Here is a 72089-nt window from a genome sequence, read left to right as displayed (position 1 = left end):
CTGAAAGGGACTATAAACATTACTATGTTTAAAATGATTAAAGAGGTGGGGCACCTGGGTGGTTCAGTTGGTTGAACCTCTGACTCGATTTCAGTTCAGGTCATGAGCTCACGATTCCTGAGTTCAAGCCCCAGAGTCAGACTCTGCATTAACAGTGTGGAGCCTGCTTTGGATTCTTTCCCTCTCCCTCTCTTTCTGTCTCTCCCCTGTTCATGCTCTCTCTCAAAATAAATAAATAAACATTTTTTAAAAGGTAAAATGATTAAAGAGGTAAAAGAAGGAATTGAAGTAATGGAACAAAAGGACAATATGAACAGAGAATAAGCAGATTTGAACCAGGACCAAAGTGTAGCCCTGGAAATGAAAGATTTATTTCTTCACATTAAAAGCTCAGTGAATAAATCATCACGTAAGATGGTCAACTGAAAAACAGATCTGAATAAACCACCTGTAATGCAGCACAGAGATAGCAAGATGAAAATATAAAAGAGAATTTATGAGATGTGGAAGACAGAATGAGAAGTACTAATATATACTTCTTTTTTTGTCAAAATTTTATTTAAATTCTAGTTAATTAACATATAGTGTGACATTTCAGGAGGAGCATTTAGTGATTCGTCACTTACATATAACACCCAATGCTCATCCCAACAAGTGCCCTCCTTAATACCCATCACCCATCTAGCCTGTCCCCCACCCACATCCCTCCATCAACCCTCAGTTTGTTCTCTAACGTTAAAGAGTCTCTTGTGGTTTGTTTCCCCTCTCTCTTTTTCCCCCTTTCCCTTATGTTCATCTGTTTTGTTTCTTAAATTCCCCATATGAGTGAAATCATATGGTATTTGTCTTTCTCTGACTGACTTATTTGGCTTAGCATAATACACTCTAGCTCCATCCATGTCATTGCAAATGGCAAGATTTCATTCTTCTTGATGGCTGAGTAATATTCCATCGTGTGAGTATTTGTATCTGTGTCACACACACGCCACATCTTCTTTATCTATTTATCAGTCAGTGGACATTTGGGCTCTTTCCATAGTTTGGCTATTGTTGATGCTGCTGCCATAAACATTGGGATGCATGTACCCCTTCAAATCCCTATTTTTGTGTCCTTTGGTTAAATACCCAGGAGTACAATTGCAGAGTCACAGGGTAGTTCTATTTTTAAATTTTTGAGGAATCTCCATACTGTTTTCCAGAGTGGCTGCACCAGTTTGCATTCCCACCAATGGTGTACGAGGGTTCCCCTTTCTCCACATTCTCACCAACATCTGTCATTTCCTAACAAGTTCTTATACTTCTAAGCCACATTCCAGAAAGAAATTTGTAGAGACATGCAAAGAGATAATGGCCGAAGAAAAATACTGTTACAATCTGCATGTTGTATGTTTTTTTTTTTTTTTTTATGTAGAGAACCCAAAATTATCCACACAGAAATTATTAGCATTGAGGAGAGAGTTTAGCAATATAAATGCAAAATCAATACAAATTTTTCTGGATATTTGCATGTTTTCTTTTACATTTCAATTTTTTTTAATAAAAATGTTTAATGTTTATTTATTTTCGAGAGAGACAGAGACAGATTGTGAGTGGGTTGGGGCAGAGAGAGAGGGAGACACAGAATCTGAAGCAGGCTCCAGGCTCCGAGCTGTCAGCACAGAGCCCGACGCGGGGCTCAAACTCACAAGCCGTGAGATCATGACCTGAGCCGAAGTCGGACGCTCAACCGACTGAGCCGCCCAGGCGCCCCGTACATTTCAATTTAATCAGCATAAAGTTAATTAAAAGTATCTGCTTCTCTCTTTGTTACCTCTGTTGCACCTAATTATCAATTTAATGACGTTTATCTGTGCCTTTTCCCTTTTTTCTTGAGTAGTCACACCAGAGTTTATCTATTTTGTTAATCTTTTTAAAGAACAAAATTTTGGCTTCCTTGAGCCTATTATTTAATACAATTACTGTTTAATTGATCTATCATTTATATGATGATTATTTAATTGGTTTCTGCTCTTAGTAGAATAGTGTTTTTTATTCTACTTCCTTTGTGGGTTTTGTTTTTTTCTGTTATTCTTTCTTTAACTTTCAAACTTGGAAACATAGCTGCTTAGTTTTCAGCCTTTAAATATTTTCTCAGAGTACCATTTTCCTGTTTTCCACAATATATCCCCTTCATCATATCATATACAAAAATCAACTCTAGATGAATTAATGGACTATATATAAAATATAATATTTTTAAAAATTTAGAAGTCAATATGGGAGAATACTTTTATGATCTCAGGGACACATTTTTTCAAACAAGAAACTAAAACTGAAAACCACACAGAAAAATTGACAAGGCTAAATTAAAAATAACAGTATCCATTTCATCAAAAGCTATCATGAGAATGAAGCGATTAGCCAGACTGGAAGGAGATTTACTAAATATATTTTTATATGTAATATATACTTGCTAAATATGTAATTGTCAAGGGATTAGTGTCCTGAATATGTAAAGAATTCTTATAAATCAATAAGAAAAAGATAAATCAATTTCTTTAATAAGGCCCAAAGGTTTACGGAAGCATTTTATAAAAAATATAAATGGCCAATAAACATATAAAATGTCCCTTGGTTTCATTACCAATCAGAAAAATACAAATTAATTCTATAATGAAGAACCATTATATATCCACAAAATTGGCAAATATTCAAGCCTAAAACTGCCAGGCATTGGCAGCAATGTGGGGAGCAAGGCAATTTGTCATAGGGTACTGGTGGGAATGTAAATTAGAACAATGATTTTGGGAACCAGTTTTGCTTTACGAAGATGTCCGTACTCTTTGACCTAGAAATTCCACTCCTAAGTATAAACTCTAGGGAAACCATCCATTTCCAGGAGGCATTTATGAAAAGGCTTAAAGTAGCACTATACCTACTACTGGTAAAAAACTAGAAATAAGCCAATGTCGATTGACAGTAAAATGGATAACACATGGGTGATGGAATCCGATACGGTAGTGATTAGGAATAAGTTACAGCTGTACTCAACAACACAGTAGACTCTCAGGAACATAATTTTTTTTTTTTCTAATTTGAGAGAGAAAGACAGAGGGCGCCAGTGGGGGCGAGGGGCAGAGAGAGAGAATCTCAGGCAGGCTCCATGCTCATTGCAGAGCCCGGCTTGGAGCTCGCTCCCACAACCCTGGGATCATGATCTGAGCCAAAATCAAGAGTTGGACACTCAACCGACTGAGCCATCCAGGCACCTCAGGAACATAATTTTGAGTGGAAAAAACAAGTTGACAAACATATACACCATTAGTCCGCTGATATAAAAAATTTAAAACATGTGTAACAACAAATTTTTTCTTGTTAAGCTACAAAGAAATAATACATAGTCAAGGTAGGATAATAGTGGCCTCTAAAGGGAGAGAAAGTAAGTAGGGTCAGCGACAGATCTCCACCAGAAGAATAACTAAAAGATGGCCTTGAACAAGATGTGAGAAACGAGGAAGAGAGGTAAGGAGAGAAACTGGCCAACCTTTTTGTAAAGCTAAACAAACCCGAAACAAACAGAGGTGGATCTGTGTTTTGTGGGGTCTAGAGCCTGCATAATTTGGGGACCCCATTTTAGGAAAACAATACGAGCTGCGGCCGCTCTCTCTTGAGCGGGCCGCTCTCACATCTCCAGAGCGTACTTTCACTTTGATACATTTCCCTGCTTCCGCTGCTCACCCATCGTGTCTTGAATTCTTTCTTGCAATGAGACCAAGAATCTCCAGGGACATCTTTAGAATGGGCTGGGTGGAGGCGTCTGGGCCCGGGTCTCCCCAGTCCACCGGGCAACATCTTTTTTGGCCAGCCAGCCAGGAGGCGGTAACAGCATATTGAGAGACTCCCTTCATAGGAGTCAACTGATGGAATTTCCGCCTCCATCCCCAAAGACTTCCCTCTGGGGTGTATTTTGAGAAACTGAGATCAGCTCTTATTAGACAGTCTAAATAGGGACACTTGGGTGGCCCAGTCAGTTAACTGTCTGGCTCTTGATTTTGGCTCGGTTCATGATCTCACGGTTCGTGGGATCAGTCCCTGAGTCAGGCTCTGTGCCAACAGCATGGAGCCTGCTTGGGATTCTCTCGCCCCCCTCCCTCCCTCTCTCTCTCTCTCAAAATAAATAGATAACTTAAAAAAATAATATGCTAAAGTATTAATAGCAAATTAGGTACAAAGGTTTAGATTTCTGGACGCCTCGCTGGCTCCGTGAGTAGATCACGTGACAGACACTTCATCTCAAGGATTCTGAGTTCCAGCCTCACTTTGGGTGTACAGTTTACTTAAGATAAAGTATTTTTTTTTTACAAGTTTACATTTACTTAGAATGAGAACAGAAATCACAACAAATAAAAGTTTAAATAGCAGAACATAGGCGAAAAACAAGAAAGGCAAACCATAAAACAGACTCTTGACTATAGAGAACAAACTGAGGCTTGCTGGAGAGGAGGTGGGTGGGGGATGGGTGTGAAGGAGGGCACTTGTGATGAGCACTGGGTGTCAATGTAAGTGATGAATTACTAAATTCTATGCCTGAAACATTACACTGTATATTAACGAACTGGAATTTAAACAAAAACTTGAAACTAACTAAATAATAAATTGCAGCTAAATGCTACAAAATCTCAGAAGGTAATACAATCTTTAATTATTTTTATAACTTCACCTCCTCTAGAATACATTTTTATTCCCCACATTTTCTGAGTGCATACTCTTTGCTCATCTCTTAATGTGATGGCGACTTCCAAATATTGTCCTATAAAAGAAGTAGAATGATGCATCAGTCCTCTCACACAGTGGGTCAAAATTTGGGCATACAGTTGAAAATGAACCATTCATTGTTTAGAAAAATTTATTGTAGCTTTACATTCACCACTGGTAGTGGAGGGAGGCCTCAGATGACTCCAGCCCTTTGATCTCACTGTGCCAGCAACCTGTTCTGGTCTGCTGGATTTCACCACACCTCGTAGGAGTAGTATCCCTCGCACCCCTACCTTGCCAGGGCAGTTCTCAGCAGTGGGGCGTGCCAAGTCACATGGCCCTCGAGCTAAGAGCGGAGCAGTGTCTCAGTCAGATTCTTCTCTTTGAGGAAGATGCTGACGCTCCATGGAATCCATGGGGTGCAGGGGACTGTTGCCCAGGGCCCACCCCCTGTCCTGAAGCTCCAAGGCCACCACCAGGGTGAGAAAAATGACCTCTGGGCCAGCAGGACTCCATTCCTCCAGCTATCGTAGGGTGCTGCTTCCTCCTGGTTTCAGAGTCTGGGGAGGGTCCGTCAAGTTGAGGATGCTGAAGCTAAAATCTCAGCTCCACGGTAAATCAGCATGTAGCAGGAGCTACAGAAAATAATACTACCAAGAACAGCAATGATAGTAATAATCGTCAGAGGAACAATTGCTTCCCACTCCTATATCCATTGAAAGGAGAGAAGTTCTACGAACCCATGCAAGTGATAATATAAAAACACTCATAGCTTTGTTCTGCATCCTTAACCATCCCACCCAAAGGCAGGAGAATGGGAATGTTTAGGAGGAACACCTCAACATGCTTGGCTCGGCCCTGCTATTCTCTCTCCTCCCGATCCGCCTGCCTCCACAGAAGGAACATTCTGGTCTGCCTGGGTCCAGGTGGTGAATAACCAGCCTTATTAGGGAGACCTGCTGTTGTCTCACTGTGCCATCGGGGGCTAAGTCCATCTAATTCAGGAATAAAGTATCAGCAGGCCCATCTGGCCACAGATCTAAAATCACTTTCTCCCCTCAGCTTTACCTGAAATAAAGCTAATATTGTGTTTTTTTTTTTTAATTTTTTTTTTCGACGTTTATTTATTTTTGGGACAGAGAGAGACAGAGCATGAACGGGGGAGGGGCAGAGAGAGAGGGAGACACAGAATCCGAAACAGGCTCCAGGCTCTGAGCCATCAGCCCAGAGCCTGACGCGGGGCTCGAACTCACAGACCGCGAGATCGTGACCTGGCTGAAGTCGGACGCTTAACCGACTGCGCCACCCAGGCGCCCCGCTAATATTGTGTTTTGATTCCCCACCTCTAATTCCTGCCTTTGTCCCCCTCTTCTTTCTCCATATTGGTTCTGAATTTCAGAGAGGAAGAGAAGTGCTCTGCGTAGCATACCCTACAACCCTACTAGTAAAGGTTAATTTGGGGACACTTTTAAAAACAGGTGAAACTAACAAACTAGACAACAATAACACCAGAGAAGAGAGAACAGAACAATTGTTTAAATGTTGGCTTTCTTAAGTCGATGGCCGTATATTCAGAATTTAAGGGAAATCTCTAAAATAAATAGAATATAGATCTTCCGAAACATTGAAGAAGGAAAAAGGGAATAAAATCAATCCAATAGGAATCAGAAAAAAAAAACCAAATACTAAGAATAAAATGGTAAATACATAAGATGGTTGAAATAAATCCAACTATCAGCAATCCTAATAAATACAAACATTAAATTCACCCGTTAAGTAGCAGAAATTAGCTGAATTGAGACACAAATTCTATCTATATGCCTTTTGCAAGCATAAAAGACAACAAAATTTGAAGTAAAATTATGGAAAAAACATGCCATGTAAATATTAAACAAATGGAGGTAGAAAAGCAGTATTAACCAGATAAAACAGAATTTAAGGCAATAGGGGCCCTGGCTGGCTCAGTCAGTCAGGAGAGCATACAACTCTTGATCTCAGGGTTGTGAGTTCAAGCCCCCTGTTGGGAATGGAGCCTACTTAAAAGAAAAGGGGGGGGGGGGCTATCATTTAACAGAAATAGAAGCAATTACCAAAAAAACCTATAATAATCCTGAACTTGCACGCACCCAAAAATATAGCCTTAAAATATATATAAAGGTAAATAATGAGGGGTGCCTGGGTGGCTCAGTCGGTTAAGCGGCCGACTTCAGCTCAGGTCATGATCTCACGGTCTGTGAGTTCAAGCCCCAAGTCAGGCTCTGTGCTGATGGCTCAGAGCCTGGAGCCTGTTTCAGATTCTGTGTCTCCCTCTCTCTCTGCCCCTCCCCCACTCATGCTGTCTTTCTCTCTGTCTCTCAAAAAATGAATAAAAATGTTAAAAAAAAATTTTAGAAGGTAAATAATGGTATATATATTAAAGAAATGATTAAATGCCTTCTTTATCATGGTAGGTATTTTTACCACACATCTCTCAGAAACTGATATAGAAAGCCTTACAAATAATTAGGAAATATAAAGTGTCTTGAACAACACAATTAATAAGCTTGCTCTAATGAATGTATACAGAATCCTGCCCCCAATAATTAGGGAAAACAGATAATTACTAGAGAGTGACACAATCCAGTCACAACAAATACCAAAGTATTCATTTCATACATAGCACATTTCATATCACAATGCAGTATAGTCAGAAATTTAAAACCCAACAAAGTAGTTTAGAAATTCTATCATTTTAAAAACTAAAAAGCACTTTAAGATAGGTTGATCAGTCAATAGACAAAATAGAGGAAAAGGCAACTAGATAAGAAATGATACTCTAAAAACTATACTATCAAAACAGTTTGATGGGGCGCCTGGGTGGCTCAGTTGGTTGAGCATCTGACTTTTGAGTTTTGGCTCAGGTCATGATGTCGCATTTGGTGGGTTCAAGTCCTGTGTCAGGCTCCGTGCTGATGGCATGGAGCCTACTTGGGATTCTCTCTCTCTCTCTCTCTCTCTCTCTCTCTCTCTCTCTCTCCCTTTCTGCCCCACCCTGAGTCAGCTCGAGCTCTCTCTCCCTCTCTCAAAATATAAATAAACTTAAAAAAAACTATTTCATGAACTGCTTTTGTCATTTAATAATACATTGGGCATCTCTTTGCATGTTAATAACAATAGATCCATAACATCATTTTAACAATAACATAGTATTTCACTGTCTGAATGAACCAGAGCTTATCTGTTGTTGAACCATTTATGAGTCAACATTTTGGTTATGTGGCAGAGACTATAGATTGTCCCCTTATGCCCCATCTTCTCTTCTTCCTTAGTAACACGACTCCAGTTTTTAGCTGGCAGGTGCTGTCTGGAATTAAGGCTTATTTCCCAGTTTGCCTTGCAGTTAGGTGTGGCCATATGTTCATCTCCCAGGACGTATCTTTAAAGAGAAGACCTGTGCCTTTCTAACTTTGTATCTTCCCAACGTATCTTCATACACTACTTCCTGTGTAAATGGATGAGATGTCTGGAGATCAAGCAGCTATCTTGGACCACGAGGTAGAATCCTCATGTTAATGGGATTGTAGGCACAAGACAGAATAAACCTGCGTCACTGTTAATCATGGAGTTGCAATATCAACTATGGATTGCTTATCTCAAGATTTCATTTACATGGCCAGAAAGTACATGTCTAACTTATTTAAGCTTTTGGGATTTGCCTGAATACCACCCCACCTTTTCCCAAATATTTTGCTGTAATGATCAGTGGCTATAAGCATTTCTTTATGCATGTTTCCCTACTTCTACTAATGGAAGGTAGAAGTCATGGGATAGATCTTTTAAAGTCTTTTAGGAGGTGTTGCCAAATTTCTCTCATTTGCACTTTGCCGATCAGATGGGTCAAAATCTGATTGCACTTTTTGGATTACTAGGATCATTGAACATTTTTACAAAATTATTTGCCATTTGTGTTTATTCTTTTATATGCCGCTTTTTTAAGTTTCTTACTCATTTTTCTATCAAGACATTCTTTTTCTGACTGATTTTAGAAGACTATAGATTATTTACCCTTTGTCTTAAATTTTTAAAAAAAAATTTTTTTTTCAACGTTTATTTATTTTTGGGACAGAGAGAAACAGAGCATGAACGGGGGAGGGGCAGAGAGAGAGGGAGACACAGAATCGGAAACAGGCTCCAGGCTCTGAGCCATCAGCCCAGAGCCCGACACGGGGCTCGAACTCACGGACCGCGAGATCGTGACCTGGCTGAAGTCGGATGCTTAACCGACTGCGCCACCCAGGCGCCCCCCCCCCTTTGTCTTATATACTATAAATATTTTTTTCAGTCAGTTCATTGTTATTAAACATTGGTTATGATTTTTTTATGTAGAACTTTTAAGGTTTATCAGGACTTCCCTTCCTTTTTAATTTCTGTCTTTGGTATCATTTTTATTTTTTATATTTTATTTTATTTTATTTTATTTTATTTTATTTTTTAATTTTTTTTTAACATTTATTTATTTTTGAGACAGAGAGAGACATAGCATGAGCAGGGGAGGAGCAGAGAGAGAGGGAGACACAGAATTCGAAGCAGGTTCCAGGCTCTGAGCTGTCAGCACAGAGCCCTATGCGGGGCTCGAACCCACGGACCGTGAAATCATGACCTGAGCCGAAGTCTGAGGCCTAACCGACTGAGCCACCCAGGCGCCCCTTTGGTATCATTTTTAGAAAGTTCTCTCTTCTTACAGACTATAGAAATAATTATGATATGCACTAACACTTTTATGTATTGTTTTGTTTTTATTTGACTTACTTAGGAATTGTTAATCTATGTGGTATTTATGTTGTTATATTGTAGGTATCCAAATTTTTATTTTCCCAAGTGATCAACCAAATATTCCAACCTTTGTTTAATAAGTCCTACTTTATCCCCTGATACAAAATGCCATTTCTGGGAACAACTAAATTCTCCTTACGTACAAGGATCACTTTTGAGCTTTCAGTTATGTTCTATTAATCTGTATATCTATTTCTTTACCAGTGCCATACTTTAATTATTCTAGCTTTTAAGTATTTGTATAATAATTGATATGGTATATCCTCCTTAATATATTTTTTAAAAAATCTCAAAGTGATTTTTACTCCTTAAAATTTTTTAAAAATTAATCTCTACACCCAACGTGGGGCTTGAACTCACAACCCGAAATCAAGAGTCGCATACTCTAAGACTAAGCCAGCCACGCATCCCTACGCTTTTTTTAATGTTCCAGCGAAACAACAAAAAACAAACACTAAAATTGGGACTTATATTTGAATTTCATTACAGTTTTAGATTGACTTACAAACATTTGACCCTTTTTCACCATTTACTCGTCAATATGATATTGATAGGACCAAACCATATGATGTTTATTTATTTATTTATTTACTTTTTAATTTTTTTTTCAACGTTTTTTTATTTATTTTTTTTGGGACAGAGAGAGACAGAGCATGAACGGGGGAGGGGCAGAAAGAGAGGGAGACACAGAATCGGAAACAGGCTCCAGGCTCTGAGCCATCAGCCCAGAGCCTGACGCGGGGCTCGAACTCACGGACCTCGAGATCGTGACCTGGCTGAAGTCGGACGCTTAACCGACTGCACCACCCAGGCGCCCCTATATGATGTTTTTTTTAATTTTCAAAGGAAGTCACGTTGATCTTTTCCTGAGAGGTTACCAGGCCCTTGAAATTAACTAGGTAACGAAGGTTCCTGTATGTAGTCAACATTTTGGTGAGAGTAAGAAAATTGTAAAAGCAGCCTTTACCTCCAATGTGCTAATATTCCACTAAAGATCATTAAGCTCGCATTGAATTGACATGAAGTCATGTAAAACAGAACTAAAACTCTCCATAACTTTATTATTATAAGTACACTGCTCCGTACTTCTACCCCGCGAGGCTGGCTAGAATAACAAATGCCATGAAGAGCAGAGCGAGACTGATCTGGAATGGTGCGAAAAGCAGAGGGTGAAAGCATTGCAGGGGCGCCTGGGTGGCGCAGTCGGTTGAGCGTCCGACTTCAGCCAGGTCACGATCTCGCGGTCCGGGAGTTCGAGCCCCGCGTCGGGCTCTGGGCTGATGGCTCAGAGCCTGGAGCCTGTTTCCGGTTCTGTGTCTCCCTCTCTCTCTGCCCCTCCCCCGTTCATGCTCTGTCTCTCTCTGTCCCCAAAATAAGTAAATAAAAAAATAATAATAATAATAAAAAAAGCATTGCAGATGGATGGCAAAAGTCCCATTTGGACTGGGCAAGGCAGATTATGAGGCAGATTCCCATGTGTTCTAGGGAAGCAAAGATAATACGAATGTGCAATAACTTTTAAAGAGGGAAATTAGGGCGAAGGGACCAATTGTTAGAAAACCTTTCAACATGGATCAGCAATATGGATTTTACAGGAGGGAAAAAAAATTAAAAAAAAATGTTTAATGTTTATTTTTGAGAGAGAGAGACAGAGCGTGAATGGGAAAAGGAAACAATCTGAAGCAGGCTCCAGGCTCTGAGCTGACAGAGCCTGATGCGGGGCTCGAATTCATGAACGGTGAGATCATGACCTGAGCTGATATCAGACGCTTAGACTGAGCCACCCAGGAACCCAAGGAGCAAAATTTTTGACTTACTATAGCTTCTGAAAATGGGGCTGAAAAATCAAAATGGTGCCTAAGAAAGATCATGCTTGCTGCAATGAACACACTAGTGTGCAGTAAGGTGGCGATTAATAGACTGTTAAGGGAATTGGTGCAATAATTTATTTGGGAATTTCATTTATATACTCAACAATTTTTATACAGTCTTACTCATTATGTGCCTAGCATTGCGTTAGCATTAAAATGACTTTGTTTGCATCCCAACATCTATTTTTACAAGGTCTTCATGACAGATGTCGAATACCACCACAAACGAAGAGGGAGACATTCCCCAGGTATTTCTGTACTCTGTTCAACAGAAATTTAACTGCCCAAGTGGATGTGTGATTGATGTTATTCAATGATTAATGCAGCAAACTCCCTACTTTCTCCTCTGCAGCAGAAATCTCCATTTAACCCCTTGGGATATGTAAGTGCCTCATTTCTTAAGAAACTACAGTGAGATTAGGGAGAAGAGAAAGCTTCACAAAGCAATTAGGGTGGGGGCAGTTGACTTCAGCCTCCTCCTTATTGAAAAGCAGCTTCAACCAAGGTACTGCCTCCTAAAATAAACTTTAACCTCCAAGGGAGTTTGCAAGAAAATTTGATAGGAATGTAAGAGGACTAAATAAAACAGCCTTCAGGACAACCTATTTCTCTTCTGTTTTGTTTTTTCTTTCAGTGCTTTGAGTCCAACAGCAGAAAATCTCCCTGAAACAAGCCTTTCTGAGTGCATCCCAGTTGCTCTCCAGTCTGCAAAAGCCACTCTCCCGTAGCATGAATATTTAATTTTTTTCTCATCATGTAACTGACATCTACATGATGCGAAGCACAATACTTCTGGTTCTTGTTGTCACTGCTCTTTACAACTGGAAAAGTTATCTGAAATCGGATCCATCCTACAAGAGAGCTTCAGAATATTTGCTTCATCTTGTGCCTTCCATTCCTGTCCACTTAAATCTTAATTAACAGCAGCTAAGCGAGACGGTATGAGAAAAGATGAAAAAGTGCTGCATGGAAGTATAGGGTGTTTTCATGAAAACACAGTTAACTTTTGTTTTTAAGGCCCACTTGCCCCTCAGACTGGGTGTGCCCATGTCCCTGACCATCTTCTTCTGACCTCAGAGCACCTCTGTCTCTCTAGTCCACGACTAAAGAAGAATCTCGGTACTAGGAATGCCATGGGGGAGAAGAGAGAAAAAGGGACTGATGATAGTCCTAATGGTGTTCCTGTTCTTGGAAAGAGCCCATCTGCTGTGGTTCCCAGAAGATTTAGGAACATTGAAACAAAATATTTAATGAAAGTAAAAATCATTTTCACCTTGGGGAGCCTAGGTGGCTCAGTCGGTTAAGTGTCCGACTTCGGCTCAGGTCATGATCTCACAGCTTGTGGGTTTGAGCCCCGCGTCGGGCTCTGTGCTGACAGCTCGGAGCCTGGAGCCTGTTTCGGATTCTGTGTCTCCCTCTCTCTGCCCCTCCCCAGCTTGCGCGCTCTCTCTCTCAAAAATAAATTAAAAAAAAAACCCTAAAAAATTATTTTCACCATTAGCTACATATTTTTATATAAACAATAAATGCTCATGGCAACAACCAAACAAACAAAAGAATAAACAAAACTGAGCAAAACCAAAACCAAAGAGAAAGAAAAGCCAAGAAATGGTACGGGACAGAATAATGTACCAATGAAAAGTACTTCTACTTTGCCACTTCCCTGTGGTTTTTCCAGAGCATACACATAAAATATTTATTTAAAAAAAAATTTTTTTTTCAACGTTTATTTATTTTTGGGACAGAGAGAGACAGAGCATGAACGGGGGAGGGGCAGAGAGAGAGGGAGACACAGAATCGGAAACAGGCTCCAGGCTCCGAGCCATCAGCCCAGAGCCCGACGCGGGGCTCGAACTCCCGGACCGCGAGATCGTGACCTGGCTGAAGTCGGACGCTTAACCGACTGCGCCACCCAGGCGCCCCAAATATTTATTTATTTTAGACAAATGGGATTATGATATAGATGTTCTCTAACTTGCTTTTTTTCTTGCACAAAAACAGTTTATCTTGGATTTTTTTCCAGTAGCATATATAGCTGTTTCCTTCCTATGAACATTTGCATGTGGGCACAAATTGTGCCCTAACATATAAAAGAACCAGATTCTTATGGATGGCTCTTCAGCGGGTTTTGGCTATTTACAAATAATATGGCAATGTTTATTCTGTTTCACGTGTAAAACACTATAAATGTCTAAATGGAGTTGGAAAATCAAAAGGTGTGTTACTTACATTAAAAAAAAGTGAAACTTACAAGGATGCCCGGCGGGGCTCATTCAGTTGAGCCTCTGACTCTTGATATGGGCTCAGGTCGTGATCTCGCAGTGGTGGGATCAAGTCCCGCATCGATCGATCGAGCCTGGGATTCTTTCTCTCTCTCTCTCAAAATAAATAAATTAACATTCAAAAAAGGTTAAAATTTACACGTTAAAATTTAATACATCCTGACAAATCACTCTCGAAAAAGGCTGTATCAATTTACATTCCTACTGATGGTACCTGGGAGAACAAATTTCCCACGCCCAAAACAAGTATTTTCATCTCTGCCAATAAGAAAGAAAAAAATTCACTTCTCAGTTTTAGAAGTTTTTATTTCTTCAATTATAATTGAGCTTGAACTTTGTATATATTTATCAATCAGTTTTTTCACTGCAAATAAACTTTTTTTTTTTATTAAATTGACTTATTTACCTTTGTATCGATATGTAAGAACATTGAACATTAGGGCAATTAACACCTTGTCAAATGTACTAAAATGTTTTTCCCAGACTGTGTAATAAACATTCTACTTTAAACTTTTTAAAATTATTTATGTTTTGAGAGAGAGAAAGAGAGAGAGAGTGGGGAGGGGCAGAGAGAGAGGGAGACATAGAACCTGAAGCAGGCTCCAGGCTCCGAGCTGTCAGCACAAAGCCTGACGTGGGGCTCGAACCCATGAACTGTGAGATCATGACCTGAGCCGAAGTCAGACACTTAACTGACTGAGCCACCCAGGTGCCCTATAAACATTCTACTTTAAAAGGATATTCCAAGTTTTATAAGCAGATCCCTTATCCAGGGAGAAGGTGATTTAACATTATTTCTGTTTTACTCTCCCACTAGGGAATCTGGATTTAATCAATTTTTCCCAAGTGCATTCTCCTATTTGATTTAATCTTAAAATAGTTGTCCAATGTAACTTTAATACGTAGCCATTACCTCAAAGATAGATTTATGTTTCAGAAAGAAGCAAAAATTAGGAAAGAACAATGGAAAGTCAAAGAATAAAGATGATCATCTTCATGTCTCATGAAATCTTTAGATAAAGGAAATTAGGAACATAAGGCATAGGGGCACCTGGGTGGCTTGGGCGGTTGAGTATCTGACCTCGGCTCCGGTCATGATCTCCTGGTTTGTGAGTTCAAGCCCCACACAGGGCTCACTGCTGTAGGCGGAGAGCCTGCTTCAGATCCTCTGCTTTGCTTTCTCTGCCCCTCCCCTCACTGCACTCTCTCAAAAATGAATAAAATATTAAAAAACAAAAAGAATATAAGGCATAGGACATTCATAAGGATTTCAGGCCTTGCTGGGAACCCTGTCCTTACTTACTTTGCCAAAGTTTTTCCGTATCAATCTATTGCAATTCTGTTTGGAAGATGTATTCCAGAATTGCTCTTTACCTGTGTCTCCTCTCTTTCCACATTGTCACGCATATCCTCAGGAATGTTATATTTTTTGAGGGAAATAAGGCCTGACTTAAAAGTTAATCACTGTTAGGGGGTGCCTGGGTGGCTCAGTCAGTTGAGCATCTGACTTAGGCTCAGGTCATGATCTCACAGTTTGTGAGTTCTATCCCCACATCCAGCTCTCTGGTGTCAGCACAGAACTTGCTTTGGATCCTCTGTCCCCCTCTCTTTCTGCCCCTCCCCTCCCCTCTCTCTTTTAATAAACATTAATATATATATACATATATATATATGTGTGTGTGTGTATATATATATATATATATATATATATATATATATATATATTTCTGCCCCTCCCCTGCTTGCACACGTGTGCACATGTGCTCTTTCTCAAAATAAATAAACTTAAAAAAATATATATATATAAATAAAATATATACATACTATATATAAAAAATAATATATATACATGTAATATATACATACTATAATGTAATATATTACATACATATATAATATACACAAATATACATAAATAAAATATACATAAATATACATAAATAAAATATATACATACTATATATAAAAATTATATATATATATATATATATATATATACACATACATGTAATCACTGTTAGATTCCATACACAATTTTACAGGAAGGTCATTGTCCAAGATGTGGATAACCAGCCATGCAGTTTATCAGCAGCAGTGTTTTCACCTTATTTGACTTAACTAACTCTCATCAAAGCGTTATCTCTAGAAATTTTGGTATAATGATGCTGGATGAAGCAGTCTAAACACTAAAGGCTAATTTATGTAAAATGAAATTCTCTGATTTTTCTCAACTTCTGAGAATCATATCACTCTCTGATTGAACCCCTAATTTCTACAAACTAATGATTCTAGGATTTTATGCGGAGATAACTATTTACCTATGTGTACAAACCACAAAGTTCCAAATACTTTTTGGCGCTCAGTTGTTTGTTTTTCAGCCAATTGACTAACTTTAAGAAATAAATGATTCCTTGGATAAAACAGTCTGTTCAATTGCAACCATTGTAATGAAGTGACTAAATTAAAATCCAATAAAATTAAAGGGAGGTAGAGAAAGCCATATGCTGGAGGCTAACTTTTTAAAAAAATTTTTTAAACGTTTATTAATTTTTTTTTTTGAGAGGCAGAGGGCGTATGAGCAGGGGAGGGGCAGAGACAGAAAGGGAGAGAGAGAATCCCAAGCAGGCTCAGCACTGTTAGCACAGAGCCCAACTTGGGGCTCAAATTCAGAAACTGTCAGGTGGTAACCTGAGCTGAAATCAAGAATTAGACACTCAACTGACTGAGCCACCCAGGCGCCCTGACATTTTAATTTATTCATAAGACAAAGGTGGTTTTGGGGGAAAAACATCAGTACTGCTAGTTTAATAAAGCATTTACTTTTATACGTAAGAGAATTATTATTGATTGTAACCCGCTTTGCTCTCTGAGGATAAATTCTTGCAGCTGGAGAGCTACCAGTTTACAGGGTGCTGGCATAAGCTAGGGAACTTGGGCTTGGTGACTGAATTACCCTGCGTGATAGGCAAGGTGGGTGGCAAACAGGATTACTTTAGGGAACATCCTGGGGGAAGGTGTGTCAACGGAGTCTCCAGCTGAGGCTGTCACAGAGGGCATCCTTATAGGTGACTCCTGATAGCTGGGAACTGGGGAGCAAGGGTGATGTAAGAGATGTTGAATGGGATTGTGGGGTGGAACTTTGCAAAGTGTGGGACACAACCTTTTAGGATGCCACCACAAGCCTTCGTTAAGGATTTTGGATTGATTGTATTTCTTTCTTTTTTTTCAATGTTTATTTACTTACAGAGAACGAGAGGAGGGGCCGAGAGAGAGGGAGAGAGAGAATCCAAGCAGGCTCTGTGCTGTCAGCACAGATCCCAACTCAGGGCTCGATCTTACGAACCGAGAAATCATGACCTGAGCCGGAATCAAGAGCTGGACACTCAACTGATTGAGCCACCCAAGGGTCCCTGGACTGACTGTGTTTCTTGTGGAAGCCAGTGAATATAGAGAGTTGATGTCAAGATTGGCTCCAGGTAAAAACAAAGAAATAGAAATGAAAAGGAGAGGAGACACCTCAGTGACATATACCAAAAACTAAAAATAAAAAAAGGGAGAATTATATGTCAAATGCTTTGCCATTTGGTTGTGCCTGGAGTTGCTACTGGGCCCATGCAACACTCCCCAAGGCACATTGGCCCGCCTGCCCTATTTGGAATAGCAACCAGAATTCTCTAGAAACACATTCAGGGATTAAATCTTTCCAAAGCAGACCTCTATGGGTGGTTTATTAAAGAATTTACATACACGTAATCCTCAACAGAATTTTAAGTCTTAAGGGAGCCCGAAGGCAACGTTATCATGTTTTTTTAAAGTCAATCGAGACATTTTTTTTCTTTTGCAAAACACATTATAAATTCTTAAAAGTCTATTTAATTTTCGTAGTCAGGTTTTAAGGGAAAAATAAGTTTTTCTATCGATGCAGTCTCTGCCCCATCATCACATATTTCAGGCCATTCTCTTCTAATCATTTAAACGATGAATCCATTAATACATGTATCTAACACTTAATACTGGTGAGAGAATACTGTCCTCAAGCTCCTCGGTCCTTAAGGTCAGTAACTTTCCTCTGTAAGGCTGTGCTCACTGGGAAAGCCCAGAGGAAGTCTCTATATGCTGTGGAAGAAAGCAAAATCGGTTGGCAAGAAATTTCTGACTCCAGCAGTACTTATCTTGCACATATTGGTAAGAGATTTGCACGCTAGTCAAGGATGTCGCAAATGCCTCTCCGATTTATATCACCAAGAGGGAGAAATTAGACGATGACAGAATGTATGTGAAAGCTCTTTGTAAAGTACCAACAAAATATGGTTCTCTAGTATCACAGCCAAACACAGCTAACAAAACAGTCTCAGAAACAGCCATGAGGCAAAGGAAAAGGATGTATTTACGAAACCGGAATTATAAATAATGAGGTACCACATACCGTAAAGATGCACTTTCTTGTATATATTGATATAACTTTAAAAGATTCAATGCATCTGTTGATACGGTTTGTGCCATTCAGACCCTTTTTATTGACATGATGGTCATTCTTCATTTTCCTAGCAGCTATTGTTGGTTATTAATTTCTAATTTCACGGCCTTATGATCAAAGGATATGTTTTATAGGAAACCAATTTTTTGCTATTTATTGAGATGTTTTTTGTGGGAAATGTTGGAATTGTTGGATTTTTCTCAAACTAGATGTACACTTGTTTTTGTTTTTCCTACTTGGGAATCAGTATGTTTCTTCAATTTTTAGATTCTGATATTTCACTATAGAACATTTTCATTAACTTTCTGTTTGACTATTGTTTGCCTCCCATTTTCTCCTCTCTCCCTGTGTCTCCCTGAGACATAGTAGGTGTATGTTGGACCTTCTCATTCCGTCTTGCACATCTATCATCACTCCGTCATCTCCTCTCTTTCACTCAAGGTGCTTTCCTCAAATATATCTTCCAAGTGGCTAATTTTCTCTTTAGATGTGTCTAATACGCTAATTTACCTGATCCGATGAGATTGTAATGAGTGTACTTTCCCTTGCTAGACATTCCATTTGTTTCTTTCCAAATTTGCCTGCCCTTGAGGCATCCTGTTGTGTCGTTATGTTTTCGACTCTTTTGTAAGAACTTTTTGCTTGCTCATTCTATTTGTTTCAGAGTGTCTGGTTTTTGTTCTGCCATCTGCAGCTGTTTTGGTGCTGAGTCTCTTGATAACTCTCTGATGACTCTCCTATCAGGTGGCACTCCTTGTGCACGTTGTAACATTTTGTTGTGACGGTTGTGAATTCATCTTCCGCGGGTTCCGGCTGCTCTTCTGAGAGGCTTCTGTTAGGAACTAAACTGGGTTTCCCACCTAAACCCATACATTGTAGCCCTAAACCCCCACGTGGCTGTATTTAGACATATGACCTTTAAAGAAGTGATTAACATTAAACAAGGTCATAAGGGTAATCCGAGATGACCAATGACGGCCTTTTGAGAAGTGGAAGAGACGCCACGGATGCGTGCACACAGAGGAAAGGCCACGTGAAGACACAGCAGGAAGGCAAGCGAAGCAGAGAGGCCTCCGGAGAAAGCAAACCCGCTAAAGTCTTCATCTTGGACTTCCAGCCTCCACGAACGGGAGGAACTTCTGTTGCTTAAGCGACCCAGTCTGTGGCACTTTGTTAGGATAGCCCTAGCGGACTAACCAGCTTCTGACCCAAAGGTTGTGAAAGTGATCTCATAGAATGCTCTGCTTCTGTCAGATTCCTAGGGGTCTCAAGGCTCTGGGTGTATTTTTATGTTAATTGATTGGCTGAGAGAGTGCATTCTAAGGAAATGGACTTACAGTTAGCTTTCTAAGCAAACAGTGTAAATTCAGGCCTCTTAGGAAGAGGCCCAGGGCTGGTATCAGTTCCTCTCAGATGATGTCCCTTCCCTGGCCTGTGCCCACTCTCAGCCTCAATAACAGCAAACCTCTGGCTCCTTCCATTGGCCGATGAGTGGAGTTCTACTAGCTCTGCTCAGTCTCCAGGTTTTCTGCAGGAGACTGGTTTCAGCCTCCCTGCCCAATGAGTCTAAGGCCTCATCTCCTGTCCCTAGCTCTTCCTCCTCCCCAGTCCCTCCTCATCCCCAACGGCCTTTACCCAGGGCCGAAACCCCCAGAGGTCTTGTGCTTTTTGCTTTAACTTTGGTTTCTTGCTTCATGACATCTGGGCAGTTTGTTGTTCCATTTTCTCCATCACTTCCATGAATTTGTACCAGTAAGCGAGTCTTTCTTTTTTAAAAAATCTTTTAAGTTTATTTATTTTGAGAGAGATAGAGACAGTGTGAGTGGGGGAGGGGCAGAGAGAGAGGGAGAGAGAGAATCTCAAGCAGGCTCCACGCTGCCAGTGCAGAGCCCGACATGGGGCTAGAACTCACGAAACCCTGAGATCATGGCCTGAGCCGAAACCAAGAGCCGGACATTTAACCTACTGAGCCACCCAGGCTCCCCAGCAAGCGTATCTTTCTATGTCACATTTGTCTGCCATGTTGGCTTTCTAGTGTGTACTAGAAAGTGTAGATATTTTTTCTAACATGTAAATTTGTCTTTGTGAAGTAGGACTAAATTTGTCTTTGTAGAGTTAAGATTATGTGAGTTAGCCAATAAATACATGATAACAATTTTTTAAAAGGTTATACTGTGGGTAGGGGAATAAATTAATTTTAGAACGAGCAGCCTTCAATAATGTGATGACTCTAACATCAGGGACCTTATTTGCAGACTTGACATCAGTATGATGTATACACTTATACTTGTGGTTTTAGAGACAACAAATATAAAAAGCATATAATAAGTTGAAAAGCAAGAAAACAGTATTCATCTTTGTGCTTGTATTATAATTACAAAGTCACCACCGTCTCATCAGCCTTTATTGCACTGCTATTAACTGAATGGTGGCCCCCCCCCAAATTCACATGTTGAAGCCCTATCCCGATGTGATGGTATTTGGAGATGGGGCATTAGGAAGATGCTTAGGGCTAGATGAGGTAGGGCATCATGAGGTTAAGACCCTCAGAATGAAATCAGTAGCTTTATAAGAAGAGGAAGACAGATGGCTCTCTCTCTCTCTCTCTCTCTCTCTCTCTCTCTCTCTCAGCCACTCGAAGGCACAAGAGGAAGCCTGTCTGCAAACCAGGGAGAAGGCCCTTCCTTACCAGGAACTGAATCAGCTGGCACCTGGGTCTTGGAGTTCCCAGCCTCCAGAACTGAGAAATCAATGTCTGTCGTTTAAGCCACCAAGCCCACGGTGTTATGTTATGACAACCAGAGCAGACTAATGCACCCACATACTGTCCGTAAAGTTGGAATGCCCTTTCCTACCATCTCCTTATGCTGTCCCTACATACTAACCTGATAAGTAATAAATGAGAGTCTGTGATTACCCCAAATTCAGAATATTTAACATGCGCTCAAGGGTCCAAAACCCATTTCCCCCATTTAAAGCTCTTCTGACTCCAATGCCTCCTTAATCATTCAAAGTTCTCCCTCTTATTCAGCTATCCGCGGTTTGATTAAGATTAATGCATTCGAGAGCCCACAACACCAGACTATGCTGAGGGCTGTCAGATGATCTTACCACTATGCAGCCACCAATAAACAGCATGTGCTGGGCAGAGGCCGAACGGGTGAAACGTACATGCTGTGAGGTGCTTGCAGCGTTAAGCGTTCTCTTCACAACTTAGTTTGTGGGACGATGAAGGAGAAGCACAATGCTCTCTCTTACTCAGGCATCATGAATTCGAGTGGTGGAGTCTATCGTGTGAACAGAATGTGTCCATGTTTCCTGTAGCCATCTCATAACTATGACCACAGGAAGAGAGGTATCGAAGGAGGCTATGCATGAAGCTCCAGAAGGAACCAGGAGACGTTCTTCCTGTCTGCCTGTTCCATGACAGCTTCCCCCTTAACAGTAATCCCAGTTGTCCTTCAAGGTGTCTTTGGGGCGCCTGGCTGGCTCAGTTGGTAGAGCATGCAGCTTTTGATCTCAGGGTCATGAGTTTGAGCCCCACACTGGGTATGGAGATTACTTTTAAAAAGTCATAAAGGGAGGGCGCCTGGGGGGCTCAGTCAGTTAAGCATCTGACTTTGGCCCAGGTCATGATCTCGTGGTTCGTGAGTTCGAGCCCTGTGTCGGGCTCTGTGCTGACAGCTCAGAGCCTGGAGCCTGCTTCAGATTCTGTGTCTCCCTCTCTCGCTGCCCCTGCCCTGCTTGTGGTCTCTCCCTCTCTCTCTCAAAAAATAAATAACAAACATTAAAAAAAATTTAAAAAAACGTAAAGGAGTCCTTGAAGCTTTAAATGGACTCATTTTCTCCACTTCCATTTGCAAAGCAAGCGGTTTGGTTTTGTTATCCCAATGCCATTCAACTCCCCGAAATGGCGACAAAGCAAGTTACACCATAATTGTGTGGATTTCTTTGTAAAGTAGTTGCCTGCAGCCTGCCTTCTCCAAGAGGGGTCCTGAGTCAGCAGCCTGGGCATCTCCTGGGGGCCTCTCCAATGCAGCAACTCAGGCCCCACCTAGGGGCTACTGAATCAGGATCCACAATTTGTCCAGATCCCAGGAGGATGGATATGGACACTTGAGTTTGCGGAGCACTGGTTTAGAGTATCGTTCTCTCCACCTAACATAAAGTTCCCTTTTTTGACTCGTTAATAATACCTACGGGACAGGATGAAAGATCCCCTGGAAACCTACCTAACATGGCATTTTGATATTCTATTAACAATTAGGAATCACAGTAGGGTCTCTCTTTCCATATATAAGAAAACCTAATGTTTAAGTCTATAAATGACTCAGAAAAATCGTTTCCATTTTGATTCAGTATGAATGTGGTCTTGCTCACCACTGCTAAATTGGAGGCAAAGAACTGTTTCCTTTCGGGTTAATGGGTTTCCCCTCATCAAGCTGTCCTTCTTTCATGTAATGTAGACTTGCCTCCACTTATTTATTTTGTTATAACTGTTCTCCTTTTTAATAGGATTATTCATCCTCCCAATATTAACAGCAATTAGACTCACCTCATGGTGTTTCATGCCAACTCAATCTGCGGCTGTCGGAACAGGATGATCGGACTCTTGTCTCGGTAACAAACTCTGACAACCAAAACAAAGCGGCAGGCCAAATACACGACGAGAATTAACAATAAAGGATCACAAATGACAAGAACTTCTCACCCACGACGGTTGCCTCCGTCCGTTCTGGCCACGTGGAAGTAAGGGCGCTCAGTCAGCTACGACTCAGGACACCGTGACGTGGTCTGAAACTGTCTTTTTTCAGAAAAGTTTGTAGAGAAGGCTCTTCCAAAAAAAAATAAAGAAGACTCTTTAAAAGCCTTAGAAACATTAACATTCTCTTTCCAAATCTAATCTATTTAATTTTATTGGAAAACATTTACATAGCTCATCAGCAGCCTCGCTGGTATTGAGTAATATTTAGCATGCTGTAATCACAGGAAGGAGAGATTTAGATTAAATGCTGCTTTTTATTACTATTCAATCATCATAAGTTGTTCTACTTTTTATCTTTTTAGTCAACAGATTTCAAAGGTGGGAAAATATCTTCATTTGCAGGCATACCTGTATTTATCTCCTATTATATTTTCCATTAGTGTCTGCATGAGATTTATTCTCAATGACTCCCAACAAAGTAAATGTGGATCTTCTAACACCAGATGTTAATAACATAGACAAATGCACCCTATCTCTTAGAGATGCTGTGAGAATAAATCAGATAATATTTACAGGGGAATTTGACCTCACTAGAGATAGTACATGAATGAAATGTGAAGGAAAAAAAAAAAACCTTTAAAGAACAAAAAATTCCATTCAATTATAGCCAGATTAACTTCACAATACCAAATTATATTCTGAGTACAGAAAACAGGCCTACTGATAGTGTTCTACTGCTTGTGAATAAATGTCAACTATAACAATCAATTCTAGGTCTGGGCTGAAACTTCAGGCATCAGTTTGGATATGTGCAAAATAAGGTCTCTCTTTTTCTCCATTTACTATACTTGGGACACTGGCAAAGCTTTGCCTAGTGGAGTGAATCATCAAAATTATTTTAAACCTCTTTCTACATTTAAGAACATATCAGGATTATTAATAAAGCATCGATGTAAACAATTGAAGGACCTACGTAACACATATACATCTACATAAACTGCTTTTACATCGGCATTACCTAAAACCAAAAAAAGAGCTTTCAGCAGGACAACGGGCAAAGAGGGAATCCTACTTACTATAGATCTAAAGGCCAAAATTTCCCTACAGTCACAGGGAAACTGTCAGTTATGTTCTTAGTAGTATTTGTGGGACACAGGAAAGTCCCCCAATCCCACATATTTTTCAAACATCCCACCACGATGCCCCAAATTCTACCATTTTAAATGCTTCTGAGTAAAGGGAAATGGGTCCATATTCACATAAAAAGACAAGGTTAAACATTGTAGGATGATAAAAACATGCAACGATGTAGTGAACCAACACTTAGTGCCTACCTACTATGTGCCAGGCACTGTTTACAGTGCTTCATCAGAACTATCTCCTTAATCCCCTCTTCAGCTCTAAGAAATAGATGCTATTATTATTCCAGTCTTACAGATGTTGAAACAGACACACAGAGGCTAAGAAGCTCGCCCAAGTTTACACAGGCTACAAATGCATATTGGGACTCCCACTCTGGTAGCCTGACTCTAGGGTCCATGCTGGGAATCGACACGTTTTCCAACAAATGCAGGAGTTAGCTCCGTACAATACACACTGCTTTTACTTCAAGTATTTAAGTAATCTCCACAGCCCGTGCGGGACTCAAACTCGTGACCCTAAGACCAAGAGTTGCACGCTCTTCAAACTGAGCTAGCCAGGCACGCCTACGTTACTCTTTTAAAATGAAACAGGGGCGCCTGGGTGGCGCAGTCGGTTAAGCGTCCGACCTCAGCCAGGTCACGATCTCGCGGTCCGTGAGTTCGAGCCCCGCATCGGGCTCTGGGCTGATGGCTCAGAGCCTGGAGCTTGTTTCTGATTCTGTGTCTCCCTCTCTCTCTGCCCCTCCCCCGTTCATGCTCTGTCTCTCTCTGTCCCAAAAAGAAATAAATGTTGAAAAAAAAATTAAAAAAAATAAAATGAAACAAACAATACTTTGCAATAATTGACACAAAGAAAAATGTGAAAGCTGAACGTGTATAGACTGTGTTTGAGCAACTGCTGCATTTTGCCAAGAAAGCCAAAAAAATATATTTTTTTTGAGAGAGAGAGAGAGGGAGAGAGAATCTTAAACAGGCTCTACACAGTGCAGGGCTTGATCCCACGACCCTAGGATCCTGAATGAGCTGAAATCAAGAGTCAGACGCTTGACCGACTGAACCACTCACGCGTCCCAGGAAAGCCAAACTTTGAATGATAGTGGGGGGCTTTGCCTTTCCATTTTGAACCGAAGACTCACGAACAGCAGTGTTCATAGCACTACCTTGCGTTGAACCTGTTCACCAAGAACACGGTACCAGGTAACATGCCAATGATAGCTCTCTTGTGGCACCAACAGTAGACATTCAGGCAGAATTCAGAAATGCAACACGGAGATGAATTTAGAGGTATACATATCAGAGGAGCTTAGGTAATCAACCGTCATTGACATCTATAACGTTATTACCAAATTCCATAGTAAGAGGCTACCGTGCATCTTTAAATGCATAACAGTTTCTTGACACATACAATGGAAAAAAGGCCTTTAAAATGTTTTCTAATGTCACAAGTATGTGCTGTACGGTTTTGTTTTGTTTTAGGCCATAAAACACAGTTTAAAAAAGGGATGAACTGATATTCCGGTCTTCCTGCTCCTAACAGAACACTGTAATATGGTTAAGTACAAACCTTTCCATAGCAACAGACATTGTGTATCAGACATGAACCCTATGTATCTCCCTTGAAGAAAGCTTTAAGGTTATAACGGACAAATTCAAAGTAAAGCCTATGATCCCATCTCCCTGAAACCAGCTTTCTCAATGAGCTCAAGAAGGGATTCATTGACAAATGACTCACCACGACTTCCTATAGCTCATTTCTTTGCCTTCCTTTTTCTTTAAATGGCACTTCAGCCTTAACAGTTACAAAGGTTTCAAGAGAGAGGACTGGCACCACCTGAAAAAGAAAGGCCAAAAAATCCAGTGCAATCGTGGTTTGCAGGAGTTGGGCATCGGGCTTCTTGAGGAGCGTTGGGGGGTACCTTGAGACCAAAGGCGTTCATTCTTGCCACCCTTCAGTTCTTTATTTACTGCTGTTTCCACTCTCTGAGCATTATGTGAACAGGGACTGCCTGGTTAGCTATAATTCTAAAATAGATACTCTGCATAAGGGGAAAGGTAACTTGGGGGACGATATCTTGAAAGGTTTTCCTAAATACATATAAAAAAACATGCTAGGAAGCCACGGAGAGTAGTGGCTAAAGAAAGTGCACACTGGGCTTATATGCATATGGTTGCATATGCAAACTATAATTAAATTCCCCAAACACTTGCCCGTGCAGAGTGGGTGCCTGCATTTGCTCACCCCAATTAGGCAGGAGGCACTGCCTAGGGCCGGAGAGTAATCTGCTCACTATTGTTTCAGTGCGGGGAGAAGTGAATGCTCCGCGCAGCTAACATTGTGCTTTGTCTTTAACATGCAGAACTGGGCTTGCAGACGCTATTGATTGTGCTTAGGAGAGAGGAAGTTAATGATATGTTGTGAGTTTATGTACTATATTTCATCCCTATTCAGGTTTAAACAGCATCCTCCTCCCAATAGTCGACTCGAAAGGTTGCATGCTGAAAAGTGAAACAGATGGTCCAGTTTTATATTTCTTCTCCTTTAGAATTTCTTATGCAGCTCAGGGACCTAGGTCTTCTGGGATCTCAAATTATATTTCAGCCCATTATACGTATATCAGTTTTTATACTACGATGGTACGTAAGAATTATTCAAAATCCACATGGCCGCAGCCTTTGCTGGTTTAGTGTGCCATGTGCTGTTCATTTTAATTGAAAATATTCTAAAAGCAAGATTGATGTGTTTTCTATCCCCCTAAAATAGAAGCAGGTTCTGGGCTCATAATTGAGCACTCATAAGCCCCCTCTCCTTATTAACATGCCCTCTCTAATTTGTGCCTCTGTTTGTACAATATAAATGGCCTTTAACAGCCCTTCACTCATACAATGGTCTCACTAACCCAAAGAAAATTAGTAGCAGGCAAAAGCCTATTTTTACTGACACAGAGACAAAAATGCTAATTACCTTAAAATATTCTCAAGTGTGTATCTTTGGCATCCTTCCAGGCAAGACTCAAAAGTTTTTTTTTTTCCCCTGTTATTTACTAGTTATGGGGAAAGTTGTTTTTGTTTTATATTCAGGCATAGACATAAGTAAGTTTATATTTATAATTAGAAGTCTTTTCTTTGGGATCCAGAGTGCCGGTGGTGGGTGAAGCACCTGCTTTGCTTTCAACTTTCTCATGAGCACACTTGAGCGAGTTGCCTATGTTGATAATTACGTCTCGTGCTATTTGTTAAGACACTCAGAGGCATTTGCAGAAAAAAAAATAGTCCCTAAAAATTTGAATTTATTTTAACATGTTAACTACCACAAAATATTAATGTTTTCTCAGAATCTCTTTTTTTTTTAAATTTTTTTTCAACATTTATTTCTTTTTGGGACAGAGAGAGACAGAGCATGAACGGGGGAGGGGCAGAGAGAGAGGGAGACACAGAATCGGAAACAGGCTCCAGGCTCTGAGCCATCAGCCCAGAGCCCGACATGGGGCTCGAACTCCCGGACCGCGAGATCGTGACCTGGCTGAAGTCGGACGCTCAACCGACTGCGCCACCGAGGCGCCCCCAGAATCTCTTTTTAATCTTTCTCTGATAATTAAATTTCGGTTTACTGTCTGAAGCACTCCTTCCTTTCAAAAACGGTTTTCAGGGGCACCTGGGTGGCTCAGTCAGTTAAGCGTCTGACTTCGGCTCAGGTCATGAGCTCACGGTTGGTGAGTTTGAGCCCCGTGTAGGGCTCTGTGCTGACAGCTCAGAGCCTGGAGCCTGCTTTGGACTCTGTGTTTTCTTCGCTCTCTGCACCTCCCCCACTCGCGCTGTGTCTCTGTCTCTCTCAAAAATAAATAAAAACATTTAAAAAAATTTAAAAAAACGGTTTCAACACAAAGTGAGTAATAATGCAAGAAAATTAAATGCGACTTACTAAATTATGATGCCAGGCGTGCTGATGATATTTACATACAGATGATGAGTTTCTATCATTTATGTGACAAATATTCATTGGGGACATACTATTTTCAGAATATTTTTACTATTCAGGTCTGGCTTATAAAAAACTAAATAAGGTGAAAGTGCTCTTCTTCTTGAGGAAGTTTAAAAATCAAGCTTGGAGGAAAAAAATGTGCTCGTACTGAAAAATCAAAGAGCGGTACCGAAGTATAGTAACGTCGGAAGGTAGCAGAAGAGGAGAGACCGCATGTCAGTGGAGGGGGAGGTGGTAATTAATGGCAAAAGACAAGCAGGGTCTAGCTCAGTGACAAGCAATCAACCCAGTTTTTAAAAATAGGCACATTTGACTAGAGATTTAAAAACTAAGAGATATGAATGACAAATAAGCACACGAAAAGACGCTCAACGCGATTAGTCATTAGGGAAACGCAAATCCAAATTGCCATATCACCACACACCCACCAGGCTGGCTATCATCAAAGAGACAATGTCAAGTGTTGGCAAGGATATGGAGAAATTGGAACCCCCACACACTGCTGATGGAAATATAAAAGGACAGAGCCACTTTGGATAACAGATTGGCAGTTCCTTAAGACATTAAACATAAACTTTCCATAAAACCCAACAATTCACTCCTAGGAATCTACCCAAGAGAAATGAAAAAAAAAATGTCCAAAGACACATATGTGAATGTTCATGGCAGCATTTTTCACAATAGCCAGACAGTCGAAACAACTCCAATGTCTTTCAGCTGATGAACAAAATGTGGCATACCCACACAATGGAATACTATTCAGCAATAACAAGGAACCGAGTACTGACGTATCTTACAACACAGATGAATTTCAAAAACATAAGCTAAATGAAAGACACCAGTTTCATAAGACTCCACTTCTATGAAATGTCCAGAAAAGGGAAATTTATGGAGACAGTAAGCACATCAGTGATTTTGTGGGGCTGGGGTGAGAAAAGGAATTAACTGCAAATGGGCATACGGGAACTTCCCGGGGTCATGGAAATGCTCTAAAACTGGGTTCTAGTGATGGCTGCAGGACTATATGTGTTTACTAAAAAATAATCTCTGTGTACTTACAATGATTGGATATTATGGCATGTAAATTGTACTTCAGTACAGCTATCAAAGAAAAAACCCATAAGCGTCCCGTGTTTTCATGTGGAGTGGATAGAAACGGTCATCTGAATTTTTCATCTCTGCTTCCACGCTGAAATGCAACACAAATACATATCTGTACCAGTGAACGGGAAGAGTTCCTCACGGTTTGCAATGTCCCTTACAATTTTCAAATGTATTTATTCACACCAATCCTGCGAGGCACAGTGAGCAAGTATTATCCGATCTACAATAAGCACTTCTCTTTTTCCTTTTAGTTTTGTTCTGAGGAAACCTCAAATACTGTATCAATTAGATATCATTTACAAATCAAGGCCATCCTGAACATAACATAGTCTGAATAAACCAGATAACCGCCATGATCGTTGTCCCAAGGACCCCCAGATGCTTTTGCAAAGACAAGTATCTTCCATTTGCCAAACTATATGGAACAACAGTGAAGCCTCCGCCTGGAGACTCATCACGGGATGCTGTGGACAGACTTGCCCCGCCCCCTTGTCCAGCCACCTCCCCGAAGCCTGCTGTGTTTGTTCCCGCTGAAGCATTTGCATCTACAAATATTGAAATGCATGTAACCTAATTGTATATACAATTAGGCACACAACGACTAACATTACAGGAGCTAATATTCCCCGGCAGTAGCAGAAGCTGCCAAAAAAAATCAAAAATGGAAACTAGCGCATTGATTTGGTTCACAGCAAATCCTTCTTTAGTATTTCTCTTAAAAGCTCTGAGAGAACGAAAACAAACAAATCCAACTTCGCCTGAAGCAGAGAATAGCATGTTTAAGAAATGCGCCTTATAAATAAAACGTCCAATTATGTAATTTGAAGATGCATGTGGCGTTTGCACAAATATGCTTGACAAGTTAAAACCCACATGAAGCTCTCTTATTTGGGCGATCCGTATGCAACACAGGCCAAAGGAGTCGTCCTTTGCATCCAGAGAAACATTAAAAGCTGTCGGAGAGCGTCAGCCTCTGGGATGGCCTCTCCCCACTTGCTACTCAAGGAGTTAAGTGTGAAAGGACCTCTCAGTGTGGAAAAGCATCAGGCTCATTTACACCAAAGTTTCAGCTTTCCCATCTCCGCCTCACATTTGCAATTTCAGTGTGTGTTTTGCAAACCCCCACTTTCCAAAGAACGCATGAGTGCTTGGGAACCGTGGTGTTCTTTGTCTTCCCGTGTGACCTCCTGAAATCCTTTCCCCGTGACACGTGTTGCTTAAGGATGTTTCCACGATCTGCGATCAAACACAAGCTGTGCGTCTTGACTATGACTTAAATCGTGAACCGGACCGGATTAGTCTAAACAAATGCACAGATAATGGATTTCTGTCAATAGTTACATTTTGTTATTTTCAAGGTGTAAAAATTTCGTATTAGTTTATACAGTGCATGACCCACGGTAGTGGAAAAAAAAGCATGTGACTTGGGGCCCAGAGACTTGTGCTGGGGCCTGGAATGCACCCCTATAACCTTGGTGATCTCCCTCAACTTCCAGGACCTCAGTATTCTCAACTGAAGACAGATCACCATTATGGGATGAAACAGCCTCTAAAGTTCTAATCATAACCTGACAATCGTTTCTTGTGATGCCACTGTTATTTTACAAAACAGAGCTACGTATCTAAACAACTTCATCGAGGGCACACGTATTGTGGCCCAACATGCCTTCTGGCCTTTTCTGAGCTGCCAGGATGAAAAAACTCAGAATGTGAACCTGACAGACACAGAACCATTTGCACCATCATAAAATGCCGCCAAAGTTGCAGTTTGGGAGTAAGAATGATAAAGACACGAACTACGTATCAGTTGAATGATAAGTCACACACACACCTGCACACAAAATATACACACTTGCATACAGGTGCAAGGAAGAGCTGTGTCATCTAACAGGGCTTTTATTTATTTTCTTTTTGACGAGTCTTACCACACTACCCTGGCTTTCACACTCCCTCATGCCCTAATGTTTCTCAAAGGTGCTCTTGTGGCCCTTACGAGGGCTGAAAGGCCTAAAACCTGTTCCTCCATTGCCCCCTCAACACCTCTGTTTTTCTGTTTTATTTATTTGTCTTCTACTTAATATTTTGTTTGGAAAAGAGTATTTAGAAAAACGTCATTTGAAAACCACCACACTATATGATGTAAAGGATTTCGCCTAAGTGCCGTACTTTTTAAAAAGTGTTTCATGGGGCACCTTGGTGGCTCAGTCAGTTGAGCATCTGACTCTTAGTTTCGGCTCAGGTCATGATCCCAGGGTCATGGGATCGAGCCCCATGTCAGGCTCCAAGTTGAACGTGGAGCCTGCTTAAGATTCTATGTCTCTCGCTCTCAGTCCCTCTCTCCTGCCTGTGCTCTCTCTTTAAGAAAAAAAATTGTTGGGGCTCCTGGGTGGCTCAGCCGGTTAAGCATCTGACTTCAGCTCAGGTCATAATCTCACCGTCTGTGGGTTCGGGCCCTGCGTCGGGCTCTGTGCTGACAACTCAGAGCTTGGAGCCTGCTTCAGATTCTGTATTTCCCTCTCTCTCTCTCTCTCTGCCCCTCCCCCACTCACACTCTGTCTCTCTCTCAAACAATAAAAAAATTAAATTTAAAAAATTAAAAAAAAATTTAAAGTGTTTCACAATTGTACATACCACTTAAAATATAAGTTACTAGCAAAAACTGAAGGCGAGAAAATAATTTTTCATGTATAGTTTTATAAAAGACTATAAATGACATGCTATATTTAATTTTAGAGTGCCTGTACACATCATTAAATACTTGAACAACTATACAAATATTAATATTTGATACAAGGGATCTTTGAAGTTATGGTACAACCAGAACTCTGGATTGATAGGGTGCTAAATGGGAAAATCCTGTTTAGAGAGTTGTAGAGAAGAGAGAATGTTTAATGAAACAAGTTTGATAGTCTCACCATCATAAAATTGATAGATATTTGGTGCAATTAAATCTTTGCCAGAAAGAATTTTGAGAAAAGGAACAATCAGGAACTTAGATAGCTTCCTCCCCACCCCCTAGGTCCAGTTCATCCTGCTCTCCTTCTATGAATGGTCCCTTGGTCTGCTGGTTCTAGAAAATTCTTTCTGCACTATGATTTGAGTAATTAAGAGTTGGGTACCCATTATTTTTTAAGGACACATGTCAATGTTGATTTGTAAGGGTGCCCTTAGGATTAAAGCAATAAAGTCAAAACCAACATTCGGCACAAATCTAAGCTGATTCTAAAGAGGGCAATGAATTCTTACTGTTCTCTGTTTCCCTTATCTTTATGTGGAATCACATTTTGTCTCAATTCTCTAATGTTTTTATATTTCCAGCAAAATAGTTGTCCAAGCCCTAGGTAAAAGACTACCCCACTCTGAATATGATTGACTTTTCTCATTTGTCTAACTGACCCAGAGAGCATTAACAAAAGAGTAAAAACAAAATGCAATCTTTGGGTCATTTCCCCATGGTTTTGAATCTACTTACCACCCAGATAGGTTCTTTGTTACTGAGAGACTTTATAAAAAATAAATAATTTCAGCCAAAGGATTTTCTCATTTCGGTTCCCTGAAATTCTGTATTTTCCCCATAATAATAGATGAATTCAGATTCCTCTGTAAAGTGCTTTGGGAACCACTGTGATATAAAAATGACCACAATTGTGGAATAAAGTAAAAAACAGGTGCTTTCCTCTTTACAGAGCACCCTCCAGTAAATAACAGGGGGGTTTAGAGGCAGCTGGTGTCCACGAAGTCCACTGGAGAATGTCTTGGAGAATCATGAGGGACGGAGTCATTTCTCAGCTGTTTGCAAACCCCATGGAGCTGACAGCATGATGTGCGCATCAATCTGGGCTTGTATGTCTTCGGGGTCTGACTTCTAGTACATTTGAATTTTCTTTTAATGTTTCTTCACTTTTGAGAGAGAGAGAGAGAGTAAGTGTGAGTGGGGGAGGGGCAGGGAGAGAGGGAGACACAGAATCCGAAGCAAGCTCCAGGCTCCGGGCTGTCGGCACAGAGCCCGACTCGGGGCTCGAACTCACCAACCGTGAGATCATGGCCTGAGCTGAAGTCGGACGCTTAACCGACTGAGCCACCCAGGTGCCTTGGACTTCCCGTGGGTCTAGATCGCCGTACAAAGCGGAGTGGGAAAGATTTCCTTTATCTTTGAAAGGTGGTTCGCTTATCTCCTTTTGTTCTCTTCCTGGTCTTTCTAGGTCCCCGTCTATTCACCAGGCAGGCATTAATAAACACCAACAGGCTCGTGCTACAGGGAGCTGATACTTCCAGCTTTGTCTTTGTTATTATGGGAGCCTGATTTGAGAGGGCAGACAGATTTTCCAGGACAGGATTTGGTGTGACTGGGGGGCCATCCCAGGGCTTTGGAACGAAGCCACCTTAAGTCCCCATCCTTCTGTTGCTCTGACTTCCCATCCTGTCTCTACATACATCTGAGGCCTGGGGGCTCTGAGTTGGCCCTGGGGAAACAGTCCGGCACAACCTGGAAAATCATACCAACGGCATCTCTGCGGCCAGGTTTCCAAGGCATGTTATTTGCTACAGTGGCCAGAGATCTGCAAATCGACAGGCTCGGAGGAAAAAAACCAGGAGTTGCTGACTGTCCCCAACACCGTAATTTTTATGAGTCTTAGAAAGAAACGACTATTCTTCTGGAAATGTGAAAACATTAGAGAGTTGGGACAAAATATGATTCCCCATAAAGACAAGGGCAACAGAACAGTGAGCATTAATTGCTTTCTTTAGGATCAACTGAGATCTGTGCAGAATGTTTGTTTTGACTGTATCCTCTCACGTGAATCCTAAAGACTCCATTCCGATTGGTGACAGAGCTCTGAAGCATTACTTCTCTCTGAACATTAGCTAGCGAGGCTTCTGAAGATGCTGGGGGTGGAGGTAGAGCGGTGGCGGGAGTGAAGAGGTGTCCTAAGCCTGCGGCCCACACTTCACAGTGACCACTTTCCTCCTTATTCACGGGCCAGCCCGGTACTCAGCTGGGAAGCCTTGTGTTCCGCGACTTTCGGAGCGAAGGCAGGTTGACACCACGGGGCTCTAGTAGCAAAGTTGCAGGACTGCTCCAGAAAGACTGGCACATGCCTCAGAGGAGAAGAAGAAGTTCCACAAACAACCCCCGGTTCCCTCCACCCAGGTCTCATTACACCTGATTTCTCAAGAGCATATTGCTTAAGCCAACCTTAATCATCTCCGAGGAACGCTGGGGCAGGAGGCCGGATTCCAACTACCTTTGCCCTAATTTATTGTGGGCTTTAAAAGTAGAAAATAAAACTTTGAACTCAACTCATCTGAAGCTTTATGATTCAGGTGTACCACTTGCCTTCAGGGGCACCAAAGATCACCGAAGCTGAAGAGACACAAAACCTTCGAGCTGCAGAACAGAAAAGCGTGTCCAGACCCGACCCAGCTGGTTCTCTGACCATATTAATTTGGCAGGAGGAGCATGAAGTCCCAGCTCTGCCCTTGTCCTTTCCTGATGGATAGCATCTCCCTCCCCTTCATTTCTCTTTAATCCTCCCTCCTCTCCAGACTTCCCAGAGTCTAGAAAGAAGTGACCCTGCGGAGAAGGGAGAGAAAGGAAGAGGGAGAGAAATAGGGAAAGAAGGAAATGAAAATAGCTTCTGAGAAGTGGTTGCAGAGAAAACGAAGTCAAGGGTGAAGTCGTTTCCATTGACCTAGTATAGCAAGCTGGGAGTTTAAATAGCTGGCCCAGCAAGGAACGAGTCTGTGTGACTTCACATCAACAGCACAGCCTAGGAAGGCCTTTCTGTCGCCTTCCTCCCCCAGCAGATGTTAATAGCAGCCCCAGTTGGGCTGTGTGAGGACACAGGAGCTAATCTTTGTGGACGTGCCCAGTCTGGGGCGCCGTCATGGTAGGAGATGGATTTAATTGTGAAACGAAGATCCCACCATCATTCAACAGAAAGCAATTTAGTGAAACTGAGAAAAATATTACGCTAGAGGTAGCCCTTTGAGTTACAGGGAAAGCCAGGCCCTCAGGAAAGAGTGATTTTTGGCCTAGCCTCAGGTGAGGTGGACTTCTCTCCTTTGCCAAAAGAAAGTCCAAGCTTCCAGGCAGTTCTAGAGGCTGACCTCTCTCTCACGTCTCCCTGGGGGAGGCCTGGAGCACAGACTGCCTTCAGATCAGCCTTTCTGCTGAATTCAGCTGCTGAGCACGTCCTCAGACAGGAGGGGCACCTATTAGCAATTCCAACAGACCCAGGGTGCGAGTGTGTGTGTGTGTGTGTGTGTGTGTGTGTGTGTGTGTGTGAGCGTGTGCAATTCTTACAAACCCAGGGTGCGAGAGAGTGTATTATTCCTACAAATCCGGGGTGAGAGAGTGTGTGTGTGTGTCCACAATCCCTACAGATCCGGAGTGTGAGTGTGTGTGTATGTGTGTGTGTGCACAATTCTTACAAACCCGGGGTGCAAGAGTATGTGTGTGTGTACAATTTCTACAGACCTGGGGTGCGAAAGTGTGTGTGTGTGTGCAATTCCAACAGAACCGGGGTGCGAGTGTGTGTGTGTGCGCGTGCAATTCTTACAAATCCAGGGTGTGAGAGCGTGTGTTATTCCTACAAAGCCGGGGTGCGAGAGTGTGTGTGTACAAAATTCCTACAGACCCAGGGTACGAAAGTGTGTGTGCGCAATTCCTACAGACCCGGGGTGCGAGTGTGTGTGTGTGTGTGTGTGTGTGTGTGTTGGGGGGGCAGGGTTTGGGTTTGGAAATTACCTAGGTTCCTCAGAGGTCCTGATTAGCAATGCAGACAGAGTGCACATATTTGGAGGCCCTCGGACGCGCCGGGCAGATGCCGGCTGTTTTCACAGGCTCACCCGAGTATCGGCCTGCCCTCCTCTGCCAGATCCCGGGGTGGGCTGACCCGAGAACCGGTTTCACTCCTCCCCTGCACCCGCTCGGGCCGGGCGAGCCCCGTGACGGGGTGGGCGGGGCTGAGGTGCAGCCGTGGGCGGGGCCTCCCCGCGCCCGGCAGCCCCGCCCCCTCGCAGGCCGGCTCCCTTCCCGGGGAAGCGTCTAGAACGCGGGCAGTGGCTTGCGAACGCAGGACTGCTCTCCCCAAGGGTGTGTGGTGTGTAAACAAAATTGTTGTCAGTCAAGCCGCGTCTGCGAGTTACAGGAACCTCACGGTGGAGTCTTTGGTGGAAGGAAAGTCTTTGCTGGGAACGCGCTTACCCACCCCCACTTCTATCTGTTAATGTCTGGGTTGTGTAACCTTTTCCAGCTTCTCCCTGAGTTTCTTTCTTCAGCCTTTCTTTTTGATGATCCTTTCCGCTCTCGTAACCCTACATTTCCCACCCGCTGGAACTGCTGAGATCCTGTGGGCAGGAGGTAGAATTTCCCAGTTTTAAAAACGAGAGCCTTTAAAACCCAAAGGTTGTGGGTGAAAAGATGAGAACTTCTCCAGACTTTGAGCCTCCAAGACGGAATGTGGGTCCGTTCGATTTACCTGCCTTTTGATTGTGGCCGAGGCGGGTCCTCCCCCCAGGGTGTAGCCACTTGGGACAGGTGACCGCTTCCTTCTCCCCAGGAGACGACTATATTTCACCGGGGATGAAATGATTTATGTGCACAATTTAAATAGTGCTTCGGAGCTCTGAGGCACAGAGAATGCAGCATAACTGGAAGGTACGGTATACTTAAGGGAAAATGTGGAATGCGCCGAATGTTTTCTTGTCCTTCTTTTAAAGCGAGTTGAAATCTGTTTCACTGACGAAACTGTTTAACCATGTGCAAATGTGTCATTCTGCCCTGTGACAAAGTCGGCCAGGGCTTGGATGATCGGCCTCGGCAAGGCTGGAAGCGGGGTTTAGTCATCCAGGGCCTGCTCTGAGCCACAGAATTTCCTCTGAATCCAGAATATGCTGAGAGAATAAAATGCCTATAACTCTTTACAGATTCAGCCTTTCTTTACCCCCTTCTTTAAATGTGGATGTTTTGGGGGGGGGGTGCATAGGTTTTAATTTTTCTCCCAGTAGAGATAATTTGGGTTTTAAAAAAAATTGGATAATAATTATAATCAGATATTCTCATTGAAAATCGTTTCTGTTTCTGCAGGAATTAAAATGTTCTGGTTTGGAAATCTTGTTTTGCCAAAATAAAGATGTAAAAATAGTTTTAAAAATTAGTCCAGTTGGATTCCCCACCCCTCACCCCAATCAGTGCCCCCCCCCCCACATAATCAGTCCAAATGTCCATGATTGCACCTCCGATGAATTACATTTCTTTTTTTTTAATGTTTATTCATTTTTGAGAGAGAGAGAGCAGGGGAGGGGCAGAGAGAGAGGGAGATAACGGCTAGCAGGCTCTGTGCTGACAGCCCCAGATGTGGGGCTCGATCTCACCAACTGTGAGATCATGAGCTGAGCCAAAATCAAGAGTCATATGCTTAACATCTGACGAGGCCACCCAGCCCCCCCCCCATTAATTCCATGGCTAGAGGTAAACTTAATTTAAAATTTTTCTTTCGTTATATGAGTACTATTTTATTGTGAGACATTTCAGACACACGCGCGCACACACACACACACACACACACACACACACTCACACCCCACAGAGAATTATATAACAACAAACACCTGTACTCTACTACTAGTCCAAGAGATCAAGCGTTCCAGGTATCCTGGCAGTCCCTGCCTGCCCCCCATACCCCCATCCATGTGTTCCATTCCCCGCCCCCCCATCTCGTTTCCCTTCCTCACATTCCACAGATAACCTTTGCCTTGCATTTGGTGTTTATCATTCCCGTGTACTAAAAATACTTTTTCTACATATGCATATATACATAAACAATACAGATACACATACAGTTTTATTTTGCTCGTTTTTAATCTTTGTATAAACAGTAGCATAGTCCACCTACATTTCTGCCCTTTTCAGATATATATCACTCCACATTATATTTTTTTGTGATATGCCCACCTTGCTTGTGGTGCCTCTGTTTCCTTCCTTTTAATTGCTGCCTAGATAATCCGTCTAATATCTATACTTCTGGATAGAAGCATAGGTGGATGTAGGTTGTTTCTGCTTTTTCTCCATCATGACAGTGTTGCTCTGAACTTTCTGGTACACGTCTTCTTGAGCGCAGGTGAGGACTTTCATCCAGGAGTGGAAATGTTTCCAGATTGTAAGTGTGCAGTCCACACCTTTATTAGAGGCTGCCTCATTGCTCTCCAGAGTCACCAGTTTTACATTTTCACCGTGGGAAATCTAGATTAGAGATAAAGAAAAAAAGGGAAAATCATTTTCCATCTCTCCATTCAAAGAAAACCACTTTTAAGTTTTAAAAAAAGGTTTTTTTAGGGGCACCTGACTGGCTCAATGGGTGGAGCACGCGACTCTTGATCTTGGGGTTGTGAATTCAAACCCCACGTTGGGTGTATTCATTACTTTAATACCTTCAAGGGGCACCTGGCTGGTTCAGTTGGTAGAGCATGTGACTCCTGATCCTCAGGGTTGTGAGTTTGGTCCCCACTTTGGGTGTGGAGCCTACTTAAAAAAAATAAAATAAAACCTTTAAAAAAGAAAAAGTTTTGGGGTGCCTGGGTGGCTCAGTTGGTTGAGCGTCCAACTTCGGCTCAGGTCATGATCTCGCGGTTCGTGAGTTCGAGCCCCGTGTCGGGCTCTGTGCTGATGGCTCGGAGCCTGGAGCCTGCTTCGGATTGTGTGTCTCCCTCTCTCTCTGCTCCTCCCCCGCTCATGCTCTGTCTCTCTCTTTCAAAAGTAAATAAACGTTAAAAAAAATTTTTTTTTAAATTTAAAGTTTTTTTTGATGTATAACTTTCAGGTTTATTCTGTCATGTATATTATTTAAATATAATATATGTATATACACAAATATCTTGTATCATATATACACATATGTATATACATATACATGTATGCATGCAAATATATATGTTTGTATATATTTAAAGTTTGGGAATCCTATATTTTTAAAGTTTATATAGTGAGCATTTCACTATGTTGCTAAATATTCATGTAAAAACATGATTTTAGTAGTTGTAAATTAGTTCATTGTAGGAGGAATTCTTTGGTTTTGTACTGTTTACCTGTTAAATGTTTATTTATTTATTTTTTTGGTTTATTTATTTCTTTTGAGGGTGGGAAGGGGCGGAGAGAGAGAGGGAGACAGGGAAAGCCAAGCGGGCTCCGCACTGTCAGCGCAGAGCCCGATGTGGGACTTGATCTCACAAACTGTGGGATCATGACCTGACAGAAAATCAAGAGTCAGATGCTTAACCGACTGAGCCGCCCAGGCACCCCTCACCTCTTAAACATTTAGAGAGTACTTTCTTGCTCTTAACAAAAAGTGTTGTGATGAAATACCAAGTGATTGTAAACCAACATATTTTTTAATTCTTCTTTTATGGTAGTTTTAGTGGCTCGGTCAGTCCTCTTGTTGTTGCACCGGCTAACGTCTTTAAGGATAAAATAAAAGCCTTCCATGCATTTTAAGTTTTTTGGATGCTCTGCATGTGAATCTGTCTTGTTCCTTTCCCTGGCTGTATAGCATCCTGGTATGGAAATGTAAGAATATTCAGTGGTCCGTTCTACAACGGATGGGCATTTGTGTTGTTTCCGGTGTTTGCTGTTCTGGGGCTGCTGTGTGGCTGTCTCTGCTGATTAGTGGGAGAGCTTCCCTGCAGCCCCAGCTTCTCTAGCCTCAGCCACCAATAACCAGCCATGTGACCGGACAAGTTACGTCACCCTTCCGAGTCTCAACTTACATCATCTGCAAAATGGAGCCAATTGAGGTAATAACTAACATTTATTGAAGGCTTGTGATGAGGCAGAGGCTACTTTAAGTACTTGATGTAAATTACCGCATTTATCACAGTTCTGTCAAGTACACCATTTCACAGATAGTGAAACTGACATAAAGAGAGCTTAAATAAATTAGCCAGATTACCATTAATGAGTATCAGAACTATGATTCAAATTTGCAGCCTCTGCCCCTAGATAGAGCCTGCCCCCTACTTTCGAAAACACATTTTATCATATTTGCTTTTTCTTTTCTCCTTCCCATTTTTTTTTTTTTTGCTGAACCATTTTAAAGTTGTAGACATCCTGGCATACCACCCCTAAAGACACCTCCCCCCCTTACCAATTTGTATGAGCATTTCTGTACTTCTACATTCTCATCAACACTTGGTATTGTAAGACTACAAATTTTTGCTAATCTGATGGGGTGTGAAATGGTGTCTTATTGTGGTTTTAATGCGCATTTTCCTGATTATTTATGAGGTTGAACTTATGAGACCATTCTTCCCCTCCCCCTTACGTGAAATGCCTATTCATTTCTTTTACTCATTTAAAAATTGGTTTGTTTGTCTTAAAAGCTTTTCTTTTTAAGATGGAATCTGGCATGACAAATTCTTTCTGTAACCTCTAGTTACTCAATGGCTCAGCATCACAAATAAATGGCCCATGGAGAATGAAGCTGAAAATAGAGGAATGCTCTCCTAAAAGCGATTACTTGGAAATTTGGATTTCAGAGGTAGAAATGAAGCATACGGCTCCATGCTGAATAGCAAAATATACCAATACTTATGAAATTTCCCAAGATAAGTCACAGAAATAGAAGCAGTGCTATATTTAAGTAAGAGAGATGAGTTGAGTTCCGTGTCCTATTTCCCACCTGTCCTATTTCCAGGCGCCGAAGTCTAAGTTACGAGGATGGTTGGAGGAATGAGTTCCAAGTACGTCTGCCTTTGTACCTGTCCTTTAGACAGTGAGTGGACTTCAGTCATTAGTCCTCAAATCACTCCATTTCACCAGTACTGAGCGCGGAAAATCAATAGTAGGATCGTTTAATAATGCTCCAAAGACTTGAAAAGAGCCTGTTAAGAGAGGTTTAAACCAAAATAAAGGAACTTCAGAGGAAGGTGTTCCTGTATTTGTTGTTATTTTCCTTTGACTTCAAGAGAATTATTTGTAGCTCTGTACCCCTGTTGCTACAATGGAATTCGGCCTAGGCTGTTCATCCAGATTTTTCAGATAGGACAGAAGATAAGGTGTATTGGCTTATTCATGAGGCAGTATAAGAAAATTTGAAAAGAAAATAAAGTATGATTAATCACTTTTCAGCATACAAATTGTTAAGATTTGTGCTTTAAAGTACAAATCACTTTACAGTGATTTATAGCATTTTCTGTTTCTTATCTAAATGACTATGGAAAGTGGAACTATTCTTATAGATGGGGTAAAATATACTATTTACTACCCTGTATCTCATTATCTTCACGTCTCGGATGCTAGTTCTAAGATTGCAAATGCAAGATATTTGGAAATAAAAGCTATCATGTTTCACTGCCATTGGATCTATTCAGATAATAAATTTCCTTAAAGGGCCACTTTATATTGAACCATGACTGGGATGGATGTATCGTTCCACCAACATGATTTGTGTATTTTGTATATCTAAAATTGTATATTTATGTTTGTATAATTATAATTGTATATGCAAAACATGCATGTTTTGTAATATGTAAAACACACCTCAACAAAAAAAGAGAACTGGGGGGAAGTGACATTTCAGAATCCCTCTTTTGACCGGAGTGGCAGAGGTCGTGATGTCTGGTGGTCTCGAAGGATTCACGGGACCCTCCCAGGGTCGGCGCTGGACTGTCCCAAGATGTCATGTCCGGTGGTCTTAGTGTCTGGGTGAAAATCTTTGTCATCTCTGAAAAGGGACAGGAGAGCAGGGGCTGTATTTTAGTCGCCACAAACCTAACAACACAGCCTGTGAGCAACTTTTCCTGCTGATACTGTCCCCGTGGCCGGCCTGCATTGAGAGAGAGAGAGAATTGTATCCCACTTTCCCTTGTTGTCTGGCCTAGGCGAGGGTGGCCAACTCTCTGGAAAATTGTGGGGAGAGGAAAGGTAGAAAGCTGAAACTGATTCCAGCTCTCTTTGCAACCGATTCTTCGCCTTCCCGAGAAACGGAACGTGTGGGTAAAGTAAATGGGGGGTTTACGCAGGTTTACACCTCATATCCCCCTTCTCCTCCTTTCTCTGAGCCCCCCACCCCGAGTTAAGGCAAAGGGCAATGAGTGGAGGAGCCTTCTGAACTTGAGACTTTTTGAATTGGAAACGTCCCAAGGGGCTTTTTACTCCTTGCGGGTTTTCACCCGGATGTTTGCATACCAGCACGTTGGAGAACTAGTCGCATAGTGGACCGTTTTGCCTTCGGAAAGAGATTTTATTGGTCAGATTATCCTTATTTGTAAATATTGTGAGGAAACAGGATCTTCCAAAATATGCCTGCTCACCTCTATCAAATATTTAAAAAAATTCTTAGAGTCACGTGACCCTTCCTTCCCCTCCTATCAGTCTTTTCCCCGCACAAGTTAAACCCATTTTGTCTCCCGGCAGATTTCTGCAGTTAGAATGTTAACAACGAGAGCAGGAACTGAGGACACACTATTATCAAATCATCCTTCACAGGTCTTATTTCCTGCTCATTCGTGCCATATCTGTTTCTCTGTACTTCTTAATTTGTTGAGGGGGCAATATTTTTCTTTAAAGTTTTATATTTATTTAAGTAATCTCTACACCCAGTGTGGGGCTCGAACTCAAGACCCTGATATCAAGAGTTACATGCTCTTCTGACTTAGCCAGCCAAGCTCCCCAAGGGGACACTTTCTTGTACTGCTTATGTAGAATTACTCTTGCATTGAATAGCTCCTTCCTTCCTTTTCTTCCTTTTTCTTCCTTCCCTCCTTCCCTTCCCTTTTTTCTTTCTTTTTTTTTTTTATTTTTGGTTTCTTTCACAGTACAGAAAAAAAAAAAACACAGGAAGATATATTGAAGCCCCTTTATACTTGTTTTCAGTTCCAATCTCCATCCCCTCTGGCGGTAGCCATTATTCTGAAATTGGTGACCATCTTTCCTATTCTTGTTGTCATATTTTTGTGCATATATCTGCCCATTAACAATATTTTATATTGATCAATGTTTTTGTTTTAAAATATCTATTTACACTTATATAATGTATGTATGTTTAGTCAACATTATGTTTTTCGATTTTCTGTTTAGAATTTATTTAAATTTGTATTTCTGGGTTTTTTTCACCCCCATCCCCTCCCTCCTTTCCTGCTTTTTATTGGATCATCAAGTTCTTTTTTTTTTTTTTTAATGTTTACTTATCTATTTTGACGGAGAGAGAGTGCTCACGTGTGCGAGCAGAGAAGGGACACACAGAGAGAATCCCAAGCAGGCTCCACACTGACAGTGTAGACCCCAACATGGGGCTCGATCTCACAAACTGCGAGACGATGATCTGAACTGAAACCAAGCATCGGATGCTTAATCGACTGAGCCACCCAGGCGCCCCACCAGTGTTACTTTATTTTTAAAGTTCTCTCAAACTGATCATCAGTATTTTTTATTTAGAGTGAATCATTATTTAATTTTGACAATATGTTTACCAGTTTTTTAATTCACCCTTAAGTTTGGTCCTTGACTTCTTCCTTCCGGATTCAATTGTTTTTGTTACTGAAGTAAACCCTATAGTAGATCTTTTTTAAAAAAGAGTCTTTCTTTTATGGTGATTGTGAGATAAAGTCTCAAACTTTGTTGGTTTGAAATGTCTATTTCACTGTCAGCCTGGAATAAAAGTTTAGCTGGGTATATAATTTTAGGATGAGAGTTATTGTCCCTGTGCAGCAGCAGATGCAGTTCAGTTCCCACAGAGATCTACGGTGACTGATGACAAATTGCATGATGTTCTAATCGAATAATGAGAGCGTTTGCTTTTTAATGATTTTTTTTTCTTATCATTGACATTCTGAAATTTCACCATGTGTATTAAATTGTGAATTTAAAAAATTGTAGTGGTAAGGTGTTTGTATGTTTCTGAAATTTGAAGACTCATGTATGTTTTACTTAGTTCTGGCAAATTCTCAGGTATTGTTTTGTTAAATATCATCTCTTCTCCCCTTCTTCTGCCCTTTGTTCTGTCTGACATTTCTATTTGATATATATGAAACCGCTTGATCTGTTTTCAGTGGCTCTTAGCTATAACTTCATAGTCTCTCTGTCCTACATTCTGAGAAATTTCCTCAAATCTGTCTTCCCTTTTTTTTTTTCTTTTTACTGTTTACTCATTTTTGAGAGAGAGAGAGAGAGAGAGAGAGCGAGTGGGTGAGGAGCAGAGAGAGACGGAGACACAGCATCTGAAGCAGGCTCCAGGCTCCGAGCCGTCAGCACAGAGCCTGATGTGGGGTTCGAACCTTCAAACTGTGAGATCGTGACCTGAGCCGAAGTTCGACGCTTAACTGAGCCACCCAAGTGCCCCTCCCTAATTTAATTTTTTATTTAACTTAATTTCTCAATTTAGGATTCCTGGGTCAAGCAAGGAGTATACATTCAGACCCCCTGTACACACTTATCTCAGGCCTAGAATTTCCATTTTTCACGGGTGTTTTTCTTCCATTCAAGTTTCCAGACATACAATATGTCATTTATGGATGCAACCAAACCCTGCTACAGCAGCCTAAGTGGGGAGAGTTTTGTTTTTCTAACATAGCGGGAAGGCTGGAAATAGAGAAGGGAAGAAATACTTGCAGCCGGCTCTTCTTCCTCAAGCTCCCTGTGTCTTCGGGTCCCTCCACCCTCAAGGAGTGGCTTTTATGCTTCTGCTTATCTCTTGGTGGCAAGTGGGCTACTCCATTTCCAGCCTCACAGCCATGGTCCTGGGAGGAAAAGGGAGAAGAAACAAGGAGGAAGGGATGATCTGTAGATCAGGGAAAACAAGCTTTCCCAGAAATCCCTTGCCTGCTCCTGCTTACATCCTGTTGGCTAGAACTGTATCACGTGGTCACCCAGAGCCGCGTGGGAGGTAGGCTGTGCGGTGTATGCAGAACACCTTGCCTTCCGTGTTTCTCTTCATTTGTGTTCCTTGGAGATTCCCCCTCTTCTTCAACGTGGCCGCTAAAACCCGTTTTTATTGGTTTTAAATCCAGAATTTGTATGCATTTACTTAGGCTGTTGGGTTGCCTAAGGAGTCCTTCATCTGTCTACAAGCTATAGGATTCGTTCATTCATCCACTGAACAGATCCTGAGTACCTGAGGTGGGGGACAGATTTGACTTTAGTGGGGCTGCCGGAGTTATACCCACTTGCCCCCTCTGGGTCCAGTTGGAAGTCCAGAGAGTATAGTCTCTTCTCTCTTTCTCCAGCCTCCAATGTCCACACCGGGGTTCCTTCCCAGAGAACTGTTGCCCTTGGTTTGGAAAGCAATTCTGAGACCTGTAGCTGGGGACACAATGCTCAAAACACATAGGAGAGGGAGGGCACAAACTGGCCCAGCTAATTTTTAGCCTTTAATTAATTACCCTGATTATTCGCTCCACTGTCCGTGTAAGCTCTCCATACCTGCTGAGGGTCTCTCTGGGAGGAATGGCTGCCATTTCCATGGCGGCCGTCACTGGTGCCGGTTTCAATCTGTGGTTTCCTTTGGCTTATCCATCAATAGGAGCCCATCTGCTTTCTTGTCTTTAATGAATTTGTAAAGTTTTCTAATTGGCTGTTGGCACCCTTTCTTGTTTAAGCATTATTATGGGAGCATTAGCTTTTGTGTATCATCATTTCAATGGGATTTGGGGAAGTAGGCTAAGTAAATGTTTACGTGTAACTTGCAACCTTGAACCAGAAGTTCCCGATATGTGGTCATGTATCCTATTTGCTCGGTAATAAGCTTGGCACTAGCAAAGACAAGAGAATCCAGCGTAACATCTAGTTCTTCGTACCAGGCCTGCACTGTAGCCAGCTTGCACCGACTCGCAAGACCGATTGTTAAAATTTTAGGAATTTTACGGGTTGGTTGACTTTGCTTTGCTATCTCGAAAGAGATCATCGTAGGAGTGTTTATACCGCTGAAGGCAGCAAACACTGTGGATGGACACTATGAACCAGCTCCCTCTCCTCCTTGAGAGCCGGTTGTTAAACATTTATCAGCACACCCGTAGTCTTCACTCTTGGGCAGCTTGAGATGAGACAGACACTGAAGAAAAAGTGAGTCTGACTCAGATAGCCATCAAGTGTAAACCAGAGGAGTACAGACACTCCAGCTGCTAAGGAAGTCAGAGAGCAGAAATCATAGCTGACTGTCATAGTTGAGGAGCTTGGCCACGTGACAGAGCATTGGGCTCTTCGTGAGGTAAGAGGGTGGGCTCCGAAGCAGGAGTTTGAATTTTCGCTCTTTCCACTTGCTGCCGTGTGACCTGGGAGGGTTACAACATCTCTGTAGCTGGCATAATGACCGTCGGCGTTTATCGAATCCTTATTATGGGTAGGCACTGTGCTGGGTCCTTTCCATAGGCGGACTTAATCCTTCCTTGGATCACCTTCAAGCTATTGCCTATCTCCGAGGGTTACGCTGAGCATTCGATGAGATGATTCATGTAAAGAGTGTGGCATAGGAGTACCTGGGTGGCTCAGTCGGTTAAGCGTCAGACTCTTGGTTTCAGCTCAGGTCACGAGCTCATGGTTCCCTCCGTTCGAGTCCCCCCGTCAGGCTCCTCTGCGCTGATGGTGCGGAGCCTGCTTGGGATCCTCTGTCTCCCTCTCCCTCTGCCCCTCCCCCCCTTGTGCTGTCTCTGTCTCTCCCAAAATAAATAAATAAACTTAAAAAAAATTTTTTTTAGTTTAAAAAAAAAAGAGAGTGGCAAAAAAAGAGAGTAAAATCTCCAGAGAATTAGTATTTTTTTTTTTTTAAGAGAAAGAGTGCACTCGAGCAGGGGATAGGGGCAGAGAGAAAGAGAGAGAGAGAGAATCTCAAGCAGGTTCCACTGTCAGTGTGGAGCCTGACACAGGGCTCCATCCCATGACCCTGGGATCATGACCTGAGCCAAAATCAAGAGTCCGATGCTCAACTGATTAAACCTCCCAAGCACCCCAGAGAATTAGTTTTTTTATTGGCAAATTTCTTATAGAAGGTAAGTGATTTCTGCATGTAGATTTTTCCTACAGGGCCTTGAAAGATGGGTGAGATTTGGTTATGTGAAGAGAGTAGCAGAGGGCGTGTCAGAGAGGTGGGTACCAAAGCATAGAGGAAGGGCAAATAGGAGTGTGGGAGCCAGTTCTGACGTGGCCTTAAGGCGAGCAGGAGTTGTACTTCGGGCAGTAGTTAGAACACTGGAATGAGTCAAATAGGGAGAGATTGTGGCGAGTCTTGTGTTCTAAGTAGACAACTCTGCATTTCATGTGATGGGAAATAGGGAGCCATTGTAAGTTCTTGAAAGGGCAAGGAAATAATTAAACTAGGATTTTAGAAATAGGATTCTGTCAGGCAGGTGCTCATGCAAAATAGACTGGAGAGGGGCAAAGAAGTGGGTGGGTAAGAAAAGGCCAGGTCTGGAACAATTCAAAAGAGGGATTCATACAACAAAGAATTTTGTGAAAAGGCAGAAGAATCAGATTATTTTATAAGTGAATAAGCTAGAGATACATGGTCAAAGTATTTGTAAGAGCAGTCAGAACCAGAAATGAAGAAAAATAAGGGAGAATTTTCTTTATTCTTACCTTCCCCTCACCCCCCAAAACCCACTCTAAATTTAAAAGTAAGAATATACATAAATATAGATATATACACTATCAATAGAAAGGTGTGTGTGTGTGTGTGTGTGTGTGTGTGTGTGTGCGCACGTGCGTGCGTTTTGACTGTGGCTTTTGGTACTTTCTCTTAATTAGATTAAATTAATGTGCCTAAACTTTTTGAGAGTCTGTTTAGTTTTATAACTGAATATTGAGGCATCTGTAGTTAATTCTGTTTTCCTAAATACCCACAAAGTGATGTTAAATAATGGTTTTATTATGGTTCAGAGCTATAATTTTTTGCGTAACTTCTGCAGAGGGTGGAGAAAGTGGGCAGGACATGTTACCGTGTGTATGCAGGGAGCGTGTTTGTGATTGTCGGTGAGCTCCTGGCAGAAGGACTCACAAATAAGAGCTTGATCCTCTTGTGCACATGTCTTGCGGCAGCACCCAGACTTTGCTTCACTCTTGTCCTTGTGCCATAGCCAGCAAGGACACGGAGAGCTGTGTGTGGCCCCACACCAGCCAGACTTCCGCCTCATCGTTCTGGTAATAACTAGCTTTGGCAAAGGCCTCTGGTGACCTTCGTGTTGCTAAACCCAATGGTGATTTTCTTTTCTTTTTTCTTTTCTTTTCTTTTCTTTTCTTTTCTTTTCTTTTCTTTTCTTTTCTTTTTGATTTGTTTTGATGTTTATTTATTTTTGAGAGAGAGAGAGAGAGATAGAGAGCGTGAACAGGGGAGAGACAAAGGGAGAGAGGGAGTCACAGAACCCAAAGCAGGCTCCAGGCTCTGAGCTGTCAGCACAGAGCCTGACGTGGGGCTCGAACCCATAAACTATGAGATCATGAGCTGAGCTGAAGTCAGTGGCTTAACCCAGCGAGCCACCCAGGAGTCCCAATCCAATGGTGGTTTTCTTGAGTTCTGAGCAGCCTGGACACTTAATCACTTCATCTTTTTTGAAAAAGTCTTTTCTTATGGCTTTGGAGACATCATATTCTCCTGATTCTCCTTCCTCCTCTCTGGCCAATTCTTCTTGATAAGAGTAAGTTCGTCCCAGATGTTAAATTTTGGAGCTTCTAACCATTTAATCTTAGGGGTACCTGGGCGACTCAGTCAGTTAAGCATCTGACTCTTGATCTCAATGTCATGAATTCAACCCACATTGGGCTCCATGCTGGGTGTGCAGGCTACTTAAAATAATAATGATAATAAAATGAAGTTAGGGACATCTGGGTGGCTCAGTTGGTTAAGCGTCCGAGTCTTGATTTCGGCTCAGGTCATGATCTCGTGGTTTGTGGGATCGAGCTCCGATTCAGGCTCTGTGCTGACAGTGCAGAGCCTGCTTGGGATTCTCTATCTCCCTCTATCTCTGCCCTTTCCCTACTTTCTGTCTCTCTCAAAATAAATAAGTAAACTTAAAAAAAAGTCAAACATTTAATCCTAAAATCAGTCTATCTATCTATCATCTATCTATCTATCTATCTATCTATCTATCTAAATCTTTTTTACTATTTACTCTGTACCTAGCAAACTGACTGCTGCTCATGGTTACCATCCATATACAGTGATTCCTAAGTTTGTCTCTTTAACCTGACCTTTGGGTTCTAGACCTGTGGCCAGTAGCCCACGGAACACTTGTCTGCCTCAAAGGTACTTCAGGTTCAGTGTGTGTGTGTGTTTTAATGTTTATTTATTTCTGAGACAATGTGAGAGACAGAGTGCCAGCAGGGGAGGAGCAGAGAGAGAGGGAGACACAGAATCTGAAGCAGGCTCCTGGCTCTGAGCTGTCAGCACGGAGCCCGACGCGGGGCTCGAACTCACGAACTGCGAGATCGTGACCTGAGCCGGAGTTGGACGCTTAACCCACTGAGCCACCCAGGCGCCTCAGGTTCAGTGTGTTCTAAACTAACCTCATGATCTTTTAAGTATTGTTCTCCTCTTCTTTTACCCATTTCTTTATGAGCCATCTGTGTCGATCTGAAACCTAGCCAGAAATTGAGACATCATCTCTGATACCTCTGTTTCTCCATCCCCCTCTCCCACCAAGGATCCAAACCTATCACTAAGCTCTGAAAATTTTATCTCCTAAATAGCTTTGGCTATACCTACATCTTTGTATTTCTGTGTTCACCAATGTCCACTTTATTATCATCCTTTACTTGGATCAATGTAATAATGACTTAACTTGTTTTCCAGAATCTACTTTGGTTTCCTTCCAGTCTGGTTTCTTAACAGTAGTTACTCATCTTTTCAAAACACAAATTTGGTCATGCCCTGTAAAATCCTTTGTATCTGTCAGAATGAGTTAGGGCATACTGTCGTAACAAACAGCCCCAGGAATCTCATTAGCTTTCACCAACAGCAGGTTACTGCTCATTCACAGCACGTCTGTGGCTTTGCTCCATGAAAATTTCACTTTGGAATTCACACTGATGGAGCAGCCTCTGTATGGAACATTGCTGGTCATGGTAGCAATGACATGACTGAAGAGAAAGTGTGATCCACATGCTGGCTCTTAAAGCTCCTGCCTAGAAGGGACACACACCACTTCTGCCCGCATTTCATTGGCCAAATCAGAACACAAAGTCTCCCCTGAGTTCAGTAGGGAGGGATGCACGGTCTTCCCACAGGACGGAACACTGGAGGAAGTAAAGCCAGAATATTTGGTGACTGGGAACTTGCCACAATTCACCACACCCTTCAGTGGCTTCCTATTGTTTTGAGGGTGAAATCCCAAACCTTTACCAGGCCTGCAAGACTCCTGGTGATGTTCTCTGTCCTGGACTCCCCAGTTTTAACAGTTACCTCTTTATCCCTCATTCTCTGTACTCCACCATACTATTCTTTCCTCCTTTGACCCTGTACTCTCTCTTTCGGGATCCCCGAACATGCTGATCCCTCTGTCTCTTCTTTTGTCTGTCCTTCTCTTCACCCTTTATTCCACTGTTGAAGCCTCAGCTCAATCACCACCTTCTTGGAGAAACCTTCCCTGGATCCCTGACCAGATCAGGTTCTGCCATCATCTGCTTGTTCAGAATGCCACTCCTTCCTCTCAGAGCACTTAGCTGAGCTTTTAATTATCAATCCATTAGTGTGACTGGATGATGAATGTCTGTCTTCTCTGCCTTGACTCTGAGTTCCAGGAGCACCAAAACAATGTCCGCTTTTGCCCATCATTATACAGACCGTAGGCAGCACAACACTTTAAACTTAGTAGATCTTCAGTAAAAGCGAATCAGTGAATGAAGAAGAAGGAAGCTGAAACGCCCAGAAGGACCACGGGAAGAATGGAGTAGACTTGATTTGGAGAAGAGAACACTCACGCGGAACAAGCTGAAACATTGCACGCAAAAAGAGGGCTTCCTAGGAAAAGTGGGTAGATTGATCTTTATTCCTTCAGAGAGCGTATCTAGGACCAAAGTTTAGAAGTTAGAGGTAATGAATCAAATTTCAGGTCACTATAAGAATGAGCTTCCTGATAATGTGAACGTCAATATTAGAAATGTTATGTCCACTGCGTTTGTTCAAGCAAAGAGCGGATGACCAGGTATAGAAAATGTCAGTAGACATTCTAAGTAGTATTAGTGGTGGGAGAGAGGCATATATCTGAGCCCTTCAGACTCCAATAGTTCTAACATTTTATTTAAAAACTCAGAGACAGTTGGGGTGCCTGGGTGGCGCAGTCGGTTAAGCGTCCGACTTCAGCCAGGTCACGATCTTGCGGTCCGTGAGTTCGAGCCCCGCGTCGGGCTCTGGGCTGATGGCTCAGAGCCTGGAGCCTGTTTCCGGTTCTGTGTCTCCCTCTCTCTCTGCCCCTCCCCCGTTCATGCTCTGTCTCTCTCTGTCCCCAAAATGAATAAACGTTGAAAAACAATTAAAAAAAAAAACAAAACTCAGAGACAGTAAATAAGGAAACAAGAAAATACAAGGCACAATTATGAGGTGATATCATTGTGTCTCTAGACTGGCACAGCCCATAGGAATAGGTTCCCTACTGCTGTTCCTATCTTGGCATGAGATTTTTAAGGCTTGTCACGAAGGATCTTTGGTTAGATGATCCCCAGTGTGTGCCTTCATCTATAATTGCTTAAATAAATTGATTATATATGTGTCTCTTTTAGAGGGCCGAGGGTGCAGGCAAAGTAGTTTTTAAACACAAACAGCCTTAGGAAGCTAAAAACTCCCAACATATATATGTAGTGAGTAAACTCCAATATATATGTTTCATACACGTAGTATACTTGACAAGAAAAAACTCCCCTCTTCTGCATTTTTTCTAAAAAAAAAATTTAACGTTTATTTATTTTTGAGAGAGAGAGAAAGACAGAGCATGAGCCAGAGAGGGGCGGAGAGAGAGAGGGAGACACGGTATCTGAAGCAGGCTGACAGCTCAGAGCCTGATGCAGGGCTCGAACTCATGAACCATGAGGTCATGACCTGAGATGAAGTCAGACACTTAACTGACTGAGCCACCCAGACACCCCTACATTTTTATGGAAGTAACAGAGGCAGGGTTTATTTCACATGGTAAAAAACAATAGCATGGATGAGATTATAATATAACACTGTAATAATACGTTCAATAGATGTAAATCAACATAATTAATATAAGACAACATTTTTCAAACTATTAGTTCAGAAAGAGAGTTATACAGTGGAATAGTTAAGAGTTTTCTTGAAGGGGGAGCGTTTAGAGAAGTTCCTAAAAAAATGGGATAGATTGTAATAGATGAACGGACAGGAAAAAATACAGTGAATATGACCACCTCGTATTCTCCATCTTCTGAGACAATTTGATTTCAAATATAATGATAGTCTGGCAAGTATGGCCATAAATGCTAGAGCAGGGGCCCTGCTTTGGGGACTGTAATATGGTCGGTGTGGACATGAACAAGTGCCTGGAAACGAAATAGGTGTTGGTGAAGCAATGAGTCCAGTGATCAGTGCGTAATCCGAGCACAGGATGGGGGTGGGTGGATCACCAACTGTGCTCCGCCCCCAAGAGCCAATCACTGGCCGTCTTTCCAGTTCGAATGCCCGCCTCCCATAGTAAACCAAGGTGACATCCTGACTTCCCAGCGGGAGAAATATTTGCAACTGTTGGAAATGTGATAGAAGAAGAAACATGCAATCAGTCCGTGCAATTGGCCTCATAGATTGTGAAACAATAGTCATGGTTCTATTTGTTCCGTGACAGGATAAAGATTGCGAATCTTTCATAAAGTAGAAACTCAAGTTGAAGAGAAATAGATCGTGAGCACAGGTTTCCCACAGTATGCTACCAGGTTACATTTTTCAACCCAGTTGCCCCTCCTCCTTCTCCTCCCCCCTCTCTGGTCTCCCTTCCCAGCCCCATTTTTTAGTAGGTATTTGCCCGTGGGGCACAGGGCACAGGTGTTGGAGGGTGGAGCATTTTGGTGAGATTTTGCTCAGACACCGTAGGCTTCTGGGTTTTCTTTGCTGTTATAATGGAGAGGCCTTAGAAATAAGATAGAAAAGGGAGGATAAGACTCAATAGGACTCAGAGTAGATAGAGCCAAAAGCAAATAGGATTTTTAATTTTTGTGTTTGCCAGGCTATGAATAAAACGCTTATGAACAAAGAAAAAAGCGCCCATAGAATACGTAAAATGTAACTAACATTAGTTCATTCAGAGGAAGAATCTCCTAGGATAAGAAAAGCACTTCAGGGTTTTTACTTTTCTTGGGTCTTGGGTCCAAGGGTCATCCTAACAGTTAAAAATTGCTATACTTTTGGGGTGCCTGGGTGGCTTCGTCATTTAAGCGTCTGACTTCGGCTCAGGTCATGATCTCACGGTTCATGGGTTTGATCCCCACGTCAGGCTCTGTGCTGACAGCTCAGGGCCTGGAGCCTGCTTCGGATTCCGAGTCTCTCTCTCTCTCTGCCCCTCCCCTGCCCATGGTCTGCCTCTCTCTCTCTCTCTCTCAAAAATAAGTAAACATTAAACAAAATTAAAAAAAAATTGCTGTACTTTTTATACAACAGGAGTCTTCATGAGCAACTCCATAAAAAATTGAATAGTCAGGCAAGATTCATTGTTTAGTCAAAAAAAAAATTTTTTTTTAAATTTTTTTTTCAACATTTATTTATTTTTGGGACAGAGAGAGACAGAGCATGAACGGGCGAGGGGCAGAGAGAGAGGGAGACACAGAATCGGAAACAGGCTCCAGGCTCTGAGCCATCAGCCCAGAGCCCGACGCGGGGCTCGAACTCCCGGACTGCGAGATCGTGACCTGGCTGAAGTCGGACGCTTAACCGACTACGCCACCCAGGCGCCCCTCAAAAAATTTTTTTAAATGTTTATTTATTTTTGACAGAGAGAGAGAGAGAGAGAGAGAGACAGAGGTGTAGTGGGAGAGGAGCAGAGAGAGAAGGAGACACAGAATCCAAAGCAGGGTCCAGGTTCTGAGCCGTCAGCACAGAGCCCGACGTGGGGCTCGAACTCACGAACCACGAGATCATGACCTGAGCTGAAGTCGGATTCTCAACTGACTGAGCCACTCAGGAGCCCCAAGATTCATTATTTTCATGTTGTTTTCCTTCTTTGGCTGATTCTTACTCAAGCCTCTTTTCTTTTTACTTAATAGGAGTCTTGTCGTAATTAAGAAAATCCAGTGTCTGGCATCTATGTGGTGAAATCAAAAGGCCCAGGAGACAGGACTGTAGGCACAGCGGAGGTTCTGCTTCCTGTTACCTCATCACACTGGGAAATGCCGTGCACTCACCTTTTGTCAGAAATATGAAGTTTTGGGGGCGCCTGGGTGGCTCGGTCGGTTGAGCATCCGACTTCGGCTCAGGTCACGCTCTCACAGTTCATGAATTGGAGCCCCGCATCAGGGTCTCTGCTGTCAGCCTGAAGCCCGCCAGATCCTCTGTCCCCTTGTCTCTCTGGACCTCCTTGGCTCGTGCTGTCTCTCAAAAATAAAAATAAACGTTAAACAAAATAAATAAATAAATAAAGTTTTCCCCTTGGTAGTGTCTCATCTCACTTAGGCCTCCCATTTACAATTTCCTAGGTTCCTGCATTCCTTCTAAGTCTGCAAGATTATCACTACATCCACACTCAATTAGAATAAAGATCCGTGCAAGATAAAGGTAGCTTCCTTTCTTGTCCCCTTTTACCGCAGTTCCTTTCAGTTGATTCAGCTGTCATCTGCGCCCCAGAGCAGCTCCGAGCACGTGGTCATAGACGCATTACTCGGAGCACGTGGTCATGGAACTCATTAGTGTGTAGACAGCACCTGCAGCTCAGTCTTTAGCGCGTTCATTCGGACGTTTCTGGAAGACAGTTAAAAACCAGCTTGTAGCATGGCTCTGTGTTCATAAAGAGATCACCCTGTAGGGGACTAATAAACATAGCTAATGTGTTAATAGATAAATACGCTCATTCAATGTATCTAGTTTTGTTTTGGATTTAGTACCCTCCAAAGTTGTCTTCGAATTGGCGAGACAGTCCGCTTCTCCAGATGGTCGGGAAACGGGAAGAATTTGCGGGTAGGTGGATGATTTTACCTGCGGGGTTTGGTTGAATTCTAGAAGTCAGTGATTCTCCCAGTGACCTCTCCAATTTGACCAGGGAGTCAAATGATACTAAGAAGATGTTCTGGCAATGATGCTGGGGAAAATGGTGGACGACGTAAATCTAACATGAAGACATGTTAAGGTAAATTCACGTAGCCTAATAAAGAATGGCCTCATAAAGGCCTAATAAAGAACGTTTGTTATTCCTTTTTAGCTGCATGATAGACTGCAATCCGGGCAATACGTTTTGATGCATTACCAACTTCACAACTTTTTTTAAGCTTGGTTAATGGAGTTATCGATTCAGAGATGTTTATTGAGTGTCTATAGCATGCCAGACTGTATGTACTGAGTTAACCTTCTCATTTGATAACACCTCCTCATCCTCCTTTTTCTTCTTTCTCTGACACCTCTGAAATTTTCTTACTCAGATTTGACTTGAATTTTTTCTCTAGTTTTTCTTCATCATATGGATGTGAAAATTTCCCAGAAAGTCTATTTTTTCCCCTGCTTCCTCCCTCTTGGAAAGGAACATTCTTCAACTGGAGAACTGAAAAATATCCACGAGTTTTAAATGTGAAAATAATTATGCAAATATATGACTGTGTTGTTTCCTTAGTTGTTGTGAAATAATGGACTTGGTTGTTGCTTTATTTTGTATGTGTCCTTGCTTTTTTTGGGAATTTCTGTTCACTTTGAGAACCAGCTTTCTTGCATTCCTTACTGAAAGGACCAACAAAGACAAAACAGCTTAGCTAAGAGCAAAATAATTTCAGCAACTATGAAAAGCTGCAGGAAATCATGGCCAACAGAAAGCCTTCATTCTCTGTGTTTACATTGGTACTGATCTTAACGGCTCGCTGTTAACTCAACATAAAGCTGTGCTTTTTAAAACAATTCAAGTTCAAGGGCATCCAATCATGTTCCAGCCCTGTAAAGTATTTGCAATTACAAGCTCGACTGGCATATATGTTACAGCTCACCCTGGGCAGCTTACATTTACACGATTAGCCTGGGACTTGCTCATCATAGCACTGGAAGCACAACCTCACGATCAAGTGCAATTCACATCTCACAATTCTAGCAATCGATGTACATGGATACACCGTTATATTATTATTAAATCCAATTGCTTTGCAATTAACCCAATATGACACCTATACAAATGATTCAAATAAAGAGCCTCATGTTTCACGGGAGACAATCAATAAAGTGAAATCACAGCTACTGACAATGCCAACAATTTGACTTGTTACTATAGCACTACATTTTTCTCAGGTCGAGGCTGCTGTTCCCCCAACTGAATCACAGCTACCGTAACTATCAACTGTTGGCAATGTCCGGGCCTCACTGAAACGTAACATCCAAACGTGTTTGGCCATTCCGAGCCCATCTTAGCCCGGTCATGAAAAGTTAACAATCAATCTGGGACGTACTAAATCATAAATTCCCCTAATTTCCTCCCAAAATGGAATTAGGACTTTTCCTTCCGAAGGAAAGTTTCCTTAATGGCCAGCAGAGAAAATAGTTGCATTTGTTCTTAGAAACAAACTCATTCTTATTCTTCCTCTTGCACAAATGTTTTGCAAGCAAAACATCTTCTGAAAGCAAAACCGAGTTATAATAGCATCTCTCTGTTATTATTATTGCCGTTGCTATTATTCTGTAGCTTTATTATCTCCATTTTAATTAAGTAAAAGCACTTCACGGTTAGAAGCCTGATCAAAACCAGCCTTTTGCAAAAACTTTACAGCCCTCTTATTATATCACCCTCTTTTGGCAGTTTCCCAGTGTGTTTGTCAGCCAGACAACTCAGTGTAGGGAATCAATTTCTTGAGAGCGGGGACAGTGAACTTCCTTCCGAGAGCCAATAGAGTTGTGTGTAGACATTCAGAAGGTGTTTATTTCCTTTTTTTATTTTTAAGTTTTTAAAAAAAGTTTGTTTATTTTAAGAGGGGGGGGGAGAGAGAGAGAGAGAGGGAGAGAGACAGACTGAGAGCACAACCAGGGGTGGGGCAGAGAGAGAGGGAGAGAGAGAATCCCAAGCAGGCTTTGCACTGTCAGCATGGAGCCCACCTTGGGGCTCGAACTCATGAACTGTGAGATCAAACCTGAGCTGAAACCGAGAATCAGATGCTTAATCAACAGAGCCACCCAGGTGCCCCCGGTAGGTGTTTATCGACAACCTTCTTGGGCGCTGCCTTCTTCTTCTTCTTCTTTTTTTTTTAATATAATTTATTGTCAAATTGGCTTACATACAACACTCGGTACTCATCCCAACAAGGGCACTGCCTTCTTAAGGTCTCGTAACACTTTTATTTAAAGTAGATTGAACTTGACCTTATGGAGCACTTAGGACAGACACTGACCAAAAATGTATCTTTTCCATGTCTCTTCTTGTATTTCCATGTCCTGCCTATATCTGCTTGTTTCCAAACAGAGACCAGTCAAGTCAGGGTATGTTTCCATGAGGCCATTTTTATCTGCTGAAATGGAGGGAAATAGAACATTACATATGCAAACTGTCTCTCTTTTTTAACACACGGTGGAGATGATTGAAAACAATGACTTATTTAATACTCTAAGCAGAGTCTGTTCTCCATGAATCATACTGTACACATAACGGTGATGAAAATGTTCAGTTTGAAATTTCTCCCTGGCCAGGGAGGAAACCATGGGGGTGAATCATACTTTTAGTGATGACTGTCCTAAGCAAGCTAAATTGAGAAGCCACAGGTTAAAAAAGGAGTGGGGAGTGAATCCTTAACAGGAATGCAGCGGTCATAAACTCCCAGCAGGCAACAGACGCCCCCTTCTGCTGCTTCCCCCCCCCCCCCCCCGGCCCCACCCGGGCAAGAGCTCTGGGATGTACACCCACAGGAGAGAGATTCTGAAAGCGGAGGCTTCCAAGCACACTATGTGAAGTTACCCATAGCTTGGGAAAAGAAACAGGAGTCCTCATTGAGGGAAAGGAGACAAATGGATGCCTGAAAAGAGGAACACAATGGCCCGCACTCGCTCATGTGAAAGAAATTCATTTAAGAGCAATTGGATTAGAGATGGAGATTTACGTGGACGACTTTAAAGGAGAGGAGCATGTAAGAGACAGTGAAGGTGAACATCATTTGCTACAAAACCGTAAACAGCACTGGGGACTTCGGGTACGATGTTAAGGGGAAAGAGGGGCCACTAAATTATGATTAAACTAGGATTGCAATTAGGTAAAAATATGTGTGCTCTGGACAAAGACTGAACAGGAATACTGAGAAATTAACATAGTTCTCGTGTGAACGTTGATGTGGGGATATTTGTTTTCCACTGTTTAAATCGTGTGCGTGTGAAAATGAGGGCAGGGTGGGGAGAGACTTGTATAGAGGGGGATAGTCCGCCTGCGACGCGGGAATCAGGAAGCCGGGTGCTGAAGTTTTACACGCCGTGCCCGCTGTGAACTTGGCCTCTCTGAGCCTCAGTGTCCTTATATAGACAGTGGGAATAATAACACCTGTTCTGTACTAACAGGGTAGTGAAAACACTTTGTAAATTCAAAGTATCGTTGGAGATTGTGTGAGGAACTAAGAACGGAGTGCTATATAGACCAGAGATTTATAAAGCCCAGAACTCAAAAAGGTATTCTGAATCTCTTTTCTCAGCAGACCCCGAGAGGGCTGGACGGCACACGTCATCTCATCTAATTGTACCAGGTACATTGGTTATTACCGATGCTTTTTGGGCACCTAATGATTGTTTTACTAACCAATTTCCCAGGACCATTTTAGAATAATTCATTTTTGCTTCCTTTTGAAATGATTTGAAATGCTCCCTTTATCATATACCTGAGTTTATTTCTGAACTCTACTGTTATACTGCTTACCATTCTGTTATTTATTTATTTATTTAACAAAAATTTTTTTTTCAACCTTTATTTATTTTTGAGACAGAGAGAGACAGAGCATGAACAGGGGAGGGGCAGAGACAGAGGGAGACACAGAATCTGAAACAGGCTGCGGGCTCTGAGCGGTCAGCACAGAGCCCGACGCGGGGCTCGAACTCACAGACCGTGAGATCATGACCTGATCCAAAGTCCTGAAGTCGGACGCTTAACCGACCAAGCCACCCAGGCGCCCCAATTGCCATTCTGTTTTAATTATCATGGCTTTCCAATATTTTTAATATGGTAGTGCAACTTTTTTTTTATGGGTTTGTTGGTTTTTCAAATAGGATCCAGTGTAGAGTGGGAGGTTTTTTTTTTAATAGTTTATTCATTTATTTATTTTGAGAGAGAGACAGGGAGAGAGAGGAGGGGTGGGGCAGAGAGAAGGAGAGAGAGAGGATCCCAAGCAGGCTCTGTGCTGATGCAGGGCTTGAACCCATGAACTATGAGATCATGACCTGAGCCAAAACCAAGAGTCCAACGCTTAACTGACTGAGCCACCGAGGCACCTCTAGAGTGGGCACTCTAAAGGAGGAAACCCACGTTTGGGCCCAATGAAGTAAGGAATTAGCCTAGGAGTGCATGGCAACATAGCAAAGTCTTAGAAGAGTCTTTGGGATCAAAGAAAGCTTAATTCAGATCTCAATTTATTACTTGCCACCTGGGTGACCCAACGTGTATTACTTAATCTTTCTAACCTCTTACCTCATCTGTAAATTGACGATAATAATACCTACCTCAAAGTGCTGTGGTGTGGATGAAATTACAAAATGCAGGTGAATTTCCGAAGCACGGTACCTGCCTCCTGGCTGTTGCCACCTGCCCCTTCCTTAGTGTGTGCTCCTCGTGGTGAGGACAGGGCTTCCCTCTCTTAGGTTTTCTTGCATCTGCAAAAGAAGAGGAGGAGAGCTAAGAATTATCAGCAAGTTCCACACCGCATTCTAAAGGCTGGTTTCATGGTGACTGTAGAGTAGGGAACAGCATTTAAATCGCACATTTGTATTCGCCGCTCCCCGAATATGGCAAAGCAGGAAATACTGTGTGCCATATAATTCATAAAATGCACTGTCACTTTGCAGCCAAGAACGTGGGATGTCAAACAGATAGGAATGCCAGGCTGTACGCTCCTGTCAGACCTGGAGGGAACAGAGCTCAGGAGAAAGGGGAATTTGCTGGGGGTGGAGGGAACAGGAGAAAAATAATGGGAACTCTCTTCTCTCTTCTGCTCTGACAAGTTTGGATTTTAAATGATTTGGGGGCAGAGTTCACATCTATTACCTCCCTTTTTGTAGTTTCTAGAAGATTATTGAATAATATTAGCCGTATTTGGTGATTACAGTGAAGAAATGTCACGTAGGGCCTCCGAGAAGCCCTCTGTCTCTGAGAGTGGCCAGGACGACTTTTTGCCGGAAGCCTCTGTCTTCTCTCCCGGGGAAGCGATGGATGGAGTCTGATCATAATTAATTTTAATAGAGACCTATCGTGATGCGATAGAATCTTGGCCATTCAAATGAAGCAGAGCCAGCTGGCCAGCTTGGACGAAAATCATCTCAGTTCTCCCTCACCGCTGGCTTTAGAACGAATCAAGTCCAGTTGGAAAGTATTTCTTTCTGGAGGGATTTGGAGCCTCGCGCTATAAAAAGGCATATGACGTTCACCACCTGAACTGGACAGGTATGAAACATGATAAAAAAAATAATAGCTACCATCTGTTGAGCCCCTGACTTGTGCCATGCATTGAGTTACATGCTCAGGGTACATTATCTCTAATTCATGACTTCTTTCCACAAATGTTTCTTGAGTGCCTTATGTGCCAGGCTTTCTAGATGCTGGGAATATCACAGGTCACCGGGAAGAGGAAGTCTCTGCCTTTGGGGAACCACATTCTTGTGGTTACAAGCAAGTGAGTATATAGTATCATTTCGGGTGATGGTAAGTGTTATGAGGAACAGTAGAGCAGGGTAAAGACACAAAGCAGGATTCTGGTGTGTGTGTGTGGGGGGGGACATTTTATTTTATTTTTTAATATTAAAAAAAAGGTTTATTTATTTTTGAGAGAGAGAGGGAGAGAGCAAGAGAGCATGAGTGGGGGAGGGGCAGAGAGAGAGAGAGGAGACAGAGGATCTCAAGCAGGCTCTGTGCTGACAGCAGAGAGCCCGACGCGGGGCTGGAACTCACGACCCGTGAGATCATGACCTGAGCTGCAGTCAGACGCTTAACCAACTGAACCACCCAGGCTCCTCTTTAAAATTGTATTTCTAGATAGTCTCTACACTGAATGTGGGTCACAAACTCGTAAGCCCAAGCTCAAGAGTCACGTGCCTACCACTGAGCCGGCCAGGGGCCCCTGTAGGGGACATTTTAGGGCAGGCCTCTCCAGAAGGACGGAGACGGGACCCACGAGGTACGCAACTACCAGAGGAGGAATGCCCCCAGGCAGAGAGAACAGCAAGAGAGACAGGCCGGTGTGAACCATGTAGGGCCTTGAAGGGAAAAGATCAGCTTTTCAGATTTCATTCTGAGGACAATGGGAAGCTCTCCGGAAATCAGGAGCTGGGGAGAGTTCTCTGGAAAGGGACTCTGAGCTGCAGATCCACCCACAGGAGCAGTTCTCTCCTGGTTGTGAGCATGTGAGAGAAGCAGGACAGGGGAGATCACAAAGATCTCAGCTGACCCGCCGGAGGCTCTAAGGTTGGAATGACCCTCCAGAGTTTTCCCAGATTGCGGCAAAGGGCTGGACCTTGTAAGCTGGCCTCAACCAATTGATGTCTCCTGACAGGGGTTTCAAATCCGGGCAAGGCAGCCCCCTTCAGGGCTGACACCTGAGAGGTTTGCCGCTCTGGGCCACTGGCTGCCAACACCCCAGCCACTGGGGCCATGACACTGCAGTCCCCAAAAGCGTACCTGGGTGGCACATCCCCAGCACCCTCTATAGATCCCTTCATGTTTTAATGTTTTAATTCTCTCAACACCCTCCAAGCTAAGCGTTCTTCTTCTTTTTTTTAATGTTTATTTATTTTTGAGAGACAGAGAGAGAGAAGTGAGCAGAGGAGGGGCAGCAAGAGAGGGAGACACAGAATCCAAAGCAGGCTCCAGGCTCTGAGCCATCAGCACAGAGTCCGACGCGGGGCTCAAATCCTCGAACCGTGAGATCATGACCTGAGCCGAAGTTGGATGCCCAACTGACTGAGCCACCCAGGCGCCCGCAACTTAAGCATTCTTATTTCGTCTCGGAGACTGAGAGAGCAACCTGTTGAAGGTCACATACCTACCAGATGTTGGATTTGAACTTAGGTCTGAGTCCAAAGACCAGGTACTTAAAAAAAAAACTGGTAAAAGACGCACACCGCACAACTCATCATTTTCGCTATCTTTAAGTGAACAGCTCAGCAACAAGTACATTCACACTGTTGATCAGCCATCACCACCGTCCATCTCTAAGAGCTTCTTTGATCTTGCAGAACTGAATCTCTGTACCCATTAAACGATAACATAACAATAACATTGATATTAAACCCAAACTCCCCATCCCTCTCTCCCTCCAGCCCCTGGAAACCATCCTTCTACTTTCTGTCTCTATGGATTGGACAGCTCTGGGTACCTTTTGTGCCCGACTTATTTCACTTAGCATAATGGCCTCGAGGTTCATCCATGTTGCAGCAGGTGTCAGAATTTCCTTCTTTTTAAAGACTGAATAACAGTCCATTTTGTGTATGTACCATGTTTTGTCTGTTCTTCTGTTGATGGGCGTATGGCTTGCTTCTCCCCTTTGGCTCTTGTGAATAATGCTATGAACACTGGTGTACAAATATCTGCTTGAATCCCTGCTCTCAGTTCTTTTGCGTATATACCCAGAAGTGGAATTGTTGGATCACTGTTTTCCAGTGTCTGCACCAATTTACACTCCCACCAGCAGTGCTCAAAGGTTCCACATCCTCACCAACACTTTCTTTCTTTTCTCCTGCCCCCTTCCTCCTCTTCTCTTTTTCCTTCCTTCTTCTTTTCCTGATAATAGGCATCCTAATGGATGTGATGTGTGGTATCTCATTGTGGTTTAAGACCACGCGCTTTTCATGCCGCCATGCTGTCTTTCAGAAAGGGATCGAAGATTGCCGCATGTATCCCATTCCACCATTCCGTCTGTGGGCAGAAATTATGACAACCCCAGGTCAAGACCTAAATTCAGTTAGTCTCCTTGGATTGACAACGAGCTATCAAAAACCATATTCTGTATGTTCCCTAAGACACTCAGACACCTACAAGACAATTCAACATTTGGTGCTGTATATGGAATCAATCTTTAAGGGCTTTGCTCAAAGACCCTAAAATAGTTTAGAAAACTATGCTTTTCTTTGCACACTTAAAAATTGATATTTATGGGGTGCCTGGTGGCTCAGTTGGTTAAGTGTCCGACTTCGACTTAGGTCATGATCTCACGGTCGGTGAGTTCGAGTCCCGCGTCTGGCTCTGTGCTGACAGCTCAGAGCCTCGAGTCTGCTTCAGATTCTGTGTCGCCTCTCTCTCCGTCCCTCCCCCTGCCCTCTCTCTCTCTCTCTCTCTCAAAAATAAACACTTAAAATTTTTTTTAATTGATATTCATAATTTTATTTTAAATTTAAATTGTTGCAAAGAGTATCATTTCTGGAATATCATAAATATTGACATTTTTAAATGACACTGTTACGTCACTGTTTTAAATGCATCCCCATGGAATCCCCATCTCATTACAGTTTACTTGCCATCATCCATTTAAGAAATACACAAACAAGCTCATCTTTAGCAAGCAAAAATTGCATATTGTGCTGTTTTCTCTTTGAAATTTTATTTACATTTTACTTCCCCTTCAGAATTTTATGCTAATATATTTATGATTGTACATCTTTCACTGAGTCTCCATCATATTGTTATCTATCAAACATTTGCATAAAAATTGAAATTTATACACTTCTAAATTCCGGTGACCATAGGCTGTAAGTATTTTCTGGATTGAGTTACCATTATAATTATTAGTATTACACAATCGATCAAAACAGCCTAAATGAGTAGAAAATTTTGATAAATGTTAACATTGAAAGTAAAGTTTTATTGGAAATTTGCATTTCTTAATAAGATAGACGATACCGTCCTTTTTTAAACATTATAGATGTTATGGATACGTCTTACTTTATTGCTAGAATGACTGTGTTTACCATTCATTCTATGTCTAGTTTTCATTTTTTAGAGATGAAAAACCCTTGTTCTTATAAATAAGGGAATGGGAATTGAAAGAATTTTGTTTTTAGAAAAACATCCTTAAATGTTTGGAATGCCTTCTGACTTACTTGTCCCAAATCAAAGGGTAACCCATTATCAAATATTAGTTTCACTGATCTGTCAGCTGACAATTTCACTATTTTCTCCTTCCATTTTGTTGAAAGCAGGGTATTGAAAACCACCTGGCTTGCAAAGGGTTTGTAATACCCAGTCTGTGATGGGTCCAGCTGTGTCCCTCCCAAATTTATATGTTGAAGTCCCACCTCCCAATGCCTCAAAATATGATTTTATTTGAAGATGTTGCAGATATAATTAGTTAAGATGAGGCCATTAGGGTGGGCTCTAGGCCACTATGACTGGCGTCTTCATAAAAAGGGAAAATTTGGACACACAGACAGACATGCACAGAGAGAAGAGGATGTGAAGACACAGGGAGGAGATGGCCATCTACCAGCCAAGGAGCCCGGAACAGATCCTTTCCTCTTAGCTCTGAGAAGGAACCAACTCTGTCCCTACTTTGACCTTGGAGTTCTAGCCTCTAGAACTGTGAAGCAATAAACCTCTTTTTTGAAGCTATTTGTTCATGGTACTTAGTTACTGCAGCCTTAGCAAACTAATACACAGTAGTCCTCACAGCCATTCACCTCCCCACCACCTACACCAATATTTTCCGTTGTTCCTTGACTTGGCGCCTGGGAGGGTTTTTTAAACCCCAGAGCAACGCACTCCAGTAGGCTTGGGAATACGAGAGAGGGGGACACCTTTCTTTTGCAAACTGAGGGGAGAGCTGTCGGGAAAGGGGGGCAAGGGGTGTGCGATAAAAGGCAAGTATTGAATTTGAAGATCTGCATGTTGCTTTCCCTCCAAATATCCTTGACAGTGTACCCTTCTGGAAAGCCTTAGTAAACCCTAGAGGAATAGGTGTATCTGCTTTGAAGATGATTGTTCTAAAAGGTAGAAAACCTACTGTAATTCGGGGATGTGGCAAAGCTTTTGTCAGCTGGAGGTGTCGTGACATCTTCATGGAGGGTATGACATCTCTTGGCCTTGTATGTAGAATTTTGATTTGTGGCAAGGGGAAGGAGGGGCCTTCCAGCCAGGGTGGAAACAACTTGGGAATGGACGTCTGACTAAGAGTTGGTAGACCAGCGAGCCCACAGGGGACCTGGACCACGGGCCTAGGAACTTGTATGTAGGCACCAGAGATTTTTACGTGAGCAAGTGACGTGAAAGTGATGCTTAGTCGGGCATCAGCACAGAAGATGGGAGGGCATGTGCAGAAGCAGGAGGTAGGAAGCCATCCGAGGATGTGGTCATTAATGAGTGGCTCGGTGGAGTGGTTTTGGAAACGGAGAGGTGGCTTCTTGTTGGCTGTGATGGAAATAGAAATCGCTTGCCTGTATTATGGTTAACTTGTGGGACGACTGCTTGATGATATTTATTTCAGACGGGCTGTCAAGTCCCAGAGCCAACTTTCTGCCTATCCTCCACTTCTGCTTCTGCCTTCCGTATTGGCGGAATACTTAGTCTTGAACGACTATGCTTTTCAGTCAGTCAAGTAGAGGCACAGTAGGAGCAACATCTCTCTGTAGCTTGGCTGATCCTTTCACCGTAAGGATGAAAGGACTAAATGCATGGGAAAACTCTTGGTTAACTGTAAAGTACCCTGAGAATGTAAAGATATGACTATTCATTGCTCATTACTCTTATTGTTGCGTGCGACTCTTTCTTCGAGCTCGTGAAGAGGTTTTCTGAGTGCCTCATTTACCATTAGCCTTGCGTAACTGAAATCCAGGTAATAGAGGCTCCATTGTGTGTCGCCTGAGAATTTTGTCGGGTTCGCCTCCCTTCTCAAATTGGGAAGGTGCTGTGATACCCCCTGCCGAGCCCCACTGGGGAGAAGAGCCGCTTTTCCCACTCCTTCTGGATTCTTTGAGGTGTCTGGCCTCGTGCCCAAACATCCTCAGAGGACTGTTCATTTTCTGTCAGAACCGCGAGACTTCCTGATCATGTAGCAACAGAAACAAAGCCTTTCTATGCCCTGAAAATCACATTTTTTTATGGCCACGTGATCTCTTCACTCCACAGTCTACACAGTGAAGCACACAGAACATCGGAACAACCCAGAAACACACCTCTTTCTCTCTCTTATGTTATAGACCACTGTGTTTGTTAAGACTCTGAGATGACAGAAGATGGTTTTGTACTAGAAGAAATTGGTGGTCAGTGTCCTTCTGGCCAACTCTCTCAATCACACTCACATGAATGACTCTATCCGTGACTCTGAGGATCACTAGGACCTTCCTGTGTTCCAACCCCCTCACCCCACCTTGGCTGTCGTGGTAGAGATGTGACCTACTGGCTATGTGACTGCTAACTCTACTAGTCGTGAGGCCTTTCTTCGAGGACGAAAAGGAGATGATCGATAATATTTGAGTGACTTTTCTTACCTACGTTGACCATTTCTTATTCATGTGTAAGTATCTTTATATGGCTGCTATGGTAGAAAGACAGGTGGCAAGCATCACTGGATCCCCTCAGTCTAGACGCCCGTTCCCATTTGACAGATGGGGAAGAGCCCCTATGGTGAGATCATAATAATCCCTATTGCTTCACAGGTGCCCACCAGGCGCCAGGTACAGGGCTGAGCACTTTAGACATTAATTGGTTTTTTCCACCCACCTATGGAATGGGAATATCAACATCTACATTTCACCGGGGAGGAAGTGGAAACTTGGAGAGGTTAAGTAGCTTTGCCAAGGTCACAGAACGAGGAAGTGTCAGTCAGCATGAGTTACGTTGGGCTTTGTGACAAACAGCCCCCAAGCCGTAGTTGCTTCCAACAACAAAGGTTTACTCCTCACTCGGGCTACGTGTTTTGGAGAGGCACTGGTTTCTGCTTCTCCTCAAGCTGGATTTGGGCAGAGAGAGCAGCCACTGCCTGGAAATGGCCGGTCGTCGCGCAGATGGATAAAGAGAACGTGGCAAAATGCTAACTGGTAACACATGTTCCTTCGGTTCGTTGTGTTGGCGAGGGCCTGTCACGTGGCCACTCCTAACGTCAAATAGGTGAGGAAGTACAATCTCACCGTCTGAGGGGTAGAGAGGGAATATTTATAGGCGGCTCTAACGGCTACCACGGCAGCAGAGGGGGGAATCCGCTAAGACAGGTGTTTTCTAAAGCCTGTGCTCTTTCTCCTCCATGAAAGCTTCCGCTCACAGACCACCTCTCAGGAGCCAGGCGCACACGGTGCAAAGCCTTTTACAGACATTATAGCCAGTGCTCCCAACAACCCTGTTAGGCAGGCACTATTACTATCTTCATTTTACAGGCAAAGTTATTGCATCCAGACAGGTCTTGAAGTATCTTGAGCCAAATGGCACAGGGAGTAAAAAAAATGGCACCCTGTGCAGCTCTCAGGTCAACCTGCCTCCATATTCGTCTTCTTTCCACTTGACAGGGATTTCCAATGTCACAAACATCACTTCGGTTTCATAAGAACTACAGTTGAAAAAAACTAAAACTTTATTTAATCATGTGTTTGTTTTTTCTCATATTAAAATTTTCTTTTTTTTTTTTTTTAAATTTTTTTTTCAACGTTTATTTATTTTTTGGGGGGACAGAGAGAGACAGAGCATGAACGGGGGAGGGGCAGAGAGAGAGGGAGACACAGAATCGGAAACAGGCTCCAGGCTCTGAGCCATCAGCCCAGAGCCTGACGCGGGGCTCGAACTCCCAGACCGCGAGATCGTGACCTCGCTGAAGTCGGACGCTTAACCGACTGCGCCACCCAGGCGCCCCTCATATTAAAATTTTCTTAATGATTATTTATTTTGAGAGAGAGAGAGAGAGAGAGAGAGAGAGAGAGCAAGAGAGCACATGGCAGGGGAGAGGCAGACAGAGAGGGAGAGAGAATCCCAAGCAGGCTCTGCATGGAGCCGAGCGCAGGGCACGAACCAGGATATCGCGTCCTGAGCCGAAACCAAGAGTCAGATGCCTAACCGACAGAGCCACCCAGGCGCCCCATGTGTTTGTTTTCTAATCAAAAGGTAATAACTGCTCAGTGTTAAAATTCAGACAATACAGGTTTGAAGGAGAAAGTGAAAAATGACTAATAATCGTAACATTTAGAGAGAACCATTGCTAACGTTTTAGTTATGTCCTTCCAGACATTCTGACTTGTAACGTTGCTTCTTTACATAACAATATATTGTGAATATTTCTCCAATAAATACACTTCATTTAAAAAAAATTTTTTTTAATGTTTTTATTGTTGAGAGAGAGACAGAGTGTGTGAACAGGGGTAGGGCAGAGAGAAGGAGACACAGAATCCCAAGCAGGCTCCAGACTCTGAACTGTCAGGAGAGCCCCACACAGGGCTCTAACTCACTAACCCTGAGATCATGACCTGAGCCCAAGTCGGACACTTAACCCACCAACCCACCCTTGTGCCCCAAAATACACTTCATTTTTAATGGCTGCATAATAGTCTATTGACTGTGCCACAATCTAGTTAGAATTCCTTAATGATGGACATTTATCTTGTTTCAATGTATTGCTGTTCTCTCGTTTCGAGTTCCATTTCCTTCTTAATAGCAATGTCTAATATCTTTTTTTTTTAACAATACATGCCTTCATCAATAAGAGACTATGTAATGTTACCTTTCTTCTCTCCCTCTTCCATGCAGACCCCTCCCCCCCAAATGCTATGGTTTTGTTTCTCAGAGTCCCAAGTGAGGGATTTTCCTAGGCATTTCTTTTTGGTTTCATATAATTTTTTCTGAAATTCCCCCCTAAAATGTTCTTTTTTTTCTTCTTTTGGCTTTTCTCTTTCTTTTCTTCTTTTTCAAAAAATATATCCATCCTCTTTTTCATATTCTATATTTGCATGTCCATCTTCTAGAATCGTTAAATGAGGTCTTTTGTGAGTTTCCTGGCTGTTGCCACTATGGCAAGGCATTCACTGCCTTCAGCTCCAGCCTTCTTGCTTCCTTTTGTTTTTTCTTTGTTTTTATCTTAGAGAGAGAGTGAGCAGGGAAGAGGGGAAAAGGGGCAGACGGGGAGGCCGAGAGAGAGAGCGAGAGCGAGAGCCAGAGAATCTTAAGTAGGCTTCACGCTCAGTGCGGAGCCTAACACAGGACTCCATCCCACAACCCTGGGATCGTGACCTGGGCCCAAATCAGGAGTCGGACCTCACCCGACTGAGCCACCCAGGCGCTCTTCTGGCTTCTTTTTCTATGCCCCCCCCGCCTCCCCCCTGCTCACATCCGCCGCATTTGCATCCACTGCGCACGCTCTCTTTCACTCACGTGGTCTCAATCTGGAATGGCCTGCCATCAACGGCTGGTCTTCAGAGTGCAGCCCAAATGTCTGCTCCTCCAGGAAGCCTTCTCTGACCCCTCGCCTTAACCGAAATTAAGCGTTCTTGCCTCTGTGCTTCGCAGCATTTTCCTATCACCTCCAGTACGCACTTGTTTAGGAAAACATGTACTCAAGCACTAATAATGGGGTGCTCCGAAGTGTGGGGACAGATGCAAAGAACCAGGCTTGCTACCCCCTCCCTGGGAATCTTCAACCTCTGGGGAGACAGGTAAGTGAACACATAATTTCAATCCAGGCGGGTAGGTAGTGCAAGGCAGGTAGGGGCCACGCGCCACGGGAATAACAGGGCCCCAGCCAACAGTGGGTCACTTTTATTTGAGGCATGTTTTCCTTAATAAAATTATTCAAGATCCTGAGGGGTGGGATCCATTTTCAAATCCACCTCTTGGTCCCGGCCGAATGTGCCGCAGTACTTAGTCGACAGCAGGCACCCACCGCGCTTCGTGATCTTAAAGGACGGCCGGCTCAGGTGTGCTGGGGGGAAGGGACCGGCGGGTGGACGGCAGGCACAGGTCCAACCCCATTACCCACGTTTCCCAGAATCGGTCTACTTTTCACATGTTTCTTTCTCCCCTGAAATGGATGCGCGTCTCCCGCCGGATTTAGACCAGAAGTAATGACTGTTTCACGAAAGCCTGGAAAGTAGGACTTTTCCAGAAATGGTTTCGGTCGGTTATAGATCTTCGGGTTCCCGGCGACTGGAGACGGGCTGCGCCCCGAGGGGACGCATCTCCCCGAGGCCCGACGGGGACTTGGCGCGGGCCTCGCGGGCCCCACACCCGGGCCCCCATCCGGTGCGGGCTCGCGGAGGGGGTCCGCGCGGCGCGCGCCCTCGGGGCCGGCGGGGCTTCTCCGGCTCGGCTCGCGGCCGCCGCGCCGCCTCCCCGATTCCCCGGGCCCGCCGCGCCGCCCCGACCCCGTCCGCGCCGGCTCCGGCCCGGGTTTTGCGGCCCGCCCGCCGCCGCGCTCGCCGAGCAGGGAGCTGGCGCCGCGGAGGCCGCCGCGGCCGGGGCGTGGGGGGCCGCGCCGCGCACGCGCGCCCGCGGGGGCGACGGGTCCCCGCGCCCGGGCCCCGCGCTCCCGGAACCCTCGCGCCGCCGCCCCGCCCGCAGCCGCCCGGAGCCGCCTCGGCCCCGGACCCCTCGCGGCCCGCGCCGGCTGGGACTACTTTCCCCGCCCGCGTCCTCTCCCCGCGGCGGGGAGGAACATTCCGGGCTCTCCCCGCCCGGCCAGCGCCTGTCCCCGCTCCTCCCCCGCCGCGTGTTTTCCGCCCCAGTAAAGATCGTGCCACACAAATAAGCCCGGCATGCCCTTTGCCGAGCGGGTGGGAGGGCATCGAGCGCAGGGCCCGAGCGGGCCATTTTCAGGGCGCGTCTCCGGAGCCGCTAAAAGTCTTGTTTTCTCCCCAAAGTGGAAGGTGTGGGGGGCGGGGGGCGGGCTAGGGGCCGCTTCCAACTGCTACACACGCTCGAATAGTTGTCAGTAAAATCTAACTGACGTCAGCCCCGGGGAAAAAGATAGGTCTCTTTTGTTCTCGTGTTCTTCCCCCACCTCCCCCCTTGCGATCAAAGGCGAAAAAACATTTTTTTGGAGGTGGGGGGAAAAGACAAAAAGGAAAAAAAAAATTGCAATGCAAAGAGATAGCTTCCATTAGAGCTCCAGCCCGGGCGATGGGAATGTTTAATGAATGCATCAAGCCTTTTGATCACCCTCGCTCGGTTGGGTTCAGTAGTGCCGGAAGGTTAGTTGCATATCCTGTGGCTGATCTGAAATTCGATCAGCAGAGGGGGCAAAGAAAAGAAAAGCATTTTAATGGGAATCAATAGAGGATCATAGGTCCTGGAAGGAAATACGTGTTGATTAAAAATGCCACAAGATTAAAAAATGTTCACGACTGGTTAAAAAAAAAAAAAAAAAAAGGAAAGAAAGAAACAGGAGAGAGAGAGAGAGAAGGAGAGGGGGAGGAGGGGGAAAAAAAAACCCTTAGCAATCTATTTTCTGTGTGTGTTGCTGCCAGAGAGGCAGTCAGCAGACCAACAGTTTGTGTAATGCTTCAAGCTACAGCGGGCAAATTTAAAGCTGTATGCTCAGAACAACATAATAAATACTTATTGAAAATGCATTTCTATTTCTAAGCGGGGTTCACTCATGCATTATACAAAACACCTAGGGCTGCAGTAGAGAGACACAAGGGGACAAATAAGGTGTACTGTGACTCAAGTTCTTAAAACTAAACTCTCAGGCTTTTAACAGTTGAGAGCAAGAACGTATGCACTTGCTTGTGTGTGCGTGTGTG

The 72089-nt window shown here is 42.9% G+C and overlaps 3 long non-coding RNA genes across 3 annotated transcripts; all 3 read right to left on the bottom strand.

Annotated features, from left to right (window-relative positions):
• Positions 1 to 16475: 16475 nt before the first annotated feature.
• On the bottom strand, positions 16476 to 36022 carry LOC123385591. The gene is made up of 4 exons (XR_006598427.1): positions 35858 to 36022; positions 25756 to 25854; positions 22732 to 23010; positions 16476 to 17815 (listed from the first exon to the last, which is right to left on the bottom strand). It is a non-coding gene; the product is annotated as an uncharacterized LOC123385591 (long non-coding RNA).
• Positions 36023 to 37969: 1947 nt separating this feature from the next.
• On the bottom strand, positions 37970 to 41843 carry LOC123385592. Its single transcript, XR_006598428.1, has 3 exons — positions 41645 to 41843; positions 40785 to 40986; positions 37970 to 38353 (listed from the first exon to the last, which is right to left on the bottom strand). It is a non-coding gene; the product is annotated as an uncharacterized LOC123385592 (long non-coding RNA).
• Positions 41844 to 54549: 12706 nt separating this feature from the next.
• Positions 54550 to 67511, bottom strand: LOC123385590. The gene is made up of 5 exons (XR_006598426.1): positions 66861 to 67511; positions 59895 to 60044; positions 57596 to 57712; positions 54828 to 54983; positions 54550 to 54613 (listed from the first exon to the last, which is right to left on the bottom strand). It is a non-coding gene; the product is annotated as an uncharacterized LOC123385590 (long non-coding RNA).
• Positions 67512 to 72089: the final 4578 nt, after the last annotated feature.

This window comes from Felis catus, chromosome B2, assembly GCF_018350175.1.
Source record: "Felis catus isolate Fca126 chromosome B2, F.catus_Fca126_mat1.0, whole genome shotgun sequence".
Lineage (NCBI taxonomy): Eukaryota > Metazoa > Chordata > Mammalia > Carnivora > Felidae > Felis > Felis catus.
Note: the sequence above shows the minus strand (reverse complement) of the source record. Positions and strands in the feature narration are given on the sequence as shown.